At 48.0% G+C, this 70,712-nt stretch overlaps 2 protein-coding genes across 3 annotated transcripts; one reads left to right on the forward strand and one right to left on the reverse strand.

Moving 5' to 3' along the window:
- Nucleotides 1-26,136: 26,136 nt before the first annotated feature.
- On the reverse strand, nucleotides 26,137-33,196 carry ZIC1 (Zic family member 1). 2 transcript variants are annotated; one of them, XM_062213379.1, is made up of 4 exons: nucleotides 32,812-33,196; nucleotides 29,117-30,431; nucleotides 27,500-27,663; nucleotides 26,137-26,797 (listed from the first exon to the last, which is right to left on the reverse strand). In XM_062213379.1, exons 2-4 carry the CDS (start codon nucleotides 30,096-30,098, stop codon nucleotides 26,600-26,602), a joined length of 1,344 nt encoding a protein of 447 aa, XP_062069363.1. In that variant the 5' UTR covers nucleotides 30,099-30,431; nucleotides 32,812-33,196; the 3' UTR covers nucleotides 26,137-26,599. The 2 variants fall into 2 exon arrangements, with proteins under 2 accessions (XP_062069363.1, XP_062069371.1); XM_062213387.1 differs by lacking the exon at nucleotides 32,812-33,196 and adding an exon at nucleotides 30,842-30,945.
- Nucleotides 33,197-36,180: 2,984 nt separating this feature from the next.
- On the forward strand, nucleotides 36,181-52,894 carry ZIC4 (Zic family member 4). The gene is given in 6 exon segments (XM_062213399.1): nucleotides 36,181-36,326; nucleotides 36,328-36,348; nucleotides 37,496-37,580; nucleotides 43,579-44,196; nucleotides 48,738-49,056; nucleotides 51,181-52,894. Coding segments are annotated over 6 exon segments (1,158 nt in total). The 5' UTR covers nucleotides 36,181-36,212; the 3' UTR covers nucleotides 51,182-52,894.
- The last annotated feature ends 17,818 nt before the right edge of the window (nucleotides 52,895-70,712 follow it).

Here is a 70,712-nt window from a genome sequence, read left to right on the forward strand (position 1 = left end):
ATAGGTATCTTTAGATATCTGTGTAAAGTGATTGAATAGGATTTGTAAACCATCAGCACAGTGATAAAATTTACAGACTTGAAGCTGAATAAGACCTGCAAAGTGAATACTGAGATAGAAGACAGAGGTATAAGGAGCTCCAACATTTAGAGATAATAGAGATACAGAAGAACTAAAAATAAGACTATGGGGCTGGTGCTGTGGTGTAGCAGTAAAGCAGGCTCCTGCAGTGCCAGCATCTCATATGGGCGCCAGTTCAAGTTATGGCTGCTCCACTTCTGATCTAGCTCTCTGCTATGGCCTGGGAAAGCAGTAAAAGATGACTCAAGTGCGTGGGCCCTGCACCTGTGTGAGAGACCTGGAAGAAGCTCCTGGCTCCTGGCTCTGGATCAACCCAGCTCCGGCCATTGTGGCCATTTGGGGGTGAGCCAGTGGATGGAAGATCTCTTTCTCTCTCTCCCTCTACCTCTGCCTCTCTGTAACTCCACCTTTCAAATAAAGAAATAAATCTTTTTTAAAAATTGAGACTAAGAAACAGTGAGTCTAGACAGTAGAAATCTAAGAGAGTAGGATGTTCAAGAAGCCAAGTGAAGAAAATGTTTCAAGAAGGAAAATTCTATATTCTGTTTCCTGTCTGTGCTCTGTCCTTTCAATAAACATCCTTTCATTTGAACTATTTAAAATAGGGCCGTCACCGCGGCTCATTTGGCTGATCCTCCGCCTGCAGCACCAGCACCCTGGGTTCTAGTCCCAGTTGGGGCACCAGATTCTGTCCCGGTTGCTCTTCTTCCAGTCCAGCTCTCTGCTGTGGCCCAGGGACGCAGTAGAGGATGACCCAGGTGCTTGGGCCCTGCACCCGCATGGGAGACTGGGGGGGGGGGGGGGGGGACATGGCTCCTGGCTTCGGATCAGCGCAGCGCGCCAGCCGTAGGAGCCATCTGGGGGGGTGAACCAGTGGAGGGAGGACCTTTCTCTGTCTCTCTCTCTCTCTCTCACTGTCCACTCTGCCTGTCAAAAAAAAAAAATAGAATTCCATTCCTTATAGAAGAAGAATCTTGATTTAAATAGTGAATTTCCCAACATTTGAAAAATATTACGAAGTACCAGAAATGTGCCCAATGCTGAATCCATATTTTTAATAAAAAAGTTGAAAAGGTTGTTTAAGAACAAGCTGGATTCTTGACTTTGCAGAATTGTTCAATCTCATACAATTGTTCACATTCTCATTATTTAAGGCACATTGCTATTAAAACAATTATTTTTAATGTTTATTTTACTTGAAAGGCAGAGTAACAAAAACAGAGATTGGGGGTGAGGAGAGATATCTTCCCTTCTCTGGTTTACCACCCAAGTGCATACAATAGCCAGAGCTGAGCAAGGATGAAGTCAGGAACTCAGAAGTCCATTCGGTTCTCCCACATGGGTGACAGAGGCCCAAGCATGCGAGCTATCAACCACTGCATCCCAGGATGCATTAGCAGGAAGCTGGTTCTGAAGCGAAGCAGCCAGGACTTGAACTGGTTCTTTGACATGGGCTGTGGGTGTCCCAAGTGGCAACTTAAGGTGCTACACTGTACCGGCCCCTGAAACTATTCTTTCTGAAGTAAAAACTCCTTAATTCTGCCATACACTTCCAACAATTAAAACAGCTGTTTTTGGCTTCGATATCTCAGAACCTTGGTGTAGAGAGTTGAATGTCATTTTTTAGTTACTAATAATAGTAGAGTAGCTGAATTTATTATTTCTCCTTTTTCTAAATTCAGACAGGTACAGTTCCATGCTTTCCATACGCATTCATGAGTGGAAGGGAAAAAAGGGGGAGTTTACAGCTGGCTCCACACCATCACACACTATCCCGACTGAGTTACTATGTCCCAAACTAATCTGCAGTACTCAAAGAGAGTGTGTGACACAGTGTGAGTCTCATACTCCCACCTTCCTGTTACACAGATCACTTACTTAGAAAGGCATTTTCTGGCCACTCAAGGTAGTGAACCAACCAAAGAATGTTTATTGTGTTGTTCTGTCTCATATTAATTCACTTTTTGGGGGTCTTTTCCACTAGAACAAAAGTTCTACAGATCCCAGATCTTCAGGTCTCTGTTTTGTTAATCATCTTTTCCACAGCACCTTAGAGTATGTTCCATCTTGCCAAAATAGACCCTCAGCAAATATTTGTAATAAGGAATGAATGAATACTTTTGTTAATATATCAAGCTAGTTCCCACTCAAGGGCCTTGATATTTCTCTTCCCTAGCTGGAATCCCCTACTCCTTTCTCTTCTCATGACTGTATCCTTCACATCATTGAGGTCTTAGCTCCAATGCCCTCTCCTCATTGCCAGTACTGATTTCATTAGCATCTCTGCCTCAATGCCTGCCTATCTCCACACCTGATATTAGTTTAAGCACAGCCATTATGATCATCTGGAGCTATATTTTATGTGTGTTACATGTATTCTTTCCACATTAATTGTTGTTACCTATCTCCTAGAATGTAAACTCCATGATAAACTTTGACTTACTCATTCCTGTATCTCCAGCTCCTAGAAGAGGTCCTGGTACATAGAAGGTATTAAAAAGTGTTTGTTGAAAAAGTGAATTAACAAGTGAAAATTGCAATTCTAAAATACTCAAGGGCCCTCTTTGTGGTGTAATGGGTTAAGTCATTGCTTACAACTCTAGCATCCAATGCGGGAGCCAGTTCAAATCCCGGTTGCTCCACTTCTATCCAGCCCTTAGGAAAGGTGCAGAAGATGGCCCACGTCTTTGGGTCCCTGCATTCTGTGGAAGATGCATTTAAAGCTCCTGGCTCCTGGCTTTGGTCTGCCCCAGCAGTGGCCATTCTGGCCATCTGGAGAGTAAACCAGCAGAAAGTAAACCAGCAGATGGAAAATCTCTGTCTGTCTCTCCTGCTCTCTCTATAACTCTGACTTTCAAAAATATTTAAATGTATTTTCTAAAAATTTTTTTAAATGTATATACTCACACATGGCATGATTGTTCTTTAGTATTAATATACAAACACCTAACAAAATTGCTCTGTGTGCAAGCAACAAATAAAACTTCACACATGAGGCTAGCACTGTAGCTTAGCGGGTTAACACCCTGGCCTGAAGTGCTGGCATCCCATGTGGGCACCGAACCAATAGATGAAAGATCTCTCTCTCTCTCTCTCTCTCTCTCTCTCTCTCTCTCTCACTGTGTGTGTGTGTATGTGTATGTGTGTGTCTATTTCTCTGTAACTCTGACTTTCAAATAAATAAATCTTAGAGAAAAGAACATGGATCAAGAGTGCCAGATTAGCGACAGGTGCGGCACAGCAGTTAAACCATGACTAATGATGCCCAGATCCTATTTCAGAATGCCTGATTTAAGTCCCAGCTCCACTACTTCCAACTCAACACTTTGCTAATGTGCACCCTAGGAGGCAACATATGATGGCCCAGGTACTTGGTTCCCTGTGACACATGTTGGAGACCCAAATGGAGTTCCTGGATCCTGGCTGCAATCTGCCCTAGCCTTAGCTGTTACAGGCCTTTGGAGGATGAACCAGTGGATAGACTCTCCCACCCCTATCTCTCTCCCTCCCTCCCTCCCACCGTTGCCCCCACCTCCCTCCTCCCTCTCTGTCACTTAGCTTTTCAAATAAAAATAAAATATTTTTAAAACTGTTTGCCAAATTATATTTCTAGGTGTATTTAGAAACCTGTGTACACATGATTTACGATCAATAGCCAGTTCAACTTTCATTACCCTTGCTGGTTAGTTTCTAAGAGAAATATTTTCTATCTTTTTTTTTTAAGATTTAATTATTTATTTGAAAGTCAGAGTTACACAGAGAGAGGAGAGGCAGAGAGAGACATAGAGGTCTTCCATCTGCTGGTTCACTCCCCAACTGGCTGCAACAGCAGGAGCTGCGCTGATCTGGAGCAAGAAGCCAGGAGCTTCTTCTGACTCTCCCACGTGGGTGCAGGGGCCCAAGGACTTGGGCCATCTTCTACTGCTTTGCGAGGCCATAGCAGAGAGCTGGATTGGAAATGGAGCAGCTGGGTCTCAAACTGGTGCCCATATGGGATGCCGGCACTTCAGGCCAGGGTGTTAACCCATTGTGCCACAGCACCAACCCCTCTATCTTTTAGATATGGCAAATATGTGCCACTATCCTATGTATTTGTCTGTGCAAGCAGATACCAAATTTCCAAATCCAAAAATCCCCACCCTTACCTACATCACTAAACAGGATTAAGTAACACTTCATAACAATTGTCAAATCCAAAAGGGATAAAATCCTCCTGAGAGGCAGAAAAACATGGTTACCACCACTAGTCACTGGTTACCCAGGGGCTCCTGGCAGACTGACTGGAATTGTTCAATATGAAAATATTCTCCACTAAGAGAAACTCTATCTTATCATGCTGTTGTCCTCCCACTCTGCAAACAATCCCAAACAATCTATAGGCATCTTTGAGATCTCTATTATGTTTATCAGCTTTTAGAAATCTTTCCTGATTAACTTCATTCAGCCAGAGGGCCAACATTTGGTGTAGCAGGTAAACCCGCCACCTATGATGCCAGCATCCTATATGCACACCAGTTCATGTCCTGGAAGCTCTACTTCCAATCCAATTCCCTGTTAATGGCCTGGGAAAAGCGGCAGAAGATGGCCTATGTGTTTGGGCACCTGCCACCCATATGGGAGACCTGGATGAAGCTTCTGGCTTCAATCTGGCCAGCCCTGGCCATTATGGCCATCTGGGGAGTGAGCCAGTGGATGGAAGCGCTCTGTGTATATGTATGCATGTATGTGTATCTCTCTCTCTCTCTCTCTCTCTCTCTCTCTCTCTCCCCCTCTGTAGCTCTTCAAATAAATAAATAAACCTTTAAAAAAAAACTTGACTCATGGGACCAGCACTGTGGCACAGTGGGTTAAAGCCCTGGCCTGCAGCACTGGCATCCCACATGAGCACCAGGGTCAAATCCTAGGCTGCTCCACTTCTGATCCAGCTTCCCTGCTAATACACCTGGGAAAGCAGTAGAAGATGGCTCTAGTCCTTGGGCCCCTGAACCCACTTATGAGACCCAAAAGAACCTCCTGGCTCCTGACTTCAGATTGGTTCAGCTCTGGCCATTGTGGCCATTTGGGGAGTGAACCAGTGGATGGAAGACCTCTCTCTCTCTCTCTCTCTCTCTCTCTCTCTATATATATATATATATATATATATATATATATATATCTTTAATTGTCTTTCAAATAAATAAATATTTTAAAAAAAACTTCATTCAGCAAACTACTCCATCAACCAGACACTCAACAAGAATTAATGGAGCATTTGTTATGCAGCAAGCATGCTTTGATACAGAAATATATTGATGAAAAAAAACAAACATGGTCACTGTCATGAAGCTTACATTCTATAGTATCACATTCACTTTAAACGTAGATAAATACAAAGATGGTAACATGAGTACATAGATTCATGGGTACACCAGCAGATATGTTGGTTGATACACAAACACATAGTTACTCTGCATTTCCCACAGCACTCGGAATTATATAACTAAAGAACACATTTGGGACATGAATCAGGTCACTTTCCAATTGTTTCCTTGTAACATTATGTGTGCAGGTTATCCTCATTATGTGCTTCCCTTAGCAGAAAATATGTTCTTCATTTTCTCTGTACTGTGTTCAGGGGGCAAGTTGTATAGTGCTCCCAAATAGACTATGAGTTTATTAACTGACTCTTTGTTAAATAATACATTGCATTTATAAGATACTTTTTTAGCTTTTTAAAAGACACTTTTAGGCATATTATTATTATCAATATCATATATTAATATCAATATCATACATTATCAATATCATATATATATATATATTCTTATCCTAATGCTAGATCAAGCAGAAGACTGAGCTATGGTAAGAGGAATGGTGGTAACACAAGTAGCATGTTTGAGACAGACAGCCTTGTTTGCTAAAAACCAGTCCCAAGCTTTGCTTTGGCCTTATTCTGAATCTCTAACAAAGTCCAGACTTTAAAAGGAGCATGCATCAGCAGTTTTTAAGCAAGTGGCAAGAATTTGGTCTTGTGGTTAAGATTTTGGTTAGGAAAACCATTTAGCCCTGTAGAGAACCTGGTTTCGATCCTTGGCCCTGACTCCTAATTGCAGCTCTCTGTTGCTGGAAACCCCGTGAAGTGGCAGTGGTGGCTCAAGTAGTTGGGATCTTGCCATCCAAATGGAAGACCTGGATTGAGTTCCTCATTCCAGCTCCTGGCTTCAGCCCTCTGGCTGTTGCTGTCGTTTGAAGAGTGAACCAGAGGCCGGTGCTGTGGTGCACTGGGTTAAGCCACCATCTGCAGGGCCAGCAACCTATAAGGGTGCAGGTTCAACTCCTAGCTGCTCCACTTCCAATTCAGCTCCCTGTCATTTAAAAATACCAAAAGATTCCCCAAGTTCTTGGGCCCCCTGCACCTGTGTGGGAGATCCAGAAGAAGCTAGGCTCTTATCTCTGGCTTCTGTCTGGCCCAACCCTGGCCATTACAGCCATTTGGGGGAATGAATCAGTTGATAGAAGATCTCCTTTCTCTCTCTCTCTCTCTCTCTCTCTCTCTCTCTCTCTCCTCATAACAGACTTTCAAATAAATAAATAAATCTTTAAAAAAGAAAAAAAGAAAAAACAAAGAGTGGACCCTGGATGTGCATGTCATCTATGTATCTAGCAAATAAATAAATAAAAATTTCAAACAAAAGAAAAATAATAAAGTGTAGCAACAAGCAGAAAAAAGAAATGAAAATTTAGGCCCAGAGAAAATATCTCCAAAAAAAAAAAGAGGATTTTAGGCACTGATTTTCAAACTGCAGTTTGTTAAAATGAAGATCCCTGATCGCCATTCCTAATCCAAACATTCTGATTACCAGATTTTAACTGAAGCCCAGGAAATAAATTATAAATCAACACCTACTATGTGACTCTGATCTAAGTCCTCTGAGAAACTCTGGCCCAGAAAGAGTTTATTTAACTGCCAAGGTGGGACTATGGAAGCAATTCAATGTACACATTCCAAGTTCAACATGTTCAGATATAGTTTAGAACCAAAAGTCTATTTAAGCAGGCATAACACAGTAATAAAATAGGCCCTAATTTCTGAGTGCTATAAGAAGGAACTCTGCTGTTGGCAGTGTGTGGACCAGGATTTAGTTCTCGGCACAAAAGAACTAGAATACTTCAAATGTCCTAGTTTTTTGTGGTAGTGTCTCATGCTGGTTCATACTCTAGAAGACTTGTGGGTCCAGGCAAGGAAACTTGTTCATAGCAGGCACAGAAGGAAAACAAAAACAGAATTCCAACATGTGGGCAGTACCACGGTCAAAAGGAAGACAATTTTGCCAATTTAGAAGGTTTGTGTGGTGCCTCTGTTGTAGCATAACAAGTAAAGCCTCCACCTGTGGTGGCATCCCATATTGGTGCTGGTTCCTGTTGCAACTGCTCCACTTCCAATCCAGCTCCCCGCAAATGGCCTGGGAAAAGCAGTAGAGAGTGACCCAAGTCCTTGGGCCTTGTACCCATGTGGGAGACCAGGATGAAGTTCCTGGCTCCTGTCTTCAGCCTGGCCCAGCTATGGCCATTGTGGCTATCTGGGAAGTGAACCAACAGATAGAAGATATCTCTCTCTCTCTCTCTCTCTCTCTCTCTCTCTCTCTCTCTCTGTCCCTCCTCCCCATCCATAACTCTGGCTTTCAAATAAATAAATCTTTTTAAAAAATGATTTAGGAGCCAGTGCTGTGATGCAGCGGGTTAACGCCCTGTCCTGAAGTGCTGGCATCCCATATGGGCACCAGCTCAAGTCCTGGCTGCTCCTCTTCTGATCCAGCTCTCTGCTATGACCTGGGAAAGAAGTAGAGGATGGCCCAAGTCCTTGGGCCCCTTCACCCAGACCTAGAGGTGGCTCCTGGCTCCTGGCTTCGGATCAGCGCAGTTCTGGCCGTTTTGGCCATTGGGAAGTGGACCATCGGATGGGGGACCTCCCTCCCTCTCTCTCTCTTTCTCTCTCTCTCTCTCTCTCTGTCCCTCCTCTCTCTGTGTAACTTTGACTTTCAAATAAATAAATAAATAAATCTTTTTTAAAAAAAGGTTCATGTGTTCTCATTCCTAATATCCCATATCTAGTTAGAAGATAGAGAAGGGCAACATAAACTAAAAATAAAAGCCCACCCTGAAAACCCAATCTGACAACTGTGACTTAATCTCAAGTTCCATAATGAATTCTAGTTAAGGAGGTTGTGTTTTCAAAATCAAGCAGGAGCATTTGTGGCACAGAGGGTGTTAAGCCACCACTTAAGACACCTACATCCCATTTTTTTTTTTTAAGATTTGTTTTATTTATTTGACAGAGCTACTGAGAGAGGTAGAGACAGAGAGAGAGGTCTTCCATCCACTGGTTCACTCCCCAGATGGCCTCAACGGCCAGAGCTGTGCCAATCTGAAGCCAGGAGCCAGAAACTTCTTCAAAGTTTCCCACGTGGGTGCAGAGGCCCAAGGACTTGGGCCAGTCTTCCACTGCTAGCCCAAGCCATAGCAGAGAACTGTAGCACATCCCATCTTAAAGTGCTGGTTCCAGTGCCAGTTTTTCTGCTTCCAACTCCAGTTTCCTGCCAACGCAGCCTGGGAGGCAGCAGATGATGGCTCAAGTGCTTGGTCTCCTGCTATCCATGTGAGAGACCCAGAAGGAGTTCAGGGATCCTGGCTTCAGCCTGGTCCAGTCCTGGTTGTTGCAGGCACTTGGGGAATGAATGAGTGGATGGAAGACTGTCTCTCTCTTTCTCTCTTTCTCTCTCTCTCTCTTTCTCTTTCTCTTTCTCTTTCTCTTTCTCTCTCTCTGCTCTCTGTTGCTCTACCTTTCAAGTAGATGAAAATAAAAAAAATTAATTTAAAAAAATTTAAAGATAAAATTACAGCAGTTGGGGCCGGCGCTGTGGCACAGTAGGTTAAAGCCCAGGCCTGAAGCACCAGCATCCCATATGGGTACCAGTTCTAGTCCCGGTTGCTCCTCTTCTGATCCAGCTCTCTGCTAGGGCCTGTGATAGCAGTAGAAGATGGCCCAAGTCCTTGGGCCCCTGCACCCATCTGGGAAACTTTGAAGAAGTTTCTGGTTCCTGGCTTCAGATTGGCACAGCTGGCCACTGCGGCCATCTAGGGAATGAACCAGCAGATGGAAGACCTCTCTCTCTCTCTCTCTCTCTCTCTCTCTCTCTCTTTCAAATAAATTAAATAAATCTTAAAAAAAAAAAAACTACAGCAGTAATTGTTCAAAAATAAAGTGTGAAGAGCAGATATAATATGGGAGGAGAAACAATGTTACCAGAGTTAACTCTGAACTTCCGGAGTCCACATTCCCCATCAGGAAAGTAGACAGCCCAGCATTATACTATCCCATATGGGTACCATTTTGAGTCTTGACTGCTCCACTTCTCTGTCCAGCTCCCTGCTAACGGACCTGGGGCAGCACCCACGTGGGAGGCCAGAATGAAGTGCCTGACTCCTGACTTCAGCCTGGGCCAAGTCCTGGCATTGCAGCCATTTGGAGAGTGAACCAGTGGAGGGAATATCTCTCTCTCTCTATCTATGCCTTTCCCTCTCTGTAACTCTGACTTTTAAATAAATAAATAAATATTTTATAAAATGCATTCAAACATATGCAGAAATATGAAGAATATTTTCACAAATCTACAAGTACCCATCACCCAGTAATACATATTCTAATTCTTTCATTCATTCACTCTTGATGACCTAAGACTATTTGTGGTAAATTCTAAACATTATATCATCTCATCCAAAAATAAAAGATAAATACTCTGTCTTTAAAATAGCAACAATACATGGCTTAATATAATTTAATGAGGTAAGAAAACATTTAAATAACAGTGCATGGAGTTGGGCACCTGGCACAGAAGTTAAGATGCTGCTTGGGAAACCCACATCCCAGATTAGAGTGGCTGGCTTGAGTCCTGGCTCCACTTCTGATTCTAGCTTCTTTATAATGCACACCCTGGGAGGCAACAGTACTTGAGTCCCTGCCACTTGTTTTCCAAAGTACTTGGATACCTGCCACCCAAGTTGGAGGACCAGTTTGAGTTCCTGGCTCCTGGCTTCAGTCTGGCCCACCACCAAATGTGAGTATTTGGGGGTAAACCAGTGGATGGAAGCCACTCTCTCTCTCTCTCTCTCTGCCTTTTCAATAAGAAATAAATAAGATTTTCAATGACAGTACATGAATTTATACTTATTATTGTATTATTAATAATAATAATTAATATGTTGCACTAGGTGGTTTAAATTTGAAATCACAGTTGATAGCTTTTCAAGTACAATAGTTTCTTCCATCCCAGTACAAGTTCATATGATTTTTTTTTCCAAAAAAGAGATTCCTAATCATCACATCTAAAACTCAGAAACTTTTGAGTGAATTATTCTGATTCCATTATAACCACTGGACCCTGGGAATTATGAGATTCCCCACTTGAAGCTTCCATTTTCAATGATTATGATGACAATCAGCTGAATTATTCTTTTCCTCTCAAGAGCTACATTTTCTTGATTCCAGGGGCTGATAAAGGCTCTGGTATTGGGAACAGCAGTCTGTTAAAACAAGTCAGAATAACAATCCTAAATCTCAAACCAGGCAGTGTCTCAGAAAAACACACTATTTGCCTTCAAAAAAAAAAAAACCATTCCATTTTGTAGCAAACAGTAACTACTCCTTATTTAAATAGTAAGTATTTACATACTGAATAATATGATGTCTAGGATATGATTCAAAAATAATTCCAGAGTAAAAGAGTGAATGGAATTATAATCAAAAGTAGATTAACCATGAGTTGATACATATTGAATTTAGGTGATAAAGGTTTATTATAATTTTCTCTATATATTTGTGTATGCCCTTAAAATTCTTTGGCATGGAAATTTTTAAACAAAGGAAAATAATTACATGTAAATTATGAAACACACACAAAACAAAGTCCTTAAGTATGCTTTATAAATCTTCCTGCCAGAATCTACTTATGTAAACATCCAGAAAGTACTCATCAGAATGGTTTGACCTGTACCACTCCTCAGTGGTACACATCAACAAGGGAGGGAGAAAAGGAATTCGAATAACATACAAACTGACCAAAAATTTCTCTACTTCTTTGATTAGTTATAGGTTAGCTCTACTTAGAGCTCTTTTTTAAAAAATTAATTTTTTAAAATTTATTTGAAAGCAAAGAGAGAGAGATAGGTACCATCTTCTGGTTCACTCCCCAAATGCCTGCAATGACCTGGGGCTGGTCCCAGGCAAGGCCAAAACTGGGAGCACCTGGAAAGCTATGCAGGTCTCCTGCATGGCTGACAAGAACCGAATTACTTGAGGTATTACCACTACTTTCCAGAGTCTCCATAAGCAAGAAGCCAGAATCAGAAACCAAAACTGAGAAGTAAACCCAGGTACCCCAAAGTCAGATGCAGGTATCTCAAATGGCCTCACAACCACTAAGCTCAATGTCTCTCCCTAATTAAAGTACTTATTGAACTTGAAAGCAATCAATTTCAGAGAACATGAATTATTCCTAGGTCTCATAGGGTGATTATTAAATATTATAGGGAGAATATAAAATTTCCCTGAAAAACATTGCCAGAAAGTCAGCTCAGTCTCATGGAAAAGAAAAACATAGCAATATTTCAGAAGAGATCAAAAATTGATGAAAGATTAGTATGCTGGCATTTTTATGGCAAATACTTTAGAACTGGATTAAAAAATGAGTAAATGAATCATAATAAAAGCAAAGAAAGGCTTATGTGTACATGACAAAGGAATCTGTATTTATATTAAATAGGTAATGGAAGAAAAGTCAATTCGCACAATTTTGTAACATGTAAACATCCTGGTCTTCAAATAATTACCTGGAGTTGTCAGAACTTGGTCTTTGCTTGGTCCAACCCACTTCAAACATGAAAATGAACATCCTGGGAGCTGAAGAGCTCTGACCAGTCCCAGGGCCCAGCAGTCACAAAGCCTGAGCCCTTCCATGGGAGCTAGCTGATTGCAAATGGACACTCAGATAAAGCTGCGAACAAAAGACAAAAGCCTAGAGAAGATTCAGCCAGAGCAAGAGTAAAGCAAAAAATAGGAGGAGCTGAAAAGAAAGAGAAGAGGAAAAGGTATGGAAGAAAGAAAAAAGGAGGACAAGTTTATGATGTTTTGTTCTTATTTTAAAAGAGGAAGTGACATCCAACATCATTCTCAAAAGAATAAAAACGTTTTTATGATTTATTTATTTATCCAAAAGGCAGAGGCAGAAACAGAGAGGTCTTCCATCCACTGGTTCACTCTCCAAATGGCTGCAATAGCAGGAGCTGGGCCAATCCAAAACCAGGAGCCAAAAACTTCTTCCAGGTCTCCCATGTGGGTACAAGGGCCCAAGGACTTGGACCACCTTCCGATGCCATTAGCAGGGAGCTGGATCAGAAGTGGAGCAGCCAGGGCTTGAACCAGAGCCCATATGTGATGCCGGCACTTATAAACATATAAAGGCTTCAAATTTTATCTATGCTTCTCTTATGCCGAATGTCATACTTTAGTTTATGTTGCATCTAACAGTGTCTCTCCCTTCTACTATTTTTCTGAAGGAAAAAAAGCATTTGGAATTTGTTTTTGAAATGCCATAGTTTCCATAACAGTGACCAGACTTGTCTTTAATGTTTGTTGGGATTAATTAAATAATCAATTAATTGATACATTCGAGTGCAGCCAGCTGATAGATAAGCAATAGGCAACAGCATCAGAACCTTCACACTGAATGATAAACTCAGTATATTTAACTGTTCACACAGATCCAGCAATGGGAATGTGTAGGAAAGTTATTCTGCTTTTCTGTGTTACTTTACATTAGGATTTATATAGACTTGAGTGACTATAAAGATTTGAGTCACTATATAGACATAGTGAAAGTATTTTACATATATTTACATATATCCAGAACCTAAAATTCACTCTATCAAACACATATATTAAATGCATGACCTTAAAAAGTGGAATTTAGCAAGCTTCTATAAGTACTTTCTAATCCATTTAAGAAGATGTGTTTTTTTAATTCACATAATCAAAACATTAGAAAAGTATTTTATTTTGTTTTCAAATTAAGAAAGATAGATTTTCTGTAACTCCCTTATGCTTAATATAGGGCATATTTCTGAAACAAGATTCTCAGAAAAAAAAAGATCTTAACAATGAGGTTTAGCAACAGGAATTGCTAGCCAATTGCATTTATAACCATATCAGTGCAGTGGATTACCTTGATTTAATTTTTTCACAAATAAAACTCTATTTTTAAAAGGTTTTATTTTTAAATCCATGAGTAAGAATCATGCAAAAATCACTAATTTGAGAACTCTATAAAAAATTATAAGGAGTATCTTGTCCAGGACGCTGAGTTTCACAAGTTAAACAGCTACAAACCAAGGATATTAATTGAATTTACCATATCCAAGAGTAAAATCATGACTGAGAAATACCAAAAGTCACATAAGCCCCACAGAACATTGTCTAAATTGTACAAATCACTTACTTAAAGACAAACACACAGAATGACCTTGAAATGTGACACTTCAATTCAAATATTGCCTTAAATCTGTAAATATTTATTGATTCATGAACCATGATTATATTAGCTGAATTTTTTAATCTACTGAATATCTCAGGGTTTTTGCAGGCCAGAGTGTTATACATATAGTCTGGAATATATCTTAGACCCATAAATTTTACCCTGCTATACCAAAAATAGCAGAGCCTTCTGGAAAGATTTATAGTATACAAAAGAAGTAGCAATGACATAAAAGCACAGCACTGAAGTTATCGAATGCTGATTAACTGTTCTCCTCAATTTCAGTAATTTTAAGTCCAGTTAGCAAATATTTTTGGAATTGTAATTAGAAGCTTGAGTGTAATAAACCATAAAAATAGTTAACAATTATAAGAAAAAATTGATCTTGGGCCTTTAACGATTCTTTATTTTTTTTTATCCTAAAGGTGCTTTCGTCTTTCTTCTTATGTACAATCATCTCTTTTGTCTAATACTTAAGATAGGCAATTCTTTAAAATTTCTATTGGTGCATGTTTGTGAAATTTTGTACATTTATTAATGTGATCATTTAAACTTTCTAAATTCTTCTTAAATAGAGATTTAAATACTACAAATAGATTATACCTTATGAAAGAATGAGCTTCTGTTTTACTTAAATTTTATAAAAATAATTACTGTATGCCTCGGAAACATCTGTATACATTGTGTTTACTACAGAATGATTTCTTAAAACTAAATTACTAATTTCAGAATAAAATGATTACCATCATAACTCTGAGTCAAAATCAGTCTACAGCTCTGTAAAAGTTCTGAAGCAAAATTATCATTCAGTCTGTATTTTCCTGTAAAATTACTTGCTTTTTAAAACACATTCTGGATATCTACCTCTTACAGAATATAAGAGAGGCTTTTTATTTTGACCCTGTGAGTACTGGCAAATACATTTAATATGCATATTTACAAAGCCAGTCTTATATTTTCTAGAACATCTATCTACTGACAGTATGCAATATGAGCTGTATTTTTTTATAAAAGAGTCTTCCAAACGGGTTTTTCTATTCAGCTCGCTAATTTCAAGGAAATTAGTTATAACAAATAATACTCAAGTCGTTTGAACTGCAGGCGATGATTTCTACTTACATTTTTTAAATCTCTTAATTTGGGTGTTTTTAAATTTAACTTTTAGGTCAATCCATTTTTTTCCCTAGGAAACCACATCACTATCACCTGTGGAATTCCAATCTAAATGGCAGAGTATTTTTTTTTCTTTGCAGGGAAGAAGCCAAGAGGGAATTCGCCTCACAGTGACCTTGCTCTGTCCTAAGTTTACTTGGCAATGATCTCAGAGACGGATTTTCAAAATATGTCAGCGCTGGAGCCCAGAACCAGTGTAATTTTAAAGTTACCATCGCCAAAAATTCCATTTTCAGCTAGTTATTGTAACTCCTTCCCAAACAAAAGAAAAAAGGAGAGCTACTTCTGATGCTACAAAGGAAAGGTTGTGTTCCCGCGGCCGCGCTGAGCTGTTCACGGATCTCAGCCCCACCGGTGCGCGCACTGGTTGTTTGTTTTACTTTTCACTTAGCAATAGTGACATCAGATCCCAGGCAAGGCTCTGACCAAATGCCCAGGGAGAAGGGGACAAGTTGACCCAGCTTCAGGAAGCAGTGTCCCCTCCCTCGGTGAGGAGAGGTGATGAAGCCCCTCCTGGGAAGTTGCGGCGCTGGGGTTCCCACTGGAACAGCGACGCTTCCACCAAGAATGCCCCAGACCAGGTAGAAAGTGCTGAGCTCGCACTTGCACCAGAGTGGACGCCAGGGGCAGACCTGGAGGAAGGAGGGTGAGAAGTTGGTACCGGTGCTTTCAGAAACCTACTCGCTGTTTCTCACCGTTACTCCTTTTTCTCCTTCCCCCGCCCGCCCCCCGCCAAAAAAAAAAAAAAAGAAAAGAAAAGAAAACTATATATACAGAGAGCAGCTGCAGGCTGCAGAGCGTGCGCCTTCTTCGCAACGTTTAGTGCCTGATAATTAACGATGCCCCAGCCGGCGCAGTGGCCGGCGCTCGGCTGCGGGCCGCGGGCAGCCCCTGACGTCAGCGGCCGCTTTGCCTGCGTCAGGCCCAGAGCAGCCCCGGGAGGCCAGGCCCGCGGGATGTGGCGATGCCAGGGCGTGGGGAGTCCAGGGCAGTACCCGAGGGAGCCCCAGAATGGGGCGGAAGGGGTTTTTCCCCAAACCCTCCGTGAGGTGCTGTCGCAGGTAGACGCGCAGCGTTCGTGGCGCCGAGGGACTCGCGGGCAACCCGGCAGGCTGCTACTGGGGCCGGAGGCCCGAAGGCGCGTGCTGGCGCCCTAGGCTAAGAGAGGGTGGCTGGGGATCCAGAGACAGGAACTAGAGAGAGAGCTGCAGGGCTAGTCCGTGAGTAGCCAGCGCTGCCTCACTGCCACTGTCATCAAGGTCAGCGTGACGGTGCTTTCCAGAGACTGGAAGAAAAATAAAAGGTGGCCCTTAAAAAGAAAGGGGGCCGCTCTTTCTCCCTCCACTGCAACTGTCCTTCGCCTGTGCGCTGAACACCGGACACGCCGCAGGTGCTGGGGCCAGATCTGGAGATTAACTTGCCCCAGTCTTCCCTCTGCCTCCCGCCCTCCCAACTTTTCTTTCTTTCCTCACTGTCCTCGTCGCCTTAACCCAGAGTTTACGACCCTTCCGAGCTGGAGAGTTGCAACGATTATGGAAAGGATTGGTCTTCCAAAGGGACTGTCAGCTCTGCCGTCCGGACAAGGGTGTTTAACCCAGGGATTTGCCCATGTCCCAAGGGGCAGGGGACCAGAGTTTGGGACCACTCTCCCGTCGTGTGTGGGACTGCGTCCACAGAACGTAGTCTGGAACAATCCCTGCAGCTCTGGCAGGCCCTGAGCTGTCTGGATTGTACCAACGTGGACTTTTGGAGAGGATCTCTCCCCTAGAGTCTTTATTTTTCACACACACACCCTTTATTTTCAGAATAATAGTTCCTTTCTCGTTTCATTTTACAGTTTTTCATCTACTGGGAGGATGCAGGGGTGTGCAGGCAGACATTCTTTGAGCAAATATTCGAGGCCCACAACTTTATTGTAGTTTTCTCCTGGAACAAATTCGAGGCCCGGGAACTACTCCCCGCGCAGCAGCAGCCAAGCCCGGCGATGGCAGGCAGCACTCAGGTGTGGAAACCCAACGCTGCGGCTGGGATCCGGTCCCCAGGACGGCAGCTTGGAGCTGGGCAGGGCGAGGACCGCGAGAGCACCATCTCGCTCGGTCCTCCTGCGGCTTCCCCCCTGAGAGTGCTTGGGAACTGCAGCAGGAGCGAACGTCCTCCCCGCGCCATTTGAGAGCAGTTAGGAGGCTCTATTATTGGGCCAGAGAGCTGGGAAGCATTTTCCGTGGGTGGGTTTTTCAAACTTAGAGCGCTCACGGCGACTCAAAAGGACACTTTTTCGGAGTCAGCTTTGCCCTGCAAGCAAGTGGGCCCCCAATGGGGCCGCATCGAGATCTCCAACTCCAGCCTCCTCTGGGAGGCTGGGGCTCTGCAGGATCAGCCGCGGCGCGCCAGACCCGCCGGGGACTTTGTGGCTAACCCTCGCCAACCCTTTCTAGGATCCAGAGTCTAGGGACGAGTCGAACCGAATTAAATCGAGACGCTTCAACTTTTGAAATGCTTTGAGACCTGTGACTGTTCCCTCCGCGTGTGCCCCCAGTGTCCAGAGGACATAAAGTCCCACACTCTAGTACCTCCAGCTAGTAACAGCAAAGAAATGTACTCAAGCAGGGATGTCAAGAGAGTATCGCCATAACTGTGACGCTGCCTTCACAGCCTAGCCTGGTGTTAGGATTTCTCAGGATTGCATTCATTAGGAGATGATTAGCCTTATTTATAAGCATTGCCTCAAAGTGGCGGCCTGGCTTTCAGGAATTATTAAAAGGTTTTTTGTTTTGTTTCTTTCCTTTTTTAAGAGCTAGGAATGTGCCTCTTACCCGGTGTCCCTCGCTGCCCTTTTGAGGCGGCGAGCGGCCCTCCTGACACTTGGTTAAGCTTCAGGACTTAGAAAGATCGTTTCCTCCAACACTAATTTGAGCGAAATCTGGATTCAGAGTGTGGGTTTACACGCCCAGCTCGAATGTCTAATGTATCAAATCCTCGTTAACGAACGGCCCGCTCCGTGGCCGTGTCAGCCAAAGGTCAGCGCGGTGCAACAGGGCAAAGGGGTTCAAAAGCCGTCTTCCAGCCCCCCTGCCCCCTCCCCGCCAAAAATCCATCTTTCACCTTTCAATAACAGAGCACACGAAGCTCCATCGAGAAATGCCAAGGCTGTTTTTCTTTCTCTTTTTCTCCACGTTTGGTGACATGTAAACGCTGCATCTAAGACAATTACTGAAAATTTAAGGTTTTTTTCTCCCAGTGGGAAAAGAGTGAAGTTAGCGGACAAGGTAATTGTCAAAATGTCCTCGAGAGGCACGTCTATCTGAGAAGCTGTGATGCTTGGAAATCTTAAAATAGTAATAATAATTTCACAGCATCCAAGTGGAAAACACGGGTAAATTCTGTTGTTGGAGACCTTGGTGATTAGAACTGCTTAGAGGAAGGGGCAATTCCCCTCCCCCGCTGCCTCCCCCTCTTTAGGAAGCAGCCGAGAGCGTAAAGGGACAGCTCTGGTGTCCACAGGGCCCAGGGGGATCCAGGAGAGCGGAGCTAGCCTGTGTCCGCGCCCGCCTCGCCGCGCAGCGCCCCCGACACTTGGGAGGTGCTCGGCGTCCAGCCACCCCAGCGGCCGAGGCCGAATGGGCGCGGCGGCCCCCGGGGCAGCTCAACTTCTCGGAGCGCGCCTCAGGCCACGCGCGCGCACGCGTTGCGGGCCGCGCGGCCACTGCGAAGGTGGCGGGGCGGGGTAGGGGAAGAACGCGACTTACCAGATCTGGGGTCTAGATTTCGAACAAGGTTGGCAGCTGAGAGAAGACGGGCCGACAGAATCAGTGCTACCGAAGGCGAGCACTTGGGGCAGGGGCGAAGGCGCTAGCGGGCGGAAAGAAAGCGCCCGTGCAGTTTGGGGTTCCCCCTTCTCTAGGCCCCGGCCCGCGCTCCCCGCCGCAGTCTGCTCCACAGGCTAAGCTTGGCCTGGCCCAGGGAGGCCCCTAAAGCCGCCTCGCCGCTACCGAGCCGGAGCCTCCCGGTCTCCCGGGCTCTGGCGCCGACCCCGGAGACGCCGGGGGCGGGGAAGGGGCGTCCCCACTCTCCAGCCCGGGCGAGGGTAACCGCGTTGCCGGCACCGACGCCGGCAGCCCAGCTGAGCCTCCGGGCCAGTCGGTGGCGCCGGGCCGCGGGGCTTGCAAGACCCCAGCCCGCTGCCGCTCCCGCCTCCGCCCCTCCCTTTTCTCAAGCACCTCGCCAAATGAAAAGGGTTCTTTGGGCCTTGGCCTTTAGGGGGAAAACGCAGGAACCCACGCTGGGCTGGAGCTTTCTGCTCCGGGCGAGCCCACACAAGTTTCATCGGTTAGCTGGAGTCGAGGGTCTAGCTCGCCCACTCACCACCACCACCTCCAGAGTCAAACACGAAAGTCCCCACATCGCCAAAGAGTTTCTCTGGCGTGACCCCAGGGCGGGGCTCAGAGGAGACAGGAGTTCTGCTCCGAGACCCGACACTGGGCCCTCTGGCCTCTGGGAGTCCCACAGAACTGGGACCCTTGTGCCCCAGCCACTTTCCTCACGGTCGCCGCGAGTAGGGGGCGTGCGGCTGGCTTCTCCCAGGCCTGCGCGGGGCCTAGCGCTCGGCAGCCGTGGTCTAGGGGCGCTGAGGCGCCGAGAGGCCCAGAGCAAAGGCCCTTCTCCCTCCATCTTTATGTTATCGAGCTCCCGAGACCGGTCGAGCGAGACAGTTTGAACGCCGCGCAGAAATGATTCCAAAACCCCGCTCCCCTTGTCCTCATGCTCAAAGCTGAAGACTTTGGCGAGCGATGTGGTCGTTGGGGGAAGGGATACTGTGGCCCCAGGATTACGGAAAGGGCACGGCTGTGGGCTAGACTGCAATGTGAACCGGGCAGTGATACAAGGCCCTGTCTGTTAGCAGTAGGGGAAGAGAGAGTGGAGGGGCCGCACGCAATGGGTGTCCCTGTTCGGCTGAAAGTTAAAATCCAGAGGAGGACTGGAAGCTGTAGCAGCCATCTCTGACATCCCGGGACCAAGGATGTGGGCCACAACACCCAAAGGTATATAACCCCACAGATGTCGAGTGGCAGATAGACCCAAGGGCCCCTCCACGGCCCCCCTCCTTTGTTTACAACTGCTGACCGCTCCACCATGGAGGTTACGCCCTCAGGCTGGAAATAGTGCGCCGGGCCACAAGACACCTGCAGCGCGCACAGCCCTAAGGAGGTCCCGCCAGAGGAGGAACGCACTAATCCAGCGTCTGAGCCTGGCTTTCCTTCCCAAACCCTCCGCTCTCTGGTCTCCGGGCCAGGGCTGTTTCTCCACCCGTCAGCGCGTTAGCTTTCACCTACGCAAGTCTGAGCTTCTAACAGGTCTGGGGGCTGGGGGGTATTACTTGGGTAGGGTCGCGTGAACCCCCTAGGGGCGGATGTTCAAGCAAAGGTCTCCTAGGCACCGACTTGGGACGCGGTGGGGGCTGGGGGGAGTGCTGAGGTAAAGCCAGAGAGCACGAGGCGCCCGGAGCGAGGAGTGCGAGAGAGGGAGGCCGACGCAGACAAAGGCGGCCCCGGGATCTGGGTAGGGGAAGGAGGCAGCCGGAGGAAAGCCCCTAGAACAGCCCCCGGCTCCCCAGCGCGGACACCTCGGGCCCACGCTCTGCCTAGCAGTCCTGGGAGTCAGGGTCGTCTCCTGTACGGAGCCGAGAGGCTTGAGAACTGCTCCGGGTCTGGGAGGGGAACAGAGCAGGGGAGATGCTCAGTGGAACCACCCGGAGCTCAGACGGGTACTGCCCGCCGCGGCTGGCTCGCCCCGCAGCCCTGCTCTGTGAGCAAAGAGAGATCTGGCCGGGCCCGCTCGGCTCGCCATTCCCGCGGCGGCGGCGGTGGCGGCGGCCTGCTCCAGCCTCTGCTGTCTACCCGGCAATGTGAACTCACTTAAACCAGCGCGGTTTGAAAACAAACACGTGCAGCTTCCCAGCCACACTATTTTGGGAGCCGGGCCAGCGACTCTCTCACAAGCCGGAGCCACTGCGCTGTTCCCTGCTCAGCCGGCAAGGGCGGGGGCGCCTCATACATATTCATCAGCACGTGGAACGGCGGGCCACGGGCCGCGCATGCGCGCTGCCAGCCCAGCCCGGCCCGAGCCCACGGCGGCAATGTAAGAAGCGCGCTGCCGGGCTGCCGGGTGGCGCACCGGGCCCCACAGCTGCTGACGGACCTGCCTTCGGTGGGGGTACGGGAGCCGAGTCTTCCTGTTTCCTCGCTACGCTCATCCCGAAGCCAAGGTTTCCACACTTTCCAGCAGCCTTCCACTTCCCGTCCCAATCGCTAGTCTTTCTCCTGGGCTCACCTTCCTCCACAACTTTCAGTTTTCTTTGCCGAAGGCTGGGATTGCCCCGGTTGCACAGAAAATTTCAAAAAGGAATCGCGAGGTCTGCTTTTCCCATTCTGTTTCCGTCCCTGATTTCTGTAGTTTAATAGGAATTGTTACACAAAAGACAGAGGTGAAATAACATTTTTTTTAAAGTGTGCTTAGATTGCATGCCTTCGAAGGCGGGATTTTGTTGTTCTTAAAGATGCGGTTCCAATAGGCTCATACCCACGCTCAATAGCTGACTTTTGTATGTGCTGTAAATAAAATATCACTGCGCAAATTTCACAGCCAGCAGATTCTCCTGCCTATGTTTACACAGATGCCGCCACAATCATCAGAGGCAGCCAAAATAGTGTGGACAGTTGACAGACAGTCGTTAAGTCTCTGGCGTCTTCACCGCTGACCGTCATTTCCGTACTAAATAGCTAAGTCCGATTTCTTAGTCTTGGAAAAACTCTGCTCTGGTAGAGCATATATTGGAAACTTCACATTTACTGTTTTAGCTCCACGCTGAAGTGGAAGTCAACCTTAGGAACTGGTGACACACTCCACTCCCACAGTAAAAATAGCCTCTGGTTTGGCCTAATGTGTTTCCTTTGGCTAAGGGGAAAGACTGGAGCCAACTAGCCTTGCACAGATTTTAAAAAGAACAGTGTTCGTTTTTTTGTGCATATTACACCATTATATTTGCAATAAACTTTATAGAGAATGAGGCTCGAATAATCACATGGTACAAAAAGTTACTAACATTCTTCCTTTTTCTTGCCCCAAACTAGTGGTTATCATTTGAAAAACAAGATTTAAAAAAAAAATATTTCTATATCTAGCAAGTTGAAAACATTACATTTCACAGAGGGTGGATAGGGTGGTTCAGAGACTGAAAAAGAAAGCACCCTGGGTGATGTGAACTGGTTTGACTGACATAGATGGGATCAATCTTTCCATTGCCACTCTATTTTCAAGAATCCTAAAACCAAAGAGAGTGATAACAACTGTGACCATCTTTATAAAAACAACACTTTTTTTCCCTAATAGAAACACATAGTTCTAAGAATTACACTTGATGTAAGGAGAAGTCGAGAACCCTATTCTTAGAGTGGAGAAGATAAGTTTTTAGTTCGTATTTTAAGTTAGAAAAGGGAAAGGAATGTAAGTTGGGAGTGTGTACAATCTGGTGTCTTCACATCTAGCCCTCCATCAAGGGCACAAATTCAGTACCTTCATTTGGAGTGTGCCAGACCCCATACAGTCACCCCTCAGAATGTCTTAAACAGCATCTGCTCTTAAGGCCAGGGCCTTCTCTCCGAGGCACTTCCTGGAAAGCAGTATGCTCAGGTACCAACTCCACCAGTACAGACCCAAAAGAGGTCCAAGACACTGATTACGCTTTGCCCTTAAAACACCTTCTGGAAGGTTTGGGGGTTGGGTGAGGTATTTGGTGGTGTCCTCTTCTGTTGCCAGCCCTTTAAACATTGAGAAAACTTCACAATCAACAAATATAAATATCTAAATGCCAGGCCCATCAGCAAAGAAGGTTAGTGCTATTTTCATTGTCAGCTAAAGCCAAAAAAAAAAAAAAATGATAAGCAGATGGGGCAATTGAAAGGTTACATCTTTCTTTTGGAGGTGGTTTGCTTCTTAAAGGTTAACTTGAATGCTTGACTTTAAAAAATCAAAATCATCAGCTGCAAATGCTTAAAGCAGTTGGGGGTAGCTTTTGAAGAAGAAAACAAAGGATCTGAAATGTTTGAAAATTACTTAGCCCCCATATAAATGATGCTTGTGTATTTATATGCTTGCTCTATAACTGTACACACACATACCACAACTCATTTCTCAAATATGATTGCTGTACTCAGGCATTTTCTGTTGACACAATATAATGTTTTTAATAACTTGTTAGCTGTTCTAATGATTTGATAGTATCCAGAATACAATGCAGTCACAATATGAACCAGGATGGCTTTCTGCCTAAATCAAAATCTACAGCTACACACAGAAACCAGCCATTTGCAGCATCTTCAGCTCCTGCTAAATAGAGTCTAACAATATATTTCGCTGTTCACATTCATGTATTTCAAAACCTAATAGCCCATGAAGAAAAGTATGAAGAATACATCTCAAGAAGCAGACATTAAAGGTACCAGCAAAATAATAGACTACATTTAAGTTTGAACCATTATTTTAGGCGACTTACATTAATGACTTTTTCTTTGTGGTGGGTGTTAGAGGAGACAATGCTGAAGGGGGCTTGGTGTAAGTGTTGGCTTCTGTTATAAAAGTTACTTTGCTGTGAATGAGATTATTCACAATTACAGTACTCCTCCAATGAATTTTTAAAAATTGATATTCAAGGTCTAAATAAATATTTGAAATATGAAGTATTTTGAAGTAAACATTTACCCCTAAAATTTTGTTTTAAATATCCTACTTAAATCATATGTCACAGTGTGCCTAATTATTATACTCTGATATTAAAGCGAAAGAGTCATCAAGTACAAAATGAATAATGAGACATTTATAATCCCAAATTCAAAGTAAACTACCTTTAAGAATAGTCGAAGAAAAGATGAACTCATCATTCACTATTTTCTTATACGCAATAGCAAAATTACAAAGTACTGTTATTATAATTATCATTGTCACACTCATATCAGGTTTCCAGACAAACTGATCACTGATGAAAAGGGAAAGGATTATTCACTGACATGTTATCTTTCTTAAAGGCATGAGCTACCTTTATTCCTCACTTTTTAACTATAGGGCCCAATGTCTGGAGTCACTTCAAATACCACAGTGTGAATTTCAAACCTCTAAAGTCAATTGGGGCCAGCTTTTGGTCTCACAAATTTTTGGAGCTGGCAGCAATTCCTGCTTAGGTGTTCAACTTGCTTAAATCTCACCAAATCTTGCAAGGTGGCGCTCTTTTCATCAAACACCAATATTACTGTTATAATCAGAATAACATTTTTTAAAAGTTAAAACCACCATTCCCAGTTTTTCATGTGCTATGGGAAGTGCAGCAAATGACTTACTCAGTAAATGAGACTTTGTTGACTAAAGGTGACAAATACTAACAGCAAGCAATGAAAGGAAGAAGTCAACAAAGGCTTCTTAAAAGAGAACTTAACATTTTTATTTTGTAACTGGTCAATGGCATGATCTGAGAAATCAATACCACTTTAAAACAGATGTGAATCTCTTAAGGCATTCTCATACTTTGAGAGGTTTTCCCTCTTATTTTCCTTCTGAGAATCAGCATGGCCTACGCTTTCCTGAAAACAGAGTATATTACAAAAGCAGGTCCACATGCCTGCTTGCTCACAGTGAGGTCAGCTTCTGCTGCCCGATTTGACACATCCACACCCTTGCAGCTACAAACCAAGGGCCTGATTTGTGATCTTCGGCTACGCTGTCTGCCTAATGGGGCGATCATGCAAGCTACAACCAGAGACAAAGAAGCCCGCGTTCCTATCAGTACAGCTAACTTCGCAGAAGCAGCATAGCTTGCAAATCTATCAAACTAAACTGCAAGAAAGACAATCTGATTTAGAGAAAAGGCGTTCTGCTACAGTCATTAAGCACAAGTAATTTAGATTTTTTATATTGTCTCCTCATTTACAAATTTACTGTATCAACGCCAGCCAATGGAACGAATTTCTTAAGTAAATGAGAAATAAATAAAAGAGATAGAAAGATAATCAAATTACATAAAATAATTCTCTTCCCTAGATGTATTTTTTGAGAGAACTAATAACAGTGGCAAAATTATAGGAATAATAACATATCACAGGAAGTAATTAATTTAAATTAGCATCACGTTTGAAGAAATATAAGTGAAACGCTTTATGGACGTTTACTTTTGTACAAAGAAGGAAGGCCTGGTAAAGCATGCATCGACATCCTGAAAATTAGTTATGGCCATAAATGGTTTAATTGAAGACAGCAGTTTAAAATATGATATTGTAAATCTGCAACTCCGTTTCAGCCCAGAGAATTTAATTTGGGGGGCAGCGGAACCCTCCGCTGTAAGTTCATTTGCAACGCTGCAGAGCGAGCCCCTGAGCTTCTGACAATTCGCCTACATTAATATTGATGTCGCCTGTGCAATCTATTTCTGTTATTTTTATGGTTGTTATTCTATGTCTGCAAAGGTCATTTAAATTATACTGCGGCCGAAAATTTGTTTCATAAATTTTGATATAAATACTAATTACACCCTCTCGGAGAGCCAGCAGGGTAGCGTTCATTTATCACGTTTATACGACCTGCAATGACAGAAAGGGAAGGCAAGAGAGACTGCAGAGCTGTTCCCGAGATCCAGTAAGACTGGCAGGAGAGGCAGCAGGTTGCTGGAGGGTGAAGAAGAAATTCCTACCACAATGACTGAGATTTAAGAATCTTTAATAAGGTACGAAAGGTTACCAAACAGTTCTGGAAACTAAAGTGTACATACGAGTTCTTCTAGCCATAAATATTGAATAGCTGTAACATGGATAAACCGGCCCTTTACATGCGGATAAATATGGAAACTAGGAATTATATACATTATGTGGTTGTATCTTTCGCCAAAAGCCACGGACAGTAATAGTTTATATCTTTTTTTTTTAATATCACTTTACATAAACAAATGGAACAGTTTGACACGCAGATCCAGGCTCGTACTATACGAATTCTTGACAGGACGTGAAACAACATTTTACTGCACTAAAGTACTTAGACTTTGGGACGAAATGTTTGCACTTTATACAAAAAAAAGCACGTTAATACCAACCATATTCTGTTAGGTCGACGTGGAGACTGTAATCGTACAAAGTAATTCACATTTTGGTACACATTTACTAGAACATTCTTGCCATTCAGTACAAACAGTTGGCTTTCGGCCGCCCACGCCCTCCCCCTCCCCCCGCCCGCCCGGCCCCTCCCCCCTCCCTCAATGCAAAGACCACAACGCCACGATCCCACCCGCCCGCTCCAACCGAGATATAACTATTTACAGAATCCAACAGTACAGTTTTAAGCTAATAATTCTGTATTTACAAGAAAGCAAAGCCAAAAAGAAAAAAAAAAAAAAAAAGGCCCGAAACCCCCCCGAGAGCCGCGGTTCCAATGCGACCAGACACCGGCCCTAGGGGCTGGCGGCATTTGGTCAGGCGACCGCCGCCTCCTCGACCCCCTCCGGTCCCCCCGCTACCCAGCCTCTGCCAACACAAGGAAAAGAAAGAAAGTGAAAGGAAATTTTTAAAAAGGCTCGACGCTTCCTCTCTCAGTCCCGGGTCTACTGGCAGATTTTTTAAAAAACACAGGCTGGCGGGGTCTGTTGGGGGCGGGGGGAGCTGTGTGGTTCGCAGGGTTCTTTCGGTCATAGTGTGGCTACGAGTGTGTTCAGTCTCTTAAATAGGGTTTTGTTCGGTGTTTTGTTTCTGGTTTTAAACGTACCATTCGTTAAAATTGGAAGAGAGCGCGCTGTGGCCGGCCGTGTGGTGCACCGCCGAGGAGGAGGGCGACAGGGAGCTGGTGGTTGGGTTGTCTGTGGAGGGAGACACGATGGTGGGCGGCGTGGAGGACTCGTAGCCCGAGCTGGCGGCCGGCGACGGCTGCGAGCCCTGCGAGGACGATTCGTGGACCTGCGGGAATAAAGTCGAGTTTTTACGGAGATAAAACGCCAGCGCGGCGGCCGCCCGGGGCGCAGTGAACTCGGCCGCGCGCCCCTCTCCTCCCGGCGCCCCGGATCCCCGGAGGCCCAGCCGGCGGGACTGGGGCTCGCTGCCCCCCTCCCGAAGTCAGGCCGAGGCCACGCACTCCAGGGACGGACCGAGCTCCTGGGACTCACCCAAGGAAAAACAAAAAGTAGGTCTGGGAAGCGGGAGGCTGCGGTGGAGGCTGGGGTCTGGGACGATTCTCTCCCTCAACTTTGCCTGCCCAGGTTTAGGTGAATGGATTCTTCAGGCCAGTGTGCAGGGCCCTCCCCAGCTCTTCAGGCCCGGGGCTGCCAGCCCCAATCCGCAAACCTCGCTCGCTCGAGCTGCCTACAGCCTGCCTCCCTAGCTCTGGGCCAAATTCCGTCGCTCCCTTTACTCGAACGCTCACTTCTTTTTTGCATTTATTAGGAAACCGTGGGTTTAAGAAGGCCTTGGGAGTCCCCCATGCCTTTTTCCAAGCTCCTGCGCTGTGTGTCCAGCGCCACTCAACAGAGCGGAACCGCAGGCTCCCCGCCTCCTCTGGCTCCTGTTGCCCGCGCCCGGCTACCGCTCGCCGCCGCCTGACCCCGGCCTGAGAGCCCAGAGGGCTCCGGCCTCGAAGGCGGGCGGCGAGAGCGGGGCGATTACCTTCATGTGTTTGCGCAGTGAGCTCGGGTGCGTGTAGGACTTGTCACACATCTTGCAGAGATAGGGCTTGTCGCTCGTATGCACGTGCATGTGCTTCTTGCGGTCGCTGCTGTTGGCGAAGCGCCGGTCGCAGCCCTCGAACTCGCACTTGAAGGGCTTCTCCCCTGGTGCGAAAAGGCGAGAAAGAGAGGCGTGCCGATTAGAGCAAATCCCTTGGCCTTTGCAAAAAAAAAATACACACACATACAGAGACACACACACAACACACACACATACACATACACTCAACCAAGCGGAAGGAGTCAAGCCAAATTAAAAAGCCACGGTACAGGATGACCAACTTGAAAAACCCAGGACTTCGGCACAGTCACAGACCTTTATAAATATTTTTAAACTATTTTAACTCCAAATGCAACTAGATCTACAGCTTATTTTCAGGACTGTTTGCGGTGGTTGTTTTTAATCATTAATAATAATAAGTTTGTTTAGATCTTAGAGTTGCAGGAAGTCTGGATGCTGTGTTTTCTGCCCAGGACGAGGGGGTTGCTTCTTCCTAGCTCTAGTTTTTGTGTCCGGGTTTGAGTCTCCAGCTGTTTTGCCCCTCTCTCCTTCCCCCCACTCCCAACATGCACTCACATTTTATAACGTAATTTAGGACAGAGGTGGGGGGTAGTAGTGATGATGGGGAGCTCAATGCCACAAGTGCTTCCCTGATACAATAAACCCCAAGTTCCCAGTGCGATTCTCATGCATCACCCAAGAAAATCAGAATAGGAAAGGAGTCGAGAATCTCGGGCCTTGTGGGCCTTGAAAGGCCCAGAATGCCCTACCTGACCCTACCCTGCAGCCTTGAACTCTGAGAACTTTTTTTTTTTTTGATATCTTTATAAATATTATTACTGCCTACTTGATTTTTCAAGGCCAGCTCTGGCTACCCAAGATTTAGAAAACCACCTGGCAGAATTTAAATGACCAAAAGGACTGCCAGGCCTTCTGCTGAGCCCCCCACCCCCACCCCCAAAGACCCCCTTTCAGACCAGGCACTAGAATTGGCTCATCAAATATTTATAAAGCCCCCAAAGCCTACTCAGTCCCAAATTACTTCCTCCCCTCCCCAACCCTTTTTTGTTTATCCCTTTCTGGTTTTTTCTTTTCTACACCCCCTAACCCCGTCGCCTCGGTGCCCTCAGCCCCTTCCTTTGGAAAGTGCATGCAGAGGGATGCTGGCCCCAGCAGCTATTCGATTTGTCCGCATCTGGAGTGGCTGGATCCTCCGTCGCCGGCCACCTCTCCTGGTTTTCCAGTACCCTAAGGTTCCACCAACCCTGGCTTGGCTTTTCATTTCTCTGGGACCTTTATATTCCTCATGTTAAAAAATCTGTATCCCCAAATCCTTGTCCTCTACTCACTCTCGCTCGCTCGCTCGCTCTCTCTGGTTTTCCATAATTTCAAGCTCCAGGCTAAACATCAGCGCACACTTGGCTGAACCTGACCCCCGGACGCCCCTGAGGCTGAGGTTCTGCCTCCGGGCCTCCGACTTTTCGGATTTTGGGTCCCAGGCCAGGGATGGGGACTGGGGTGGGAGTGGAGGGTAGGGTCGTACAGCGTTTTCCGTACCTGTGTGCGTCCTTTTGTGGATCTTTAAGTTCTCGGAGCGCGCGAAGACCTTGCCGCAGCCAGGGAAGGGGCAGGGGAAGGGCTTCTCGCCCGTGTGCACGCGGATGTGGTTGACCAGTTTGTATTTGGCTTTGAAGGGCTTGCCCTCGCGCGGACACTCCTCCCAGAAGCAGATGTGGTTACTCTGCTCCGGGCCGCCGACGTGCTCCACGGTGACGTGCGTGACCAGCTCGTGCATGGTGCTGAAAGTTTTGTTGCACGACTTTTTGGGGTTGGCCAGCTGCTCCGGCTCGATCCACTTACAGATGAGCTCTTGCTTGATGGGTTGGCGCATGTAGCGGAAGAAGGCGCCGGCGCCGTGGTGCGCGGCCATGTTCACGTTCATGGGCCCGTAGCCGTGCAGCTGTGGCGCGGCGTAGTGCTCCGAGCGCGGGCTGGTCACCTGGCCGTACTGCTCGGGCCGCGGGTACATGTCCCCCGAGAAGCCGAGCCGCATCTGCCCGTTGACCACGTTGGGCGACGCGTGGCCGGCCGCCTGCTCGTGAAGCCCGGGGAAGAGGAGGTGGCCCGCGGCGTCCGTGTGGCCGTGTGGGCCCCCGAAGCCTCCGGCCGAAGCGGCGAAGAGGCTGTGCTGTGCGCTGGCCGCCGCAGCTGCGTCGCTGAAGCCCCGGTTGCGGAACAGAAAGTCCCGCGTGGAGTTGAAAGCTGCGCTGGAATAGGAGCCGACGTGGCCCGGGTGGTGGTGATGGCCCAGGGCCGCTGCAGCCGCGTAGCCGGGCGCCTGCGACGTGAAGGCCGTCTGGCCGGCCGAGGCCAGCTCGTGCGAACTGGGGTTCAGCTTGAAGGCGCCCATGCCGTCGGCGAACGGGTTGATGCCCAGGCCCACGTCTCGCTCGGCCACGTCGCCCGCCGAGTGGTGGCGGGACGCACCAAAGGTGGTCACACCGATCGCAGGATACTGGGGGCCGGCGTCCAGGAGCATCGTGGCTGCTCGGGGCGAGCCCCGGCCTCCCCCGCCCCCCCCACCCTCGCCCGCCGAGGAGGGAAAATAGGGAGGAGGAGGAGGAGGAGGACCGGGAGGCGGAGGAAGAGGAGGAAGAAGAGGAGGAGGGAGGGGGAGTCCACCCACCTCGCGAAGTCTTAGCCTGCAGGCAGCGGTGCGGCGCGCCCCGGCGCCCGCCGGGCGGAGCGCGGGGAAGCCGGACGGCTGCGGGCCGCGAGTGCGGCGGTATCCAGCCTCCGCCGCGCAAACCCCGCTGGCCCGGCTCGCAATTTCTCGTCGCTCAGTCTCTGCCGTGAGGGCCCCGCGTCAAGGCTGCCCGGGGAAAGGCATGGAGCATCTCAGCCCCCCAAAAAACTTCCTCCCGGATTTGTAGCATAGAGGAATGTGCGCGCCGGAGCCGCGACTGCTCGCCCTGCCTCCGCCGCGCGCCGCGCGCCCCTCCTCACTTCTCCACCAGCCTCTCGCCCTTTCTTTCCTCTCTCGCTCCTTTCGCTCAGGCTCGCCTCCTCGCTCTTTCACTCTCCTTTTTTTTCACCCCCCCTCTGCTTTTTTTTTTTTTTTTGCAGAAAAAAAAAAAGAAAAAGAAAAGAAAGAAAAAGAAAAGAAAAAAGAAAGAAAATAAAGGATGGGGGTAGAAGAAAGAAAGAAAAAGCCAAAGAAAAGGCGCAAATCATGCACAATATTGTCTTTTGCGGTTTATCTTCCTGGGGAGAAACTTTCACCTCCTCAGCCGGGCGGTGAGCGCGAGACTGATAGCAGCAATCATTCCTGCAGATAAATGAATTGAAAGGACGACACCGTCCCCCCCTTGATGAATGGGAGCAGGGGGAGGCGTCACGTGCTGCCGACGCGGACTCCCATTGGTGCGCCCGCACTCCCCCCGCGCGCGGCCGCCGCGCCAACGGAGGGCGCGCAGAGGCGCCGCGCGCCGCTCATTGGCCCGCCCGCCTCATCAATCCCAGGTATTGTAAAGCTCTTGACATCCCCTTTTGACAAACAGGGCTGCCAGGAGTAGCAACTTTTTTTTTTTTTTAGCCAAATTTTTTCCCTCTTCTCACGGAAATTTTTTTTCCCGGGTTTCTTTTCCTTCTCGTAGTCATATACATCTCTCCCCCGTCTTCCTCCTCTCCCTCTCTCTCTCTCTCCCTCTCTCCCTCTCTCCCTCTCTCTCTCTCTCCCCCTCTCCCTCTCTCTCTCTCCCTCTCTCTCTTTCCCTCCCTCTCTCCCGCAAACACAGCCCTACTCCTGGATGAGTGGCGAAAGACTTCGCGGGTCTCGGAGAGCAGGAGGCGGGGATGGGGCTGGCGGCCGCGGCAAAGGCACTTCCAGAATGTCCCGATTCAGCAACTTTCTTTTCTTTTCTTCCCCCCTCTTTCCCCCTTCCAAGGGCAGCCAGGGAAGCTTTTGTTGTTTGCTCCTTTTGAAGTTTGCTTTCCTCTTGCCCGGTCCCCTCCGGTTTATGGTGTAAGGTCTCCGGAGCACACGGACACTCCGTTCTCTGGACTAGAGATGTGATTTCTCGGGGTAACCCGTGGCCTCGAGGTTTCTCAATGGTGTCCCATAGGTTAGACTTCCTCCGCGCCCTTCTTCACCCCTCCCCCAGCAAACGCAGGTGCTTGGGAGTTCTTAACTTTCCAGTTACTAAGATCGGTGGGTTGGTTTTAAAAGGCAAACTGGAAGCGTCATAGCCGGTTTTCGCCCCCCCCACCCCCGTGTCTTCTCTCCCTTTCTCTTTTCTTCCCTGGCTGCCCCGCCACCCCCCTCCGTCTGCACCCCTGTTCCCAACGCTGGCCCCTTTCATTCAGGTAAAACTGTAAATTTCCCGACGCGCCATTGTTCCTCTGGGCTGCCCAAAGCTCCCTAGAGATCCCCGAATACTTTTTTTTTTTTTTTTTTTGGTATTTAAATCCCGGATAGATAGGACCAATGTAAATTTTGTGACATTCAAACCTTTTCTAGTTCACAAATCAGTCACCCTTGTCACAGTTATTGAAATTCCGCAACTCGCCACACCAGGACGGTGGAAAAAGCGGGCGCGGTCTTTGTTGCCGACCAGGCTTTTGATCGCCAGAGAAAATTTACTTACCTTCAGATGAGTGAGCAGAAAAAGAAATAACACTCCCTTTGATTTAGTTAGGAAAATGCAGACATTTGGATTCAGTGCAAACATACAACACTCGCTTGTTTTCGCGATGCGGCCCTCGATTAACCTGTCTTTGCCCAGCGCAAAGTCTATTCAACAACTGCGCGTAGTTGCTTTTTGTCCCGTCCACAAAGAGCCATTGACTATATATTAAAATGATTGTTGAAAGGTAGAGGACTATGGCACTTAAAAGCAGGCAAAAAAAAAAAAATCCCTGTGACTCAATCAATTAAGCGGAGCAACATTTATGCATTTCAAAAAATGCACACGGATGCGGGGGGTTGGGGGATGAAGGTTGCATTTCTCCGCAGCTCTGTTTAAAACCCAGCAGCCGGGCCGAGGGTTTAGCCCAAGTGCCTGCATATTCATTAGGTCTAATTATTTTCTAGTAAGGAAAACACAAAAAGCCAAGAGTCGGAATCCTTCAATTTGCCCTTTGTTTCTAACTTCATTTGGCTTCTTTGCAGCTGAATCAGAGCCCTAAACTCTTTTTCCAGACAAAGAAACCTCAACTCATCCTTTCACAGGCGGCCCCGTTAGGAAACTCACCAGTGCCCCGGCGAGAGGAAAATGAAAATGAATTTTTTTTTCCCCCAGTCACTAGTGCTGGCCGCACTGGCTGAGGAAGGCAGGGTCAGCGTCGGCAGCTCCTCGAGTTTCAGGTTTTCTGCTCTTTTCACCGATTAAATTCTCTTTTGGGGTTGGCGAGATGGGCCGTCTTTTCCCTGAGCCCTCCAGACTCAGAAGTCGGCTTGTGCACCCGGGATGGTTTCCCGGTGTCAGGACCTGGCCGAGCACTTATGCTTGTGCTGGGAAATAGAAATTCGAGATGGAAAAAAAGAAAAGAAAAGAAAATCAAATATTCTGTCCCCAGCAACAAGTCTGAGTCCAGCAGCTCAGCAGTTCAGCGTTCCCCACCAACTTTGAGTGGAATGGAGTGAGGTGTGGAGAGAAAGGCTGGGGCTTGAGGGTTTTTTTTTTTTTTTTTAACTATTGCACACTTTGTAAAAAAAAAAAAAAAAAAAAAAAAAAAAAAAAGATGTATCTGAGCAGCTCGTTTTTTCTGTCACCTACAAGGGGAAGTTGAACCTCACTTCCTTCCCTGGGAGTTGTAAAAGTCCTATCTGCAAAGAGAAGTTTTCTCTAGAGGCTTACTGCTCTCACAGGGGTGAACAAATATTGAAAACCCACCTCGCCCGCCTTTCAAAAAAAAAAAAAAAAAAAACAAGGGAGGGGACCTGAGGGGGAAGGGTAGCCGTTGGGAGGGGGAGAGGGAAAAATAATTCTTCAAAAAAGAAAAGTCAGTCTTCTCCTCTCCAGTCCCTGGAAAAGCCAACGGGGATATTGACAAGAGGGTATTTTTAGGAAACACATCCAAATATACAGGGTAAGAGTGAATGTAAGGAGAAAAAAAAAAAGTTGTGGGTTGTAGAAGTTATCAAGTGGGATTTGCAGCGCTCTCTGCAGGAAACGCGAGCGGCTCCAGTTCAAAGCCACATGCACCAACGTGACATATAAGCCATTAAAATATCATCCTGACGGCTCATTTCTGCTTCATCATACATTCCCTAACTGCTTCCCGAAAGCTGGAAAAGGAGAAATGAAGGATGACCGCCTCGATGGAACCACAAAAGAGAGGCTTGCAGGGGTTTGTGGTCCCCCCTCGGCCACCCCGAAGTGATATGCAGAAATGAGGCGATCCGGGCAACAGGTGGAGCGGGGTAAGTGCATGAGTCCAGGGGGCAAATAGAGGAAACCTGTCCCCACAACAGCCGGGTCGCAGGCACCCTTACGGGGGCCACTAGCACCCAAGCCCCGCTGGGGGAAGAGGCCCAGCCGGACTTTTCCCCCGTCTCTCCTTTCATTGCTCCCCCCCCACACCATGGATACAGGCCCCACCCCACTGACACAAAGGGGAGGGGGGGACCCTTCCACGGAAGGGCCACGTTGAGGATGAGCCCATCCCTTCTTCCCAGGAAGAGGAGGGAACAAGGGGGACAAATGGAGCTCCCACTGGCACGGGGACCAAGAGCAGCTTGTTGCCCGCCTGCCTTCCCTCCCTTCCTTGTAAATTGCCTGGGTGCCTCACAGTGGGCACGAGAAAGGGGTACCACGGCCTGGAGCTTTTTCTCTCGGGGGAGTGAGCAAGGGCAGGTGCAGGGAGGGGACCCCGTGTAGGCAGCTTCTCCTCCCTGCCCCCATAGGGCTGGTGCGGAGCTTCTCGGCTTCCCCTGTCCAGGGTCAAAGAGCCAAATTAGCCAGGCTGAATGCAACGTGATAGAACTTCTTCGCGCTAACCTAACTGCAGATGCCGGCTGGGTCCGCCTTCGGGGCCGGCTTCTTGCCCTCGCTCGTCCAGGCGCTGCCTCAGGACACTGACCGCTGAATCGGCTCTCTGTGCGCGGCCAGCCACGGGTTTGGGACTTGGCTTCTTTTCTCCTGGATGCGACTGAGGGGCAGGCCGCAGCCCCCAGGACTCTGGCCACTATCTTAGGTGCAGGAGCACTGGAAATTAGAGACAAGTAAGGAGGAAATAGGGTTGTTGTGAAAAATAGCTAACACTGGCTCAAAGGCTGGGCCTGAAAGTTTGAAGTTGATGAATGGAGCATAGGACCCGTTGGCAGCTAGTGAATTTTAGGAATGGAGAGGAGGGCGTAGGAGGGCTGCACTGCCACGGGCACCAACTTGATAGGGAACTCTTTTTGGATTCCAAGGTCGTATTTCTCCCCAGCAGCATTGGCATGGAAGCTACATATATCGCTGCCCCAGTTTCCCTGTTGGTCTCAGTCGCATGCAGATTGAGGGAGGAAGCTTAAAGGGAGTAAATGTCTAGTCTGCAGGTCCCCTCAGCTCCGGTTGCCCAGCCATCAGCCCGCAGCAGCGGGAACGCGGGTTCCTCCCTCTAGGGAGCGGGACAATGAGGACCCAATCTCTCAGATCAACTTCCTGGCGTATCAGGGCCATGTAGAGAGAGGGGAGATAGAGCGGTACAGAGTGGGGGTGCAGCAGGAGGTGGCAGTGGGCAAAAGCTGAAGCCGGTTTCCTCTGGCTGGGGAAGTCGCAGGCAGCCTCTAGGGCCTTTGCCGTGTGCCCGCCAGGCCCAAGCTCCCTCAGAGGGGCAGGCGAGCCTTCTCTGCCTAGTTTTTGGATTCATCAGAGTGGAGTAACTCTGGAACTGAAGACCCTGCCTGGGCTGACCTCTGACCTGGGGCAGGCCTGCCGGCTAGGTCGACCTCACAACGTGCAACCTTCCCCAGCCCCCCCCCCCAAAAAAAAAAAGGTACCCACTGCCCCACCTTCTTGGTTCTCAGCCGGAGGGCACTATTAGTCACTGGGGCTCCCCGGCACCCTTTCCCGTCTTCTCAAGGTGCCGGAAGGAAGGCAGATTCCAAGTATCCAGGATATGCTTCCGACTGGTGATCTGATGGCTTGCTGGTGTGGGGAGATGTTTCAGGAACAAGTATTTTGGGGGAAACCAAAAGCCGAGCTGTGTTGGAAGTGCCAATATCCAGGGCTGATGGAGACCTCAGGTCCAGGGAGTGTGCCCAAATTCTTCACCCCTCCTTCAGCAGAATAGCTGGCATGCTAAGTGGTGTCAGAGTATGAAGCAAAGAGGTGTACCTTGGTTCCCTGCACAGGCCGTGTGATAGAGCTGCTGCAGAGAACCTCTTGGGGTCCCTGTTGCTTGCCTTAGCCCGACCTCTGCAATATTTGTTTGCACGCCTGTGGGTTGGTAACACACAAAGGACTGACAAGACCTGGAGGCTGGAGTGACCCAGACCTCTTAGAAGTTGTGCTGTGGCAGCACCGTGGGTGGACAGAGGTCCCTGGGGAACCTCACACCCATTTCCTCAGAAGCAAAAAAGTAAATTCTATTATTGCCAACCAACCAGGACTTTTCCGTGCCAGACATCCTGCCATGAGGAAATTTCAGAGCGAGGACGCCCAGCATGCCGCCCTTCTGTAGGAATGCAAAGTTGGGCCTCCTTTCTTTCCTGATTTGTGCTGGAAGGAGCTTATTACCTTTGGGGAAGGATGCCTTTTGGTTAGAAAGAATTGAAAATACATAAAATCCTCTGGGAAAAGGTGAGTCTACCCCCGTCCCCAGGCTTGGCCTTACAAAAGAAAGGGAGAGGGAAGGATGAAAATGGCTAAGTTAGTTGAACTCCAGGTTGGGGGTTGTGGTGGTGGGGAGAGACAGAGACATCTTTGAGCCTACAGAATTGCATATCCTTTGAGATAGCAGAGCCCCACTTGGGTTTAGCCTGTGGTTCAACAAGTTAAACAACCGCTTGTTTTGTGGACTGGAGTGTCAAGATAGGCAGACCTTCTCATTGACAGAGGGCTTGCTGTGTTTGTCCAGCCTGAGACCTTTTCAATGACTGTTTGTCTTTCTAGGCCAAATTGAGGGTTGGGCTGGGTGGATTGCCTCTGTTTGGCTGTTCCACTGCCTTCCGCCTCTGTCTGACAGATGCAGAGCTCCCTAGGATGAGTTTAAGGACTTGAGAAGCCAAAGGCTGGGCAGCTCTAACCACAAAGTAAATCTGCTAAGTAATGCATTTAACCTAGGAAGGTGCTGCTTCTAACCTTCTCAACTATGAAATGGAGTCAGACTGGATCAGAGGATAACTATGATACCTTTTTATTAGGCAAATTTTATATTAACTTTGAAAAATCAATCAGGGATGTCTCCCAAAGGGGTTGGGGGTTTGGGTCATGTGAGACTAAGGGATTTCAAATCACCACAAGCAGACCAGGATCTGAAAATCTACAAAAAAAAAAAAAACAAAAACAAAAAAAAACCAAGAACAACTTCTCATAACCTCCCAGAAAACAGTGGGCCTTTCCCAATCATACTTCACTAAATCCAATTAATAATCTTGGAAAAATAGCAGGGCTTTTCATATAATAAATTAAAATTCTATAAGTTAGAGACTTTTGAACACTGACTGAAATGGTATTTATTCTATATGAAAGGCAGACCCCCAAATGAATTTCAGGTAATGGTCTAGTTGAAAAATTAAGATTTCTCAATTTTTTTATCACCAAAAATATATTGTTTTGCAGAGTGCTTTTTTTTGCTTCCAGATTTTAAAATTATATATATATATATAAAAAAACCTACCCTATTTAAACCAAAATCTTTCACTGATACAATCGTATCATGGATTCTTGCCACACCAACATGTATGAAACTGTTTAGCTAATGGTTCTCTCTTTTGCCCCTAAATAGGCTCAACTTCAGAAAATGAGATACAAGACTTCTTTGGTGATGAGGAAACGATTACGGCTTTACCGAAATTCCCTGAAAGAGTCAAGTAAGTTAAAGTTCCCTTTTGAATACTGATTTGCTGAAGTTTTTTGGGTGTATGTTTGTGTGTGTGTGTGTGTGTGTGACAGAGAGAGAGAGAGAGATGTTTTGTTTTGTATTTTGGTTATACTGAGCAGTGGGTTTAAGGGTATTTCTTGAGTTCAAATGAAACTTAGAACAACACCTTGGTGTGTGATGCATTTGCACACAAATCAACGACACAACATCCCACCAGCAGCCTGGCTAATCCCCCTCAATGCCTACTCATCTGGACGTTCTAGAATTAATATTTGACGACTCTCTCATTGAAACAACCACCCCTGACCTTCTGCAATTCCACTGTCACATTATTCTATGACATATTCATCTTGAATTCATTTCCGGACGATTTGATTGGAATGAGGTTTGACATGTATTGGCTTCCATGAAAGAAGCAGACTTTGATCTTGGTGATGGGGTTTACATGATATGCATCATCTTTACCAGGGACACCAGCCTTTTGCAATGTGGCAGCAACGACATTCCCACAATGTGGTGTCTGAACAGAGTGACTGACAGCCACTCTGTCAGGAATACCTTCATTGTGAAGAATTTAATTTAATATTCCATTTAGAATAAGCATATGATTTAGGGTTGGGTGTTTTCCCTTCCAGGCGTCAAGTTTCTCTTGTTTCAACTACACCACTAGCTGATGATTGCCTCCAAAGATGTTTCCCTATTGGTAGGCAAAGCAACATTCTCAACAAAAGTTAAGGGGACAACTCAGGAAATGACTCTTTTCTATTATTTTGGGTTGATTTGATGGCAAAAGTCTCAAGAGAGATGTAGCTATTATGTAAATTCAATTGTTTTGATTCCGTAATACTGTTTTGGAAGATCCTTTGCAATGTTTCCTAATATTTTGTTGAAAGACATTTTCCAGAAACCTTGCATGGAAATTAAATTCTATCCAAGAATATTTCTTCTATACCCAGTCCCATTAATGATAATTAAAGCCGAAATTTCCATAGCAAAAGAGGGGGAAAAATCCTCTTTTTTTTTTTTATCCTGGATCTTGATAGATCTCATCTCCTTTACACAATTTGGGCTTGGACTTATGGGCAGCCTCCTGGGGCTTAAGTTATTTCTTTTCATAAGACTAGAGACGACCTCCCACTGCAGGAATCCTGAAGTCTGTCTGTGAATAGCCTCTCAAGCAATGTGCTCCTTGTTTTGGGTGGCAACCTGGCCAGAAATAGGTAAGAGAGAACTGAATAAGTGACTGCAGATCTAGATGCAGAATGTCCAGATGACAGAGCTTATGCTTGGCCAAGCTTCTGTGCAGCTTCTCTCAGTCTTTGAGATTCTGCTCTGCATGCAACCTGCAACAGATAATCATTTAGCATTGCTTAAAAGATCAAAATGGAAAAAAAGCTGAGCTATTGATCCAAAATCGTCTCTCTTTTTTTTTCTTTCCAAGGGAGAGAAATCAGACATTTGAGCCAGTGATATGAGACATCCTAGCAGACTGTAGAACCACCAAACACTCTGTTTCTAGAAAGTAAGACTTAAAAAAAAATCTTCTATGCATTGGTCTGTTTGGGGTTAGCAAAAATACTCAGGGCATGATTCTGAGCACTGGGTTGCATAGGGTCTAGAGACAGAAATGTTGAGGTTCTGGTGGAAGAATTGGTTCCAAATAGGCCCCCATGAAAGCCTCCAGTGCTTCTTTCTAACATCTGCTAAAGACCTCCTTTTCTCTGAAAACTAAGCAAGAAAGCGAACTGAACAATGCTGTAACTCTGAACACAGTTAGAAACTGAATTCCATAGCTAAGCATTTGGTATGGGGGGGGGGAGGCAAGTGTGGTTAAGAAAGTTTCTGAAAGGAAAATTATGAGGACCACTGATGGGACAACACTTCAACCCACCCAGTCAGTAGTCTCTGAAACCTGAACTCCTTGCTTCCACACTTCAAAGCAATCCCTCTTGGGACTAAAATATGCCTTCAAGGTATTGGTGCCCCACAACCTGTCCTCTGTGGTTAGCTTGATGTGCCTTGGGGCTTATTATTTCTGAGATGCTGCTTAAAAAACCTTACATATTTGCCAAAGTTCCTTGTCTATAAATATTAGTGTATAAAAAGAGTGTTCTCTCTATATAGCTCTCTCTAAGGAAATGTCTATTTAGAAGAGTGTCTGATCCCATTGCTGTATTTAACTGACCAAGGTATGGACCATATGGCTCTAAAGAACTTGAAAAACTTAGGTAACTTCAGTGACCTGCAGTTCCGCTGACCCCTAGCTACCCAAGAAACATCTACCTGGGATGGGTCCAGATGTTTACAGCATTACAGGAGAAAGCTGCATCTGGGAAGGATCTCCATGGGGCCAGGCTACTGTCAGTGATTTTGGCTGAATCAGATGTGTCTGCCCTTTTGCTGCTGGCACAAAATGTCATACACATGTTCAAAGCTTCTCAAGGACAAAGTAAGAGAGTGTGTAAAAACCAGGAGTTTTTGTGTTTAAAATTGTTTCTTCTTATCCTTAGAATCCACACAGTCTTTGCTTAGAAATCTGGGTGCCCATAAATTTGGATGGGAAAATATATATCTTTATTTTTAGAATATTTTAATGGAAAGTTAGTGTTTTTTCCATTATGAATATGGACAACAAATAGGACCATTAGGCATCTACCAGCTCACAAAGTTCAACAAAATTTCAAAGGAACCCACATACTAAATAGCTTAAAAACCCCAATTCTGTCTGTACTGTTATGCAAAGGTTTTGGTAGGGGGTAAGGTCACAGTGTATGTTAAGGAATCCATGTTGGTACAAATCAGTCTTAATCAAAACTAAGGTAGAAGTTGAATTTCACAAACCTCCTGAACAGTTGGTTGTACATTAACTGGATTCAGGTGGAGAGACAATATTTTAACTGCTGGACTCTGCAGAAGAGCTCCCATACTTAGGCCTGAAAGCCACACAAGTTGATGAAGTTCCCTACTGAGGTATAGTTTGCAAAAACTGCTGGGTAAAAGTTCCAAGGAGAAGCATACACCATTTTTGGGGGGGTGGGTGTGGGGAAGGAGTGTGTTTCTTGTTTGTTATGTTTTGACTTTTTTTTTCTTTTGAGCTCTTCATGAATTCAGCCCAGATAACTGTATCATTTCACAATGGCGGGAAGACTTTAAATGACTCAGTGAGATGTGAGAACATGTCCCTAGAGACCATGCCTGGCCAGAGCTTGGAGGAAGGGAAAACAGAGCAAGGAAACAGGCAAGGAGATGCCTGTGAATGAAGGGGTAAAACTGGAAAAGTGATAGTGTGGGAGAGGGAGAAAAACAAGAAAGAAGGTAAATCCTTAAAGTCTAGTTTCAAAACTGGTCTGTGTAAACTCTTGGTTTGGAGAGCAGGAGGGACCAGGCAGTCAAATCTCTCCTCTTCCTTTGATATTTGATTGATTGATTGATGCTAAGGTAGCATCTCTTGGTAGAGTTGCCTAAACTCTTCTGGCTGGAAGAGCAGCCCCAGACTTGTCAAAAAGAAGAGAAATTTTTGTGGAAATTAATCCATTGTTGAAGTTCAGCCCCTAGTGGGGAGCAATGTATTAAATGAAGAAAATCTCAAAAAATTTGCCAACCATTATGCACAAGTTAACTACTGCTTTTTTGTTTGTTTGTTTGTTTGTTTTAATAGAAGGAACCCTTTTACTGACCAAGAGGAGTTTACGTTTGGGGATGTTTGCAGTAGTTTATTCAATTCTGAATCAGCATTCCTTGCAATCTGTCCAAACTCACCTCTGCTAATGAGAAAACGAATCTTTTATTCAATCCTCCAAACTTCTGTTAAAAACCCAAGGCTTTCTCTGTTTGGAGGGCATTTTCTGCCGCCAAAAGTAAAGCCTCAAGCACTTACGCCCAAGTTTTCGGCTATGATGGGCAGGCAGAAGTCGGAGCTAGCGGCCCTTTAAATCGCGGGACGGTACGACTGACCCTAACCGGTGGGAACAGACAAAGAACACTCCCTCCTGTTTATGCCACACTTGACTGGGCCAAAACTGAATTTTTTTTTTTTTTCACCCCCGACCGACCGCCCGCCCCCAACCTCACCAACCACGGCGGCGCAGAAGGCCCTGGGCCCTGGGTGCTCTCAGAGCCCGGACCGCGAAACCTGGCGCCCTAAGGGTAGAGAGGCAAAGGCTCGGCCCGCGGGCAACAAGTGGCCAGAGCGTAAAGTGGAAATAATCCACTTTCGCCGCGGCTGAAGGCAGGGTACGGTGTTCAGGACCCCAAATCGGTTTTGGAGTCCTGGGCGCGAGGACCTGTCCCTCCCGGCTGCCGGTCTCCCGCCTTTGTATTGGTGACCAGCCAACCGAAAGATCCGTGCGATTTGTGTTGGAGAGAGCCCTTTTAAGAGAGCCTGAGGTGGGTTCGAGGCCAGCCTGGCCCGGGCCAGCACCGCCTCTGGCCCAGTCCCGGCTCTGGTCGGGGCCAGATTCTCGAGTGGAAGGAACGTCTGTCTCTAAGCGCTCCAGGCACGGAGTGGGAGGCGGGGCGGGGGAACGGGACGGCCAGGCTAATTGCGAGGAAAGTATCAGGGAAGGAGAGGGGGAGAGGGGAAGAAAGGAGTAGGGAAACAAAGTGTGTCAGGGGGATTAGGCCAAATAAGAGAAGGAAGGAGGACGCGAAAGAGCAGGAAATGATAAATTTCGGAGAAAGCGAGAAAATAAAATTGGGCGCAAGGAGCCGCAGGGTCGGAGTTTCTCCATTCTCGGCTGAGTCGTCTGCAGCTTTGTCCGCTCCCTCTATCCCGACCCCCTCTTCCTCACGGCTCCTGGGACAAACTTCCGAAGCCGACCGGCGTCCCGGAGCACCCAGGGCTGCCTATCAGCCCTCACCGCCCGGGGTACCCTGACATGCCCAGAGGGCATTACGCACAGCGCAACACTCGCTCCCCGAAGTAGCGGCGAACCGAGGCACACCCCAGCCTCGCTCCCTTCCAGGAGCCGTGAGGCAGGGCTGGTCCACCCAGCTTTCGGGAGCGGAGGGGAGGGTGCTCCAGGGGGAGAGAAAAGAAGTCTGTGCCCGGGTCAGAGCGCATGAGCAGTAGAAGCGTGAGCTGCTGTTGCGGGGGTGGGAGCGAGGGAAAGTGCGAGTGTGTGTGTGTGTGTGTGTGTGGAGAGAGGGGAGAGAGAGAGAGAGACCTCGCGTGCGGCAGGACCTGTCATCGCTGACGTCGGGCCCGGCCGCGGGCCAATCGGCTACCTAGGCGATTGTTTCTCTCGGTGGGCCCCGGCCACGGCCCCGATTTTCTATTCACTTCCTCTTGCGCCCTGCTGCTGCCACTGTAGCGTACGGGATTTCACGCAGCCATTTAAGATCGAGAGAGGGAGAAAAAAAAAATCCTAAACCTCAAACTTGTGTGTGTGGGGACTTTGTAGAAGTTGTATTTTTTTTTGGGGGGGGGGTGTCCTTTCTCCTCCCCACTGTCAGGTGACGCTGGCGTGAGCGGCCGGCACAGGGAGCCCCGGGGAGCCCGAGCCTGGGTGAAGCAGGCCGCCCTCGCTCAGCAGAGCAGGGCACTTGAAATTAATATATATGGCTGGGGCGCTTCGGAATCAGCACCACCTCCAACATCACCACTTCTATCACCTCCATCCCCTGACAGGTCGCCGCAGGGTGTTGTTTGGGGCGCAGGTCAGACCCCTCTTGTGGGGACCCAGTTGCCCACAGACCCACCCTTGCTCCCCACACTGCCCCTTCTGTCTTTCCCACCGCCGCCATCCCTCTCCAGCTCATGGCACCGCAGGGGACTCGGCCGAACAGCAGCCCGACCTGACCGCGGCGGAAGCGTTTGGCCTTGCTCTGTCCATCACATTCACGGCTGGCGCCTTCTGGCTCTGAGTCCCAGCGCTGACGGTAGATACAGACGGTAGTGCCGCTGGGCTGGGCCTGCCCCCCGGGGCCCGAGGGAGTGCGCAGCCCAAGGCACCTGTTCTCACGTGCGCTATTTGTCTCGACAACAGGTAGCATCTCCGGATACCATGGCCCCCAGCTCTCCGCTGCTTCCAGCCCCTCGGTGTTTTCCGGCCACCACGAGCAACCTCCCCAGGCCTCCCCAGGCCGTCCTTTGAACGGACTCCTGCGTCTGGGGCTTCCCGGAGATATGTACGCGCGGCCCGAGCCCTTCGCGCCGGGGCCAGCGGCCCGCAGCGACGCCTTGGCTGCTGCCGCAGCTCTGCACAACTACGGGGGCATGAACCTGACAGTGAACCTCACCGCGCCCCACGGTCCGGGCGCCTTCTTCCGCTACATGCGCCAACCCATCAAGCAAGAGCTCATCTGCAAGTGGCTGGCTGCCGACGGCTCCGCTCCCCCGCGCCTCTGCTCCAAAACTTTCAGCACCATGCACGAGCTGGTCACTCACGTCACCGTGGAGCACGTCGGCGGCCCGGAGCAGGCCAACCACATCTGCTTCTGGGAGGAGTGTCCGCGCGAGGGCAAGCCCTTCAAAGCCAAATACAAACTTGTCAATCACATCCGCGTGCACACGGGCGAGAAGCCCTTCCCCTGTCCTTTCCCGGGGTGTGGGAAGGTCTTTGCTAGATCAGAAAATCTCAAAATACACAAACGAACTCACACAGGTCAGTATTCGGCGCTGTCTCGTGCGAACCGTCTGGGGAGAGCAGGTCTTCAGAACAGGATTTCCTCAAGTTCCAAATGAGGGAGCAGAGTGGGGGGGTGGGGGAGAAGGGAAATATTTTGGTGCTGTTTCCATGAGCCAAGATCATAGAATTTTTATTATGTTTCTGTTCTTAGAATCAGAGAAGTTTCCAGAGGCTATGTGGAAGGGAAGATAGGGCTTTCTGCGGGGGGGGGGGGGGGGGGGGCAAGATGAATTCATTCCTCCCCATCCCCCACTCGAGACAGATGTGTGCTCTCTTAGAAAGTTTGATGTTAAGGTATTTCGGAATAGCACTGCTCCCAAAAGTTGTAAAGAGGTATCAAGAATTGTCTCCATTTCTGGTTTCTTTTTGAAAATGTGTGGTAGAGCTCTGACAACCTGACCCTCACCCAGAAGAAGGGGTCCTCAGGCCCCTTACTGTTTTTTGGGGGAATTTGAGCCTCTTACAGGTTAACTTTAGTCCAGTTTTTGTGCCTTAAGGGCCTGACACTTAAGGGCATTTGCAGAAGCCTCACTTTTACTTTAGTTGAGACCCAACTAGACCCATCCTCCTTAAAATGTCACTTACTATGGAGCAGTTAAGTGAAATGGGGATGTGTTGTCAACCACATCGGCTAGTTCTAGTTAACAAAAAAACAAAAGGAGGCTCAGCAGGGCCTGCAAAGTTGAGCTCCTCTGGCCAGAGACATCTCTAATGAATGCAGTTACGAGGAGGAAGTTTTCACACTTCCTGGCCTGGGGAAGTTACATTAATTAGTTCAGCAGTCCTTGCTTCCCCCCAACCCCAAGTTGAGCTCCCCGCCCCCACTTGAGAGGCAGGAGAAGAAGACTGGAGGGGAGATGAGAAGACCAAGTCAGTTCTAGCTGGGGTCCACTTCCACGGCCCACTGCCTTGCCCTATTCTTGCTGGAACTTCAACCATTGTTAGAGTCAAAGAACTCCCTCAGTCTGGCATTGCGGGGAAAGAAGCTGGCTAAATCCTGCCTCTTGGCCTTCAAACTCTGCATTCCCAGGGGAAGGTCCAGGGCTCAGAGACCAGCACTCCAAAAGGACCAGAGTCCACTTTGAGCCTTATACTTAATTTCCGCAGCACGTCTGGAAGTGCATGGCTTCCTGGATCTCTTTCTGGGGTCCCTACCCTTTCTACTGCATCTGCCTCCCCTCACCACCACCACCCCCAAGTGTTATTCCCCAGGACCCGGGGAACAGGTGAGACCTCCATCCCAGCCCACAGGTCTCCAACGCCAGGAGCTGAAGGCCAGCATCTCGAAGGTAGAGGCGAAGTCCCGAGCTGGAGAAGGAACTCATCTTTAATGACAGGTTTTTTAAACAAACTTTTCCTGCTCTTTGCTGGCCCACTGTTTGAAGTCTGTGAAGCAGAAAATGGTTAAATTCTTAGCGCAGTAGACCTACAGCGGAGAATCGAGTCCAGCGCTCCAGGCTGGCTCCGTTTTGCGTCTATTCAGAACAGAAAGCTGGGCGTCCTTTCCGCCCCAGTCCTGACTCATTACCGCTTGAGTTTGTTTTTTGTTCTGTTCTGTTTTGTTTTAAATCTACAGAGCCTTGTCTGCTCTGGCATTCGATTCAACCCCCTCCACCATCCCCCTTCACCTCTCTCAAGCTATGAAAAGAGAAAGTTTAAAAAAAAAAAAGCAGCAAAATGTTTCTCAAATGGCAATAGACCGCACTACAAATTATTCATGAAGACGGTTCTCGATTCAACAGGAAAATAATTGCCTTTTCAAATATTAATGGCGTTTCGTTTCCTTGAGTCGCGGAAGCGGCGAACAGGAGCAGATTTCTCAGGAGTTGAGATTCTCCCGGATCTGAATCCCGGGCCTTGCTTTGGAAGCGGCAACCCGCGCCGCGAGGTTTCACTTGGCGGCGTTCGCAGCGATGCCGGAACAATGGTGGCGCGCGCGGCGAGAGGGGAGCGGGCCCGGCGCCGCGCTCTGCCCCTGCCTCGCCGCCCGGCGCCCCCGCTGGTCTCTTCGCCTCAGAGTTCTCCCGGTCTTCCCCGCAGCCGACAGTCAGTCAGGGATCGCGATCCGAGCTAGAAAAGCAGAGAAGGCGCCGGGCCGGAGTCGTCGGGACAGCCGGACCCAGCCACAAGTGCGCGAAGATGGGGCTGGCCCGGCCGCCCCAACGCCTCCGAACTTTGTCAGGCGGGCCTGGCGCGGGGCCCAGAAGGAGGCCTTTCCGGGCTGCGGAGCCTCTGGGAGGAGACTCGGGGCCTTTCACAGCGCAGCCCGGGCGCAGGCCGCTCCGAGCGAGCGGCAGGGGCCTGGCCCAACCCTGCTTTCCTCATTCACCCACCCACCCAAGGCGCAGCGCCGGGTCCTGGGGGAGGGGAAGGGCGGGCGGCTGCGTGTTCGCGGGGGGTTGGGGGGACGGGGAGGGATGTCAGGAGAGACCCGGGCGCCTGATGCAACTGCGGAGCGCGCGGGTGCACGGCCTCACCTGGCCTCCCAGGGGCCTGCAAACTTCTGGGCTACGAGCATCACCTCACTGCCCCGCTTTTTTTTTTTTTTTTCCTCCTCTGGAGCGAAATCATTGTGTCCGACACGAATGTCCAGCAAGGCGTTCACAGGACGGGATAAGTGTGTGGCGGGAATTTTTTTTTTCCTCCCCTGGGCGGGGGAGGAGGCGATCAACTCAAATTCCATCCCTCCTCTTTTCTCAGAAGAAAATCTCGGTTCATTTTACAAGCCATGAATTGCATGCTTTTTGTAAGTGATTTTCGAAAGAAAGGCAGTCAAGACGGGCGGGGGGTGGGGGAGGAAAGTTTTGGGTTTGCAGATGCTGGCTGGGATCCGAAGGGAGAAAACAAGGGGCAAATGGGGCCATTGATTTATTCTGTGTCTTTCTCCTACTCTTTCTAAAACGGTGCCGGTGTCCTGAGAAATGGCAGATGCCAGCACGTTCCAGAAGGCCCAGTGCCCTAGCAGTAACCCTGAAGAGGGAGACAGCTAGCGACAGGGCGGTGCCGGAGCCGGCGGCTGTCCGCGCGGAGGCGCGGGTTGTGTGCAAACCTCTGGCTCAGCCCGAGCCTCAGCAGGGCTTGAGAATAGGGGCTTTGTTCGTCCAAACGTGCCCCCCAACGCTCTGGAAGCGGTGGGAGAAGCGATCACAAAGACAGCCGTCCTCCAGCCGTGCCATCTCTCTTCCGCCTTACCCAGGAGCTCGGTAGCGATTCCCTCAACCCCAAGAGCCGCGCAGCATCCACTCGCTTAAAGCACCCAGACACCTCCTTCTCCCCTTTCCACAGCGTTTGCAGCTCCAATAGGAACCTGAGCTTCCGAGTTCTCGAGTACTTCCCTACCCCACACGCCAACGAATTCAGTCGGCAGCGAGCCACCCGATTGGGGCTGGATCCCGCCGTTATTCCCACCCTCACGCGCGCTCACGCCTTCCCTCGTCTCTACAGAGCATCGCAGCCACGGATCCGAGCCCCTCACACGTCTACCCGGGCCGCCCACTTGCCCTGCGGTCCACTAAACTGGACTCGGACCGGCTGCGGCAGCTGCGTTCGTGCCAGAGCCGCCGCGCTCTAGGGCACGATTGCCCGAGACCTCGCGTCCCGCTTGGCCTGGGAAGATCCTCCCTCGCCAGCCCCCGAATTCAGGCCTGCAGGGCCGGACAGTCGGGCGGGGTTGGCGTACGGAGGCGGGTCCACCTCGCAGTCAGTTTGTAACGCGCGGACCCGCCGCCCAGGGCAGGGTCTCCGGGAGGCCGCTGGTGCACCGTAAAAAAACATTATTGCCTACGCTCGTATCTGGAGGGATCCCGGACGGTTTAGGCAAGATTTGAAGAATGCTGCTAAATGTTTGTCCCCAGGGGGTAGAAGGGAAGGGGGAGGAGGCTCCATTTCCTGTAAAAATCGCCCCTGACGTGAATCATTGCTCAGAATACCTTTCCCTGCAGCACAGATCCGCATTACGCACACGCCGTATGCATTGGTTGAGCATTCCCTTAAATTATTTCTTCTCCTTGGCACAAAACCCACTTTAGGAAACAATTTGGACGGGGAAGAGGTGTGTGAGGGGAGGACCCTGGGCGGGGGACGGGGCAGAGAAGACGTTTGGCTGGAACTGCCACGTTCAATGCAGCAGATGTGAGCTGCTCAGTCAGATGTAGTCTGCGGGCAGAAGTGCTTCTGGCTCCGAGTCGGTAAATTTCGGAGGAAAACGGCCAGAGTGTATCAGGATTTTCGAGAATGGGAACTCAACTAAGATGGAGTCTTCGTTGCTCCTCCTCCATACCCTCCCCTTAGGCCCAGGCGGGAGAGGGGGGAGGGGAGCAGGCGTGCAGGCAGGGGCGCGGGGGCGCGCTCTGGGCGGGAGAAGGGGGTGCGGGATCTCAGGCATGAGGAAAGGGATTTCTGAAAATCTGTTTGTGGTTCCTTTGCAGAAAATGAAAGAGGGATGGGGGTGGGGGGAGGCGAGAGCGAGCGGGGGACTCGGTCCACGCGCACTAATGTCTCTGCGTTGCCTCCGCCAGGCGAGAAACCTTTCAGGTGCGAGTTCGAGGGCTGCGAGCGGCGCTTCGCCAACAGCAGCGACCGCAAGAAGCATTCGCACGTGCACACGAGCGACAAGCCCTACACGTGCAAGGTGCGCGGCTGCGACAAGTGCTACACGCATCCCAGCTCGCTGCGTAAGCACATGAAGGTGCACGGGCGCTCGCCGCCGCCGCCCAGCTCTGGCTACGACTCGGCTACGCAGTCTGCTCTCGTGTCGCCCTCCTCAGACTGCGGCCACGAGCCTCCGGCGGCCTCCTCCGCGGCGGTGGCGGCGCGTGGCACCGACCTGAGCGAATGGTACGTGTGTCAGGGCGCTGGCCCTGCCGCGGCTGCCCCTGCCGCACTCCCCAGCCCTGAGCCACCACCTGGCCCCGCCGCGGCCTCCGCTGTCAGCGCTGTTTCTGCGGCTGCTGCTTCGGCGTACAAAACTGCCAGGCTAGGCCTGGCTACGTACAAAACTGCCAGGCTAGGCCTGGCTACCGAAGCGAAGAAGGAAGGAAAGAAGGGGAAAAAAAGGCAGGCAAACAGGCCGAGAACCACAAACAGTAGCTAGAGATAACGAAATATGCTGGTAGAATGTCCACTCCACCAAAGTCAGCCCTCCCACCCTCGCGCCGGCTCTCATGACTGGGTGGCGAGAAGCCAGTGTTGGGGATAAAGAGAGAGGCAAATGCAAACAAACAAATAAAACCGCACACATTAGGAATGGATGTGTAATCCTGGCAACGGCAGGTGGCAAAAGTAAGGCCTCGCCGCCCCCGCGAGGCTCACAGAATGGGAAATCCTTTCCTCGGGACTCTATCCTCCACTTCCTTCCCAGCTTGCAGTGGGAACCCCCCTCTCCCTCCTCCCCTCTCCCATCAATTCCCACTATGAAATTAGGATCGAGAAAGGTGGAGGGGAATTCCAGGACCGGTTTCCTGCCCGTTTTTCTTTCCACTTTTGCTTCCTTAAAACATCCCGTTCCCCAGCTATCTTTGGAAACAAAACACCCAAAAACACCCAAGTGTTAAATTTTCCAACCCTCTCTGTAAAAGGAGGTAAGGAAGGGTAGAGTCATCCCCTTCTCCTGGGAGGGGGGAATCACATGTCCTTAGCCCCATGGACAGGCCTAGGCGCACAGATAGGTCTGTCTGCCAGTTTGTCCCAGGACTGGGCTTACTTTGTACATTGGGGTAGGGGGTGAGTCCAAAACAACAGAAGCTCAGACAAAAGAGGGCCAAAGAGGCTTCAGGATACAAAGCAATGAAAGCAGTGAGGTCTCCGGAGACTTGTTTCCCACTCCTCACCCTTGTCCAGACCCTTCCTGTTGAATGTTGTGGGTGCCTGGGCTGGGGGTGGTGGTGCTGTATGTGCAGCGCTGGTGACGTCACTGAGCCCAAGCCTCCAGAGCCAAGGGGGTCTGACCCAGGCGACTGTGTCTGGATGAATCACATCAATTCTGTCATGGTCTTTGTCAAAAAAAAAAAAAAAATCACACAATGTTGATCTTATTTTTAAAGAGTACGAGAAATGAACTGCATTAATAAATATTGTGAAGGCAAACACCCAATGGGTCAAGATTGAATGTGTATTTGATACCTGGGTGTGAAGGTCCTAGAAAAAGAAACCAGATGTTGGGGGCGGGGGGGGGGGGGAGAGAAGATATTGGCAGTTGTTGCCCAAGGGCAGGGATCAGGACCTGTTACCTAGTCTGCCAAGCTCCTCAGGGAGGATGGACTGCCCCAATTCCTAGCTAAGAGTTGATGGGGGAGAAGAAAAAGAAAAGGAAAAAGATTAAACTTGGTTGGAAGCACTCCACTTTCCTAAGAATTTGAAAATGAACGAGTGTGGGGAGATAGTTCCCAGGGGAGGAAACCTCCTAAGGAGCTCGATTTTAAAAGCTGAGCCCAGCTAACAAGTCCTGGTCCTGCCACTCACTCTGCTGGGTTCTTCTTCCGCTCTCTATTCTTCACACCCAGTTAGAGGATTCCCACTCTTGCGCCTCAGCCCCCATCGCTGTGCTAAATGGTAACGTCCTAACTGGAGTGGGACTGTTTTCCTTTCCCCTAGTGAAAACTAGAATCTCCAAAATCTATCCCTAGAGAACGTGCTGAGGAAGGAAGGTTGCAACCTCCTCCACCTCCCACTACAATAAGGCCTAGCTTGGCAGTAGGCAGCCAACAACCTCGTCCCATGGCGAAACATCAGCCCCACGGCCAAGATGCAGAGGGCGTCTGAGGCACTTGCTACTTCCGTCGTTGTTTAAAAAGTGCCCCCTGTCTCTACGGGACTCGTTTCTTTCTCTGCTGTCTCTAGCCCTTCCCCCTCCCCGGTCCCCCCATCCCATTTTACCTTCTACCCCAATCCAAAGTAATGAAATAAAATAAAAATGTTTGGCCGGCCACTAATCGCCTTTAATTTTTCATTTGCTTGTTACAGATGTCCACCGCGTTGCTCGCAAGGTAATCTCGCCCTGCGCAGCTGAGCGCCCGCATCTCGCGCCCGCGACATCAAAGGGCCCGCGCACAAAGCAGCGTTTCTTCGCCACGGTGCATCTTCATGGTAAGTTAGGATTTCTATGGCAATGGGCAAGTCGCACTGAAATCCTGAAAGGCCGAGCCTGGAGCCCGTCCAGGCTTTTCATTAAGGACATAATATTTACGTCTAACAGGCCTTTTTTCTTGTGTATACAAGTATATATTTTTGTTTGACGCGGACTAAATCATTTTCATTTAATTTCCGGTAAACAAAACCCACGCGAATGGGCACTTGTTCCCGATCATAATAAAAATGGATAATAATGTGAGAGAAGAAAAAGGCCGCTTGAATCGCCGCTCAGCCCCCTTTGTTTCTGCTTTCTGCGGTGATCAGAGGCCGCATTTGGGTTTGATGGCGAGTTTCTAAAGGCGAGGAAATGGTTTGTAAGAGGGGAAAGAAAAGGAGAAAGGTCTAATCAAGCTCGGGTTGTTCAAAGAGTCGGGTTTTGGGGTTGAAAGTGTGAGTTTGACGGTGCATCAGCATGCCGCGTTAGGCTCGCCATGGAAATGCGCTGGGGGGGGCGGCCGCTTCAAAGGCGGCACACTTCACTGCAGACACTCTATTAAGATACATTTGCGCTGACCTTTGCTTTCACGCTATTTAATACTGTCACTGTGCTCTCCAGTATATACTTCCTCCCTAGGACCTGCCTCGCCCGCCTTTAGGGGTTCACCCTGCACCCTGATGTGGGGGCCTTTGGCTCCCAGGACGCTTTCAGGAAAGGGAGGAGCTGGACTCCGGGCATCTTGACTGAGCCCCAAAGAGTTTCAGGGTCAGGAGTAAATTACTTTAGGGCAGCCTCAAATGCTTAACAAATGAGCACACGTCCCCTCCACCCCTCCAGCTCTGTTTCCTTTAAGCACCTCTCTAAATCTAGAGCAAGATGCAGGTTTGAATTTGATGGGAAGTGTTGGGGGGGGGTGTGGAGAACCACCTGGGGAAGTGTGAGGAGGTGTGAAGAGTTCACACTATGCCCTTGGGACATTTCCAGTCCAACTCCCAGGGCTGCTCTCTGCCCCATCCATCCCAGAAGTCTTTTGCAATACCCCCAACTTGTTTCTCACCACAGAAGAGTGTGTGGTACCCTCAGGCCTGGATTGGCCCTGGGCACAAACTCAAGGGCCCAAGGCCAAGGGGATGGGGAAGATGGCAGGAAAGTTAGAAGTCCATGTTCCCTTAATTGTCTTGTTGTTTATTTTATCCAAGTACCCCAGTGAATAGGGGAAAAATAAACATGGTGGAAAAAAAATCAAACAGTGGAGTCTTCTTTAGTGCCAGTCCTTGTGGTTGAATAAAAAGGATGGTCCGCTTTCTATTGAGCTGAGAAATCTTTGAAGTGGGAGTTATTATCTGAGACATTCCTGCTTGTCGTCCTAACAACGCTGATGAAACGTAAAAGGTTCTTTGTCAGCGATTTGTTCTCCTCTCTGTCAAACTCCCTCTGCCCCGTTAGTTTTAAACCGTTTCTAAAGAGATAAAAATCAAACTTCTTAAAAAAAAAAAAAGATACCCACACATATAGCAGTGGATAACTTCAGGGCTAGGTCTTGCTAGGGGTAAAACAAAAGCAATGCCTGGACACGGAGGTCAGGCCCTAGCGAAGTGTGCAGATGTTGGGGAGCCCTTTGCACAGCTCTAAGATGGGGCGGGTGGGGTGGGAGGAGAATGCAGAAGGGTAAGGCAGAGGGTACATACCCCAAGTCCATACTTGTGTGTCTGCTGCATACTGCTCTGGTCTGCTCTCAATCAGTTCAAGTGGGATCACCTGGACAGCTTCCTGCAGCAGTCCCTCAGGCTCCCAGGGATCCTTGGAACCTAGGGCTAACCCCAAGGTGATGGTTAATATTTCCTGCTCCCTCAAGCCCACCTCTGCTAAACATAGACTCATTGTGTGATTCTTCCCAACAGCAGTAATCAGCAAGCCCTTTCTGCCTTTAATGGAAAGGAGAGTGGCTTGAGGGAGAGAGAGACATTGTAATAAGTTCCTGTTTGTTTCAGAATCTTGACAGTTGGGGTTTGGAAGGTTTGGGCTACAAGAAAGTGAACCCAAAGTGCATGCAAATGTCCATCCTCCCCACACACTTCCTTCCCACCACCCCTCATCCACAGGTGCAGTTCTTCATTTTATATTGTGCCCAGGAAAGAAACCTTCACCCTGTCAGGTTTCCCCATACCTCCTGTTGTGGTTTTAAAAGTGGTTTAAATAAACAAGGATGTGCTGGTCCCCCCCCACCCTGTGTGTGCTGACTAAATGATTTGTAAAGAAGTTTCCCCGAGCTGTAACCCATGCTGTTATTATAGTTGCTGCAAAATGTTGTCTCCTATATTGATTTTATTTGTTTACTGGAGGTCTCCATATGTTTGTTTATATCGCTAATTTATGGGAAAATGTAATGATTGCAATGAATGTGAATTATACAGAGAGGCAAACGTTTTGTAAGCATAATTCACATGCACACAAAAGCTTGACTGAAACCTTAGACTATTTGGTAGCCTCTCTGCCCTCACTGTTTGTGATTTATCATCTGTCCCTTTAGCAGCAGTTCCATTATGAATTAACTTGAAAGGGAAAAAAAAGTTGTTACGTATTTGCAAATGATTGCTGAATGAATAACAAGATTGAAAACTGAGGATTAATCTTGTAACTATGTAAATGTAAATGAAATAAAATCTGTGATTCCTTTTCCTCTAGAGGCCTTTGTGTACCTGGAGCTCCATTTTGCTATTTTCTTCGGAAATAAATGATGTGCTGTTTTTCCTTCCTCTTTCGATTCTGGGTGTCCTATTATTGCATCCCTACCGCAAGACTCTCCATTTTCTTCATGGCTTGATGGAAGCATCTCTGGGGTCCAGGGAGCAGAATAGAGGGATCCCCAAAATGTCCATCATGGGAGAGACCTCCTTTGGCCTAATTTCACCCCAGTGACACTGACATCATGAGATGATTTCTGTTACACAAGCAGGAAAAAGCGGAATTCTGGGAAACACTGCCTTCATGCCGACCCCTGGCTCGGTGCACACTCTCACAAACCACTTCTGAATTCCCAGAGAAAAGCCTGGCAGAAACCAAACAGGGAAAGAAAAAGAGCGGGACAGGATGGCTCCAAGCCCTGCTTAAGCTCTGATGGCCTGCCTGGGCTCAGTTGTCCGCAAGAATGTTCCTAGCTGGATGCTGCCTCCTCAGGCCCCTGGGCTCCCCTCACAGAGCTGCGAAGCGCACAGCTTTGAGACTGGGAGGCATTGCCTATAGGTCTCTATCTTGCGCCCCAGTCGGATTTTCGGTGGGTCTTAGCATTGTTGCATGTGCCCTTTTCTCTGCCCAATCACTGGGGGACTTGAAAGTGTCAGAATCACGAGACCCATCCTCCCTCTTCCAGCAGCCATTGCCTTCCTAGACACACGCGTCCCTCCTTCCCCCACGCCCACTACGCAGACGCTAAGCCTTGCTCCTTCTCTCCACTCCTGAGAAGTTGGTGTGAGCCTGGAGGGGCTGGGGCCCTGGACCGGGTGGGAGGACGAGGGTGCCTAAGCTGGAAATGCTAGTTCTCTTTAGAGACCCCCTTGGAGAATCAGTGTGTAGAGTGAGGGCTGAGATCCAGGAGAAGAAGCTGAGGGAAGGGATGCCAGCGCGCAGAAGCCGAAGGCCCGGCTGTGGAAGGGCGGCTGCGAGCTGAAAGAGAGTGGGAAGCCGCAGCGAGGAGGCCCCTTGGCGTTCGCACTGGAGTCAGCCCCCCTCTAAGCCCCTCCCACCCCAGGGTCTCGTCCTCAGGCTTAGGGACAGCAGCGGAGTGGTGGTGAGGCGCCTCTCCAGTGGCTCAGGTCTCTTCGACTAGGTTGCATGGAGAGAGCACTCTTGAAAGTCCTTTTCGCCGACAGAAGCGCTGTGGTAAGAAGCAAGTGGGGACTCTGCATTGAAGACTGCACCTCTGGGGCTCTGAGCGCTTGCCTCAATCTTGCTGCTGAGAGTTCTCCCTCACGGCCAGGACAGCCAGGGACTCCATAGGGGATCCCACCCTTCATCGGCGGCACCTCCCATCGTGCCCAGGAAAGCGCCGTGAAGACACACCTCCAAGTGGCGAGAGGGCTGCCCTGATGCTCCACGCAGGGGTTTTGGGGAGGAATGTCTGCCCCACCTGTAGCGATGGGGTCCAAGGGTTCTGGAGAGGGAAAAAGCGCTCAGGCACCCAGCTTACGGCAGGGCTTAGACTGCCTTCAAACCTTTTATTTTGTATTTTTGGCAGGGTTGAATGGTGTCACCTGTGACAGAGCGTCGAACTCACTGGTCCCCAAGTGCCCATGGCTCACCTCACCCTGCATTCGGCTCAGTTGTCCTCTGGGAAAGTTACTCACCTCCCATCTCGCCAGTGGCAGTGAGGGGGCAGCTAGGGGGCACCTAAACCTGTTATTGATCCTAAATATGCCCTATCTCTCCCCTTCACAATTCCACATTTGAGCGCAAGGTAAAAACAGAGCGAGCGGTGAGAAGACCTTGGAATGGGGAATCATCCCATTTGCCCTGCTTGTCCATCTGTAGAGCCTGTGCCCCTGAATGAGAAAGGAAGCCCCCCTGTGCTTCAGGTTCCACTAGTGTAATATAAAACGATATTCCCCTCCTTTAAAAATGTTTTATTATCTTTCACGAATTTGTTTTGTTTAAATAAGATACTCCCTGAAACATTTAGAAACCAAACGCTAGTTGTTGTTATATGTAGTCATCTGGCAACCTCCTCTGGCTCCTCACTCAGACAACTATCTGTAGGCTCCTCTAGCCAACCATAGAGTCCCTCAGAGGCTCCGGGCACTACAACCACTTGTGTTTCCTTCAGGCACCCCAAGAATAGCTGAACATCCTCACCCTCTTGCCATATGAACTTACTCTTAGAGTTCTAGAGCACAATGCATCCAGGCACTGTGGCAGAGATGTAGTCTATTTTTAAGGGCCAAGGAAAAACTGCAAGTAGAGTTTATTTCAGTACAGAACAAAGCTGAAGAAACTGATTGCCTTAATGTCACCCATATGATTTGTTAAGATTCTGGCATTGCAGTAAATTCCATGGCTCGCTCAGCCAGATGTTGAGTTAATTTTATTATAAGTCTCTGCAGTTTCTGAGTTCCCTGTTGAGCTTCTCAAGGCTTAGGTGATAGGGCATGTGGGGAGTGAGCAAGGGCATTTGGGAGGCTGAGGAATGGGCTTTTTGGGAAACACACACACACATACACACACACAAAGAAAAGTACATTTTTCCCAGGAAAACATCAGGATCATTTCCACAATAATGATTTTCTCTTTACTAAATGCTCATTCCAGGAAAATTGCTAACAATTCAATCAACAAGTTACCAAGGATTCCACACCAACACTGGTGACCACCAGTGGTCACCAACTTCCTGTCTGAACCTCAGATCACCATTGCATTTTCACCCAAATCTCTGCAATGAAGAAAACAAGTGGTTGTTTTTTCTAGGAATGTTATCAAGCTCAGACCCTAAAGTCATTCAGGAAAAAGAGTAGTTCAGTAGACAATTAGGGGAGGTCTTGGGTTGTGGCCCGGTATCACTCAGAGGCTTTGCAAACATCCAAAGCAGCTGCATGGAAAAGAAAGAAAAAATACCCTAGACTACAGGTTAATCTAATGTAAACATGACTAGGGAGATGGACTTTGAAACTTGCTGGGTACCTTTTGCTTCTTTAGAGCCAGTGTACACTCTCAATGAGCCAAAATGCAATGGCAGGATATTGATCAATTCAAAACAAGATGAGCAGAGCTGTACATGGTTCTCAGCCTCACAATGATAGACAATCTTAGCAGATGTCTACAGAGGGAATAAACCAAAAGTAGGCAATTCTATACTGGCTGTGCCATGTAGTTGTTGAATAATGGGAAAAATAAAGAAAAATAATCCACCAACAGTGTCACCACACAATTTATGTAGAATCAGGACAATGAGTCAATTTTCGCTCATCTGTGACAGTAGGCTCTCCAACGCAAGATTAGATTAGCCAGATGAGCTTTGTTTTCTTTGCCGAAACTAGGAGAAACTTCAGACAGCTAAAGGTCCTTGACTTGTGCCATTGCTTAGTATTTAATAGAGGGAGATCTCTAGCTTTTGTACTCATCAATGTATTCATTAAGTGTTCAAAAAATACATCTGGCATCCTGGTAGAAGGTGTTTTACCTGAAATGCGCACATTTCTAAGCCATGAAACATAGGCTTCAGCCCTTTTAAAGATTTGCTAACTTAGTTCCTCTGAGAAGTGAGGAGTTGCCCGATACATGTAAGCAATCCTAACCACAACACAACCACTTTCACCAGAGAAAATGAAAATGTTTTAAATATATTTAAAAATGTTCCCTACATTTTCTGCCATTGCATCTAGTGAATAAAAAACCAGTACTAAAAAGCTTTCCATTATCAGGAAAAACCTGCTGATTTTCTTAAAAAAAAAAAAAAAAAAGTAAAACCATTGTAGAAAAACTGCCTTCTCTAAGTGTGGAATATCATTGCATTGTAAAAAGTAAAAAAAAAAAAAAAAAGTGGTAATCCAACTTCCGGAAACTGTTCTGAATTATTTCACCAGACCCTTTTAAAAGGGGATTAGCAAGGCTTTGGGAGCAAAATCCTTCTGTTTTATTCAACCTCTGATTTTATGTTATAATTACTGGCTGTAAAGGTTCTGGAATTAGTATGCAGACACCGTAAGGACACAACGCAGGTGCTATTCTAATGGTTCAGCTTTTTAATTAAGAAAAGAGGTAAGAAAATTGAATCATAAAAACACTTTTGTGCGAGCTGAGAACATTGCTGCCACCGCGTGAATAAAGCCTTTATACCTTCTCCTGACAGGTCGGCTACTGAGGCGCTGACTTACGACCTTTTCAGGGCAGACAATAGTTAATAGCTTTCTCACCTTGTCCCCACAGAACCTTTTTTCTAGCTGGGATCGTATGGAAATTGCCTTAAGTAGCTTGATTTCCACAAAAGATACTGCAGTTAGAATGGATACAAATCCACGAGGAAATGCCTGCTCTTGGGTCCTAGCTATCCATCTCTTGTTCTCTGGATCCCTTCTCCTGGGTGGCTGGAAGAATGGATGGGAGAGCAAATAGCCTTGCAGGGGCATACAGGACCAAGGTCAAGGTGGATTCCCCCACCTCCACCCATCTCTGGGAAAGCAAAGGGAAATCTGCAAAGAAACCCTAGCTTGGGCTGCAGGTAGATCTGGGTTTTTCTGAAATAGACTGACCTTGGAGGAAGTTTGACCTGCACACTTCCTCCATAACCCTCCTGGAGGCCCCCATCAGAGTGCGTGTGCCTTCAGTTCTCCAGTTACTCCCAAATGATCCTCACCTGTGAGGAAAATTGTCTTTGCCCACACCACCTCAAGACAAGTTCCCAACTGGGGCTCCACAATAAACTGGAGCCACCTGCAGCGTTCAGATTCACACCTGTCAGACCTGTTCCAGACGGTGGAGTCCCCACTACTCTACTCCAGGCTTTGCCAAAGTGTAGGGCCAGGAGTTAAAATCCCAGGGAGGCGCCCATCTGTCTTCCTAGGGCCTCGGTGGAAGGTCCATCCGTCACGTTTTCGTCCAGGCCCGACGTGGCGCTTGCTGGGGACCTGCTCCACGGTTAGCAGCGACAGTCCTTGCCCTTCCTGAGGACGCCGGGGCGCGCCTGGGCCGCGGCCGGGAACAATGCGAGTATTAGGATATCAGCCGCCCTCGCAATGATCACGCGTTCAACGATTTTGTTTTCACGGCTGAGGGGACTTTTTTCCAATGTAAATCAAGCGCTTTAGTTATTAAGGCCGAACACTAATCTCCAACAACCTTGACATAATGTGGCCGGGCGCGCCGGCCCACTTCGCACCTGCAGTCTGAATAGGGCTCCTTGTCAATGGGGGACACGCTTGTTGCCCCGGCTTGCAAAGGAGGGGAGTGAATAAGTCAAGCTTTGTGAATGTCCATGCGTGCTCTCCCTCTCGCCTTTGATCACGGAAAATGTCTTCTAATTTGTCCCTTTTTCATTGTAACAACGTTTTCAAGGCCTTTTCTATTTTTCCAAACCACATTTTTATAAAGAACATAAATCGCCCCCCGAAAACAAAAGGGGCGCGCCCCGGCCAACTGGCACTATCACGCGGCAAGGCTGTTGGTCCTTGAAGCCGCCCTCTCAGCCCACACTGGGCTGGACAGCCCTAGTAGTCCAGAGTTCCAATTCCAGGCTTCTTCAAGGAGGGTGGTGACAGAGGCTATGGGAGGGGAACACGAGGAGTCTCCCCTTTGAAGAGTGGGAGATCAATCTCCAGTAGATGCCCAGAGGCCTATGGTGCTCAGATTCATACACTGAGGAGAACCCAGGGAGAGATGTGTCCCATGGGAATTTGAAGCAGACCTCCTGCACTCTTCTAAAGTCAGTAGGCAGTTCTTGGACTTGGTCAAAGTGGAAATGAGCCATCACCTTTCTTACACTAGGCAGGCGCAGGTGCTCACTTCACTCAGCGGAGGTTTTGAAACACTTTCTCCTCTCCTCATCCCACTCCCTCAATCCAGCCTCCTCTGCAGAATTTAGGGAGTTGGGGGGTCATCTGGGAAAGCTTTCTGCCCACAGACAATCCCCTTCCCATGTTTTGTGAGAAGCCAGAGAACATTTCAGCTACATTCCCTCCCCATGAAAATTCTACAGGAAAACAGAAGATTAGTATCCGTTTATCTTGGGCTATGTGGCAACAACCTCTTTGCCAGATGAGGCTTTTATTCGGGATTGGAATTCACTCAAAAATCTCTCTCCAGGATCGCACAGGCATTAATGACATTGATGTCTCATTTGGGGGGGGTATTAATTATCAGGTTGCAAATCAACGAGCAACTTCTGTTCCTCCTCTGCCAGCCTGCCCCCAACATTGATTCTGTTTGGGTTTTCAAATGTTTGGCGGAAACCTCTGTCCAGGGACAGTTTTCTCTTAACTTTCTCCTCTTATCCTAGAAGATCAAATGATTTTTCTAGGCTAGAAGCTAGCCAAGACTTCTTTATTCTTTTCCCATTAGTTATTACTTTAGCACAGCCTACAAGTAAGAAAACTAACATAGCCCAGTAATACAGTTTAAAACACTTTGATGTCTTGCCAAGAAACACACTTCCTTCAAGAGAGAAGTCAACATTTGTTTTTCACATTAAATGGCATTTAGTTGCCAGTGGAAAAAAATAATTCTAAGGACCACTTTTTAATTCGATGGAAAGCAACCGCAGGGGTCTAAAAGAAAATAACGACGATAGCTATAGACACAAATAACTAAATTACCAAAACGTTAGTATATCTCCTGGCTTCATTAATATGTAACAGACTCCCCAGTTAATCTCCAAAAGCTAGTGTTCCCCCTGTAAAATAGCACTCTGGGACGAATTGTACATGAGATCAATCACTGCTAATGCAGGAAGGTTTACTGCAGGAAAGGAAAAAAAAAGCTATTTACACCTTCAAATAGAAGCTTTTCAGATTTAAGAGTAAGAGTCATACATCACCAAGAATAAATGATTATGAATTGGTAAACACGCCCTCCAGCGATTAGCTATGCGATGCTATTTATCATTTCTTGGGTGGTGATGGGGGTGGAGGTTTTTTCTTCCTTTCCTTTGCCTTCTTTTAGAGTCATCTAACTGTTTGGACAGAAAAGCTTCACAAGCAGAGGAGAAGAAGGAGGGAGGAAAAAACACTGCAAGAAAGTTTGTTTTCGCATATACTATAAGTCACGAAAACATGGCCGTGCAGATATAAATGGGGTCATGTACAGAGAGCTTCATAGAAAGCAATGCAGTCCTTTGATTGTTATTAACAGATTGTTTGCCCACTGGAGTTGACAAATCAGCAGGTATCATTTTGTTTTTTCTCTTTCTTTACTGAGCACCTCCAGCCCCATGACGTTTCTTCTTTTTTGTAAGTCCAAGAATACAGGTAGTTTGCTTTCTGAGAAATTCATTCTTAAATCGATTTCCTCTTCTTTTTAAGAAAGAGGAAACTTTTCTTTGAACGTGAGCCGGGCTCTGCGTGCCTGCGCTGTCGCTGGTGCGCATGGCAGCGGGCCTGCGCAAGACCAAGGCCAGGAGGCCGGCCCAGCCAGTTGTCCTGGGAAACGGCGCTCCAGCCCTGGCATGGGGTCAGGAACTCCTGGGGACCTCGGTTGCTGTTTGCAACACAAAAGCATATGCAACCCCTAAACATTCCAAGTGAGACAAAGGCTGGAGCGAAGGACTGATTTAACCTTGGTTAAAACTAACCCACAGCCGGACCCTTTGCTCAGTTCAGCTCTGGAGAATATTGGGGGTGGGATATGGGTTAAAGACCCGTCTAGCGCCAAGGGCTCTCAGACTTTAGCCAGAGCCTGGACTGGGCTAGGGATCTAAGGTTGGGGTAGTTCCTGGTGGTAAAAGTGAAAATCCACTCTAATGCTGGGTTGGAAGGGAGACCCACGCCGCTGATCCGCGAGAAAGGAGTCAAAAGTGATCGTGTCCCGGAGCTAAAGCCCGTTGACCCGCCTGCCTCTCTGTCCACCAGCAATGCCGACTAAACTCATCCTTGGCGGGAAGAAGGTGCTGTTTTCGCCGGAATGTGAAAGGAGCATCAGCTGCTTGGCCAGTTCTGCCCCCAACTGACTAGCAGGAGGCAGAATAGAACAGAAATCCGTGGGCAGGGATGTAGGGATTTCGGGTCTCTAGACCGGCATCCACCTGCACACTATTCCCAAGAAAGTGTCTACCACGTTGACACAGCAATGGCCCACTTCTTTTGGTAGATTGGTGACACTCCGTAGGCACTCATTCCGCATCCGCTTGGGAGTGTTGGCTGTTCCAGCTGGGGAGAAGGGTGAAGTGTTGAGGGCCAGTTACCTTGAACTGCTAGGAGAGATCAAGCTTAACTACTACATGCTCCAGATGCCACACAGTTCAGATCTGGTTTGGATATATAGGACCTGCTTTCTTAGGTTGACGAGATCCAATACAGCAGGGACAGTAATAGTGGCTGTAAAGCTATCACAGCCAGTAAGCTCCCTAAGGGATATTTCAGGTGAAGATACTGCACTCTTTGAGTTGTCTCAAGTTGTAGGATAAACCTAGGGCATTCCTCCATAGACAGGAAAGCAGCTCATTCCAGCCTTGCACTATGATTGATTTTTAAATCTGAAATGTTTGAGGGAAGTGTACCTGTGAGTACAGAAGGTGTAAAGATTCCCCTCTTCCAAGAAAAAGTTGTTAAATCCAAAGTATCTAATCATGCACCCCCAGTTTTTAGAACATTTTATGAAGCAAGTACAAAATAAATAAATATCTGGAGTGAGAAGTGGGATAAGATGCCCACAGTTTTAATTTTATGTTTTATTATGTAAATTTGCCTTATCTCTTCTCTCGCAAAATTCTCTTCCAGTTTGATAACTCCTGACAGGCTGGTGTGCTTGAAGGATTGGTTCAGACAGCACTGACCACCAGGGAATGGGTTTCTTTTCTCCTTTTCAAAACTGGCACAATTCTATGCTTTTGTTTAAGGAAATAGAAAAAATAAATTCAGAAATTTGAGAAAGAAAACATCCATTCCTCATGCATTCTTTTCCAAGAAGCACCTAACATCCATCCACTCCAGGAAGAAAAAGAATTGTTGACAATAAAGCCTATGAATTAAGCAAATTGTCATCATAAAGATTTAATTTTGCAACTCCAGCAAAGAATGTTGTTAATTTATTTTCTATTATTCTTCAAGACTTTATTCTTAAGCTTAAATTTTAATGCCATTATCTTCTCCTGTACAATCCATTTTTGAAATAAAAGATTCATTTTATGATATTCTTTCAATAGTGAAAGTCTCTAAAGATCTATAATATTATTATTTATCTGAATTTCGTAGCTCTGAGGGCTCTATACACGATGTAATTGCTTTAACATGTTTTCATAAATTACATTCAGAAATGTGTCATAGTAAATTACCTTTGTAATAAAATGTAAAAAATGCAAATGGCTGTTGTCTTTATTACGTTTTAAACCATTGGTTTATCTGCACTATTTCACTTGTCACTTGCACAATATGTTGGCTAAAGGGGCGGCACAGTTTGATAACAGAGAGCTGGGTCCTGTGTGTAATCTTGCAGGCACGTACAGTTTGGGTCATTTCCTCATCTCCCGCAGAAAAGACATTATCCCGCTCATATTTACATACTTTTCAATATTTGTCAAACAATCATAAATTATAAATTAATGAAATGTTCGACAGTCTTCAGAGATCAGACTAATGAAGACATTTACCTTTTTGGTGATTTTGAGTCTCATCTTTGTAAGTTTAATGATATTTCGACTCTCACGCTTTATTAGGCTTTATTAGATTTGTCCTCCACACCCGCTGTCATTCAGATGTCTCTGCAGAAACATCACCTGCTTCAGGTACAAGAACAAATTGACTTCGACCAGGAAACCCTCAAACCAGGGACTCTGCAACCTTAATTTTAAAGAATTAATATTGAGTTGAGTTTAAAACACCACTGGAAAATTGGGGAAAATGGGACTGGCATTACAATTATTTCATTAGCAGGCAAGCATATGGATATTCTGATATACGTGTAGGCTGTGATGTACTGTAATTTTGGAGTGATTTACAGCAGCTTTATCAGAAATGGGTAGAGCAGGCCTGATCTTGGTTATACATTTTGAAATTTCTTTTGGATTAAGGCTAGGACACACAGTTTGTCAAACCATCTCTTGAGTCCAAAGGCAGGGGGCTTGTTTGGAGCTTGGCCTAAGTCAGGGAATGGACACCATCTCATCCAGCTCTGGTCCTAATTAAGTAAAAAAAAAAAAAATCTCTCCGCCCAAACACCTCTATCCACTGAGTGCTGCGTTGACCCTGGGTCCTCAGAAAAAATCTTAGGTAAGTGCCTGTCCAGCCCAGGACAAGGGAGGGATGGTAGAAGTGCCATGTGTTCATGAACTTGACATGTTTTCCTGGAAAATATTGGCTCCTCATGCTCTCATAATGATTGATGGCCTCTGGGCTTTTTAATAAAATTATAGGTGATGAATTTAGTTCAATCCAGAGAGGTCAAACTCTCAGCCTTGACTTAAGATTCAAATAGTAAATCACAGAGAACAAATGCACATCATCACTACCCATTCCCAGCCAGGGTGAAAGTGAGCTGGGGTTTTGGCACCATCTGACTCTAAACAAAGAGCAAGGAGCCCAGGAAGTAAGAATGTCAGTGCCTCTGTCATCAGGTTGTATAATTTTATTAGTCCTCTCACAAATTTCATCAACCCATGTTAGTACATACTACCCTGCTGGGCCACCAGACGCCTTGCTTTCCTCAGCCTCGCTGGGCAGGAGTGTGCAGCACTGGGGACAGGGTCCTGTTGGTGGAGGGGGAAAGGGATGCTGAATGAAGAGGGGCAGCTCACTGTCCTCCTCAATAATCTTTAAGTAGGTTGTATGTGTGTGGTGTGTGGGGAGGGGGGAGGGAGGGAGGGAGGGAGAGAGAGAGAGAGAGGAGCAGGGAGGAAAGGTGAGAGCAGAGACAATTGTAGAGGTGACTGCCCAGTTACAAGCATTTATATGTGTCCATTATGTCCTCTTCTGCCAACCCGACTTTCATAAAGACACGAGGAGACCCCCGGGGGGTGAAAAGAGGGTGGGGAAGCATAGAGGACTCCAATTTCCTCCCAGAGCCCAGACTTGAGACTTTAGCCTTTGCCCCTTTATAAAATATACATCAGGAATAAAACGGCAGCCCATTAAAGGCCACAATCAGAAACTATAAAAATGTTGGGAGCGACCTCAAAATATTTCCAAACACTACTTTTTTAATACACAATGGAGAGTTATTAAACGGCTTCTTGGTGAAGCGAGCATGGCTTCCGCAATCATCAAAAATTGATATGTACCGCTAGTAAAGTAATTATGCGCCATCCTGAGGATAAGGGAGCCGGCAATTGTTAATCCACTTGCACACCCGTTGACTTGCAGCATCAAGCTGCAAATAGCTTAATTAAGTCATACACGTGGACTATAACCATATTGCTCCATTGCATTATGCACACTATATCTCAATTTATTGGGACAATTAATGCTGGAGACCCACCTCAGGCAGAAACGTCATCCCTGCCCCCCAACGTCCAACTTGCTTTCCATTGACGCTGTCCAAGCTGGGAAGTCAAGAACAAGGGAGGGTTCACAGAGAAGGATGATGGGTTGGGAGTGGGGGTGAGATTTGTCCTGTGCAAAGTGTAGGGGCCCAATGAATGGTCCAAATAGATTGTCTCCAAAACCAAGGGGAAGCTTGTACTACAGACAGAGCGATTTGGTCACGTATATAAATGGGCAGAATCCCCTATAGTTTAATTCAAATTGTAAAGTGCAAAGCAAAGCCTGTTCATTAATCCTAACACATTTTCTGCCACCTGTCATGGCAAGTTTTTAAATCAGCCCTACCCTACACACACGTGTCAGCCACCGACAGTTTGGTTTCCTGATTTCAGACTAGAGTAGCCTTAGGGTTAAATCTACACGATTTGCTGTGTTTACAAACGACCAAGACACAAACTTCTGTCCAGCAATTCCTCTCTACCCCACCCCCTGACTTAGGTGCTGCCCGTGGGAGCAGAAGTCTCTGCAGTCGCCTAGGGGTGGGTGGTAGAGGGGTCACCTGCACCCAAAGCCGGCAGCCGTCGACTCTAGCTTCTCTGGCAGGTGCCAGAGTTAGAGTACCAGCGCCTGGGTTGGGGTTTTGGAGGATGCCTGATACTTGTACCACTTCTAACTTGGGGGTTAGACAGGGTTCTATTTTGAGAGTGGGGCACCAAGTGCCCTGAAAGTCGTTGTAGAGATCCAGGTGAACAAATACTGCCAGGAAGTCTGGGTCTCATGAACCTCTCAGAGGGGCCGGAGGTCAGGAATCGACCAATTCAGACGTCCAATACAAGGACGCGGGGGTGGGGAGGGGACGAACTTCCAGCGACTGTTAAAGGACTCCTACTCCATGCCACCATGCGCCGTCGTTGCGGACCGGCCCCTACTCTTCTGGATTTTTAGCTAGTTTGTGCAAAACGGGGATATTGATTTTGGCACTGTATTTCGGAAGTGTGTCTTGGGTTCCAAGCTGCTGCTGGGCCTCCTTCTTCTAGAGGCTAGGAACAGTTGCAATGACCATCTCCACCCCATCCCCGCTGCTCCCCCCAGCGGAAAAGAGATTTCCTCCCGGCATCCTCTGCTGAAGCGCTCCAGCGCGGGAAGCCAGGGTGGGCGAAGGTAGAGGGCACGGGTGCGCAACTAGGTGCGCTCAGCAGCCTGGCGCCCTTGGCTGGCTTCCCGCTCTGAAATTATGTGCTTTGACTCCCCAGACTACAAATGTGTACATCTCGCCTTTTTCGGAAGGTCTTCTCCAGCCTAGCTTTGGGGGCTTCTTCTAGTGCCTGGGCATCTTTGTCCGAACAGCCTAGGGATACCTCGGGCCTTCGAAAGCGTTGTGAAGTCCCGCGCAAGGAAAGGAGAGGCATGTCCAAGGCTCGAATGGCACCGAGGTGATACGGTCAAGGAGAGCCCTCCCAGCCTGTCAGTTCGATCCCAGAGTGGTTCAGGTCTTGTAGGGTTCCTGGGGTCCGAGCCTGGACACTTTAGAATCTTCAGAGCCAAAAGATGAGGGGATAGGTGCGGGAAACGGCTCGTTAGGAGCTTGTGTTTGGTGGTACCGTAGCGGCAAAACCTAAGTCAGCATTTGGAACGAAACAATAACAGCGACACACACGACCTATCGCGGGATACTGTGCCCTTTCTTGAGGCACTTTGCCCTCCTAGTTTTATTTAAAACAAGCAAGCAAACCACCACAACAAAAAAACCTCCATTTGAAACAAATTCTACTTTTGTACCCATTTTCCAGATGGAAAAACAAAGCGTTAGGGAAGCGATCAAAGATTTTGCTCAGTCTTGAAGCAGCGGGGCAGGGACTAGGAGAAGCGCACAGCCACGGCGGGCGCTCTTCTTTCCTACCAGCCCCGCGGTGAGGAGGCTGGTGTTCGGAAAACCCGGATCAGCTGTTGCCTCCCCTCCCTCCGCAGCAGGTTTCTGGCAGCCAGGACGTTCCCTGGGCTAACCCTCGCTCTCCCGACCTCTCTGCCCCACCCCCACGCGACGGTCGTCCTGTGGAGGAGGAATCTTCTGGGCTCCGGCCTGAGCCTAGTTCGTCCGGTAGGCAGTTGCAGTCAAGGCTGAGGTCCATCGAGGGCGGGGGGAGCTGGAGGTGGCAGTCAAACCCATACACCTACATCCAGTCACGCCTGGCGCTAAAGGATGGGATCCCGCGAGGCTGGGGACGCCCCCGTCCACCTACCCGGGAAGGGCCCCGGGGCTGAGTCCAGCCTTCCATCGGACTTGCAAATACCTCCACCTCGTCGCACCCTCCTATTTTTCCTGCTTGCCCAGCATCTGACACCACGAACACCCTCAAATAGGGTGCACATTAATTTCCCACCCCGCCATTCCAAAGTCAGGGGAGCCTCTGTGTGTGTGACCCGGTTTGCCCATAATAAAGTTGCAGAGCCGGAAAGAGCTGATAATTTCACCGCTTTGCAGTTGTGGTGGCGGGGTGGGGGTGGAGAGGGGATCCGCGTGGGTACAAGGCGGAAAGGTGACCCAAACCCTTCTGGTTTCCAAGGGTGTTTGCAGTGGTAGGAGGAAGAGTGCTTGGGTTGAACACCAGGAGTATTTGTGCTTACATTCAAAAGCCTCGGCCGCCCTAGAAGCTGAATTTGAACCTAGGACCGGATGGTGTCGTGGGATGCGCCGCCTCCCGCCACGGAGTTAGCTACAAAGTTTAACTCTACAATCGAAACGTGACTTCTGCAATTTCCAAGACGGCATCTCACCAGCGTCTCCCGGGGTGGGGAAGCGGGATGGACGACCCAAAGTGAAGTGGGGAAAAAAAAAAAAAGAGAGAGAGCGGGGAAATCAATTGGGGGGAAAAATACACGCGGGATTAAATAAACTAAGAGGCTCAGTGGGCGGAATTCTGGATCTGGGTTTTGAAACAGAGAGGGTCCCTCTACCTTTGGCCATCTGGCTGTTTTAAGCTCTGCCCCATGCTGTATGATTTTAGCTGAAAATCTCTTCCGTTGCAGCTTTGCTTTTATTGAATTCATCAAAAGCAAACTTTCCCTGAGTTTTTTTTTTTTTTTAAGAAGGCTAAAATAATACGCCGACCACTGTGACATTCTACGCGCCCAGGCCATTTTTCATAACGCCGCGGATCCGCTTTTGTGCCTCTGAGGCGGCTAAACAGATGAATAACGAGCAAAGTCTCCCCAAAGTAAGCTAGCAGCTTTTCTCAGCTCGAAAAAAGTTAACTGAAATGAGAGGTGCATGTAAAATCCCCACACCCGAAGATGGGGGCCACACTTTTATGACTCTGAAGGACAACGATGTCTTTTAAAAAGCAACTAACTCCCCACACCCGCACACACACACGGTCACACACACACTAGCGCACTTGCTCACACAAACCACACAAACTTTGTGCCTGCGAAGCTGCCCAGGTGGTGTTTAGAGAATTTTGGTAAAGAAAGAAAGAAGTAAGAAGTATCTGAGGCAGATTCTAGATGGCGAGATAGGAGAAGGGCGAAACGGGTTTTATTTTCTTTCTGTTTTAGAATTTTTTTTCTCTTCTTTTTCTGTAGCCGCAGCTAGTTTGATAGTTGTTTTCTGACAAGAGGGAAGAAAAGGCTGCAGCACTAAAGGAAGAAACAAAGTGTTAAAAGGATTCTCAAATGTAGTATTGTGGCAGGTCGGGGTAAGTTACGTTTTCTTCTGTTTTCTCTTTGGTTTTGGAACTCAGTGAAAATGCACTTTGGGAAGAGTTTTCCTGTTGTTTTTAGAGACGGGAAAGTGACTCCAAGCTACCTCCCGGAGCGACTGCCTCCTGCGACTTTGGCTTGGCGGGTGTTGTACGGGGAGATGCTTTCGGGGAAGTGCTTTCTCCTGGAGCCCCGTCAGTACCGTGCCCGAGGCCCGCAAGCCCTGAGTGGTCGCGGTTGGCACAGCCGCGCCCGGGCCACAGAGGCAACAAGTCGTGGACTCTCTCGCCTGGGGCGAGCGCCGCGCGGCGCCGCGCCGCAGCTGAGCCTGTGGCTCGCTGGACTCTCAGGAATGAATTTTGCACGTGTAAACGGCTTGGTTGTGGACGCGCACAGCTGCGACTCGCAGGTTTATCAGGGGAAAAAACTCTTCCCTCGAATGGACGATTTGGAAAAACTCAGCCATTGGTTCTCGCCAGATGATTATTGATGCAAAGCAAACCCTATGGGTTGGAGCTTGCGCGCGTTTGTTTAACCCTAAAAAAATTCAGCTTCCGTGTTGCTCAAGTTGACATCCACTCCAAATCGTTTGTATTTTTTTTTTTTCGAGGGCTGAGAAAATAACCAGGCGTGATCTGTGGGAGACAGTGTAGACACGTTAGGTCGGGAGGCGTATTTTACCGGAAAGTGGTGTCTTGTGTTCGCAGAGAGCAGGGAAAGTGGCCCCAGAGGAACTCAAACTGCGGCTCCCAGTGAGCGCAAACACGCATTTGCAAAGACGTGCGCTATAAATGCGTTGTAGTATGCACTTTCCTGTCACTAACCTGCTACTTTAGGATTCGGTTCTTACGTTTGAGTAATATTTTTTGGTCTGCTGTTTATTGGGCGCGTGGTCTTACATTTAATTACTTAAAACAACGACCTGCAAAAGTCTGCTACAAGCCAAGTTTTATATTTATGATTATTAGCTTTCCCCTACCTAGAAATGTGGAAAAAACACGCCTTGCGCCAGACTGGGCAGAGATGATCCAGTTTCGGCAAACACGTCTTTGCCAGTGGAAGAAGCCGTGAGAAATTGACTAGGGAATCGGTCCGAGGCGATTTTGCTTTGGAGCAGGAGCGACTCCAGCGCCTGGGTCTGGCGGGGCCAGCATATAAAATGCAACTTTTGCCCCATTGGTTCGCTAGGTGAATTAGCACATACTGGGACTGAACAGTCCTTGACCTTTGCCTTTATGTTTGCGCAAATGTTTGCCTAAAACACAATCGGCCTTGACAAGGGAGCATGCTACCGTGTGACACTGCCTATTCACCAGATAGATGTTCCCTGCCACACACGACCCGGAGCAGCCTTTTAAATAGCTTAGGTATTTGTACAAACCGTATAAATTAATGTCGGATGATTGCTAGTTGCTGGTTAAATAGGAGACCATTTAGATGTGAGATACACATCTCTCTCTGGCCTTTTTTTCTTTCTAAAAAGTGGGTAAGATGATGAAAAACAAAACTGGTAGTGAAGGAAAGTTTACGTTTGTGGGAGTCAGCAATTTCTTGTTTCATCAGTTGGGCGCATGAGTGTGGTTCCCTTGTAGATGACTTTTGCACGAAGATGGGGG

This window comes from Lepus europaeus, chromosome 2 (genome assembly GCF_033115175.1).
Source record: "Lepus europaeus isolate LE1 chromosome 2, mLepTim1.pri, whole genome shotgun sequence".
Classification (NCBI taxonomy): Eukaryota; Metazoa; Chordata; class Mammalia; order Lagomorpha; family Leporidae; genus Lepus; species Lepus europaeus.

Excerpts from the sequence above, each read along its gene's own strand:
- ZIC1 (XM_062213379.1), bottom strand. The coding sequence starts at position 30,098 with ATGCTCCTGGACGCCGGCCCCCAGTATCCTGCGATCGGTGTGACCACC. Across the intron at positions 27,664-29,116 it reads CCACAAAAGGACGCACACAG|GGGAGAAGCCCTTCAAGTGC; the intron begins GTACGGAAAACG and ends TTTTCGCACCAG. Across the intron at positions 26,798-27,499 it reads CACTGCGCAAACACATGAAG|GTCCACGAATCGTCCTCGCA; the intron begins GTAATCGCCCCG and ends TTATTCCCGCAG.